Here is a 72,089-nt window from a genome sequence, read left to right on the forward strand (position 1 = left end):
GATAATTGAGAGAGGCACCCCATGTCGTGTAACAATCTCTCTCAGGTATATCTCAGCAAGTTTACTCGTGTTGTCTTTTCCTTGATTGGCAAAAAGTGTGCAGATTTCATTAAGCGGTCTACTATTACCCAAATCGTATCATGGCCCTTTGGCGTCCTTGGTAATTTCATTATGAAGTCCATAGAAATCTGTTCACATTTCCATTGGGGTATTTCAGGTTGTTGCAAAAGACCTGAAGGTTTCTGGTATTCAACCTTTACCTTGGCGCAAGTTAAACATTTGCCAACATATACAGCAACATCGCCTTTCATTCTTGGCCACCAATAGAAATCCTTAAGATCTTGGTACATCTTATCCGATCCAGGATGGATCGAGTATCGAGATTTGTGAGCTTCATCAAGAATAACATTTCTCAAACCACCAAACAGGGGAACCCAAATTCGTTTCATGAAGCACAGCGTTCCTTCCCCGTTTGGTATCAACTGCTTCTCTTTCCTACGGAGGTACTCATTCTCGATATTTCTTTCCTTGAGGGCTTCTCTCTGCGCGGCACGAATGCACAACGAGATGTAATACCTCGAAATTTTGTGTCCAATAATGTGTTGACACGTGTCATGAGTTTACACGTGGTATTAAATACTAAATAAAGGACTAAAGTTGACAAACCTTGAAAGTATGTAAATTCGAGGGTTAAAAATGTCAACGAGGGGTAAATATACTGTATAGTAACCCTAAATGATGCTCGTACCTTCAAACGAATAAATCATGGATCGTACGGAGCGAAACGCGGAAGAAAGTGAGAAATTACAAACTACAGGGGTCAAATGTGTCAACATGTTTAAATTATACATCTGAGTGACCCTTTGACGAACCCGAGACTTTGCAACAGTAAATTATGCTCACTAGAATATACGATATAAATTTCGCGAAGTTCCGTTTTAAAACGAGAAAGTTATGATCAAATTCGTATAAGAGGGGTTAAAAGCGTCAACAATAAAAGTTAAGGCTTTTCGGATAGTAATTAAACTAACCGGGGACTTAACAATGCGGGTAAAAGTCACGAGGCCCTTAATTGTAAATAATCGAGGGCCAAATCGCAAAGTTACCCCTTCGAAACCGAAAGGTCAGGTTAATGATTACAAAAGATTTGAAAATCTTGGAAATCAGACCTCAGGCGGGCCGCGTGAGTGAAACCATCAAGCTGATGCGGGCCGCGCGCCATATCAAGATCCGTTTACTGACATGAGGATTCAGGCGGCCCGCGTCCATGTTGCCTGAATTCTAATGCGGGCCGCGTGGGAGTCCCAGATGCAGTAAACTTGGACAGATTCAATGTTTGAGCTTGTGAACGATCATTGATGCATTAATTGAAGCATGGGCGCCCTCTACATGTCCCCTAGCACCTAGGGACACCTGCTAATCATCCATGAGCAATCCTAGAGTGAGTTGTAATGATCTTATGCACCATAATTCACTATAAAAGGCAAGGCATTGCACCAATGTGAAACACACCTCAAACCTGCCTTCTAGTTCATCTCTGGAGCTCTCAAGCATTCTTCTAACATCACTAGTCGTGCACCAAGCTTCTGTAAGTATGCCTACCCTTTTATGGCTTAGTTTTTGCATAGTTTAGCTTAAAAGTCAATCCGTCGTAATTAACGATTGACTTTGCGATAAATCACAAATGGTCCAGTGGTTTGTCGAATCAAAGATAGTTATATGTTGGTAAACATGTGGGCTTTAAACCCCTAAAAGGGCACCCTCTAATTCCCACTCTAACTAGTCCGAATGTCGAGTCAAACGTGCTTAGAAAAAGTCAACAGAAATGCTATTTTGCGATTTAATGCATAATCAGTAATGTAGATGGTGTGTAACCTGTTTTAACACTCATAAAACATGATAATAAGTATATTAACTAGTCTAAGCTTGTTTGATCCGACCATTTACTGTTTTGACCCGGTTCGGAGCCGAAAGTCGCAAAACTTTGACTTTTGCATTGACTTCAGTTCTGACCCGTTAAAGTATGATTTAGATATGCCTTAGGACTCTCTTAGGACCAGGTTATATGATGGTATAACCCTCTGTGACCGGTTCGTTGTTTGTCCGAGTCTTTTACACCTTTCCGTTAAATGCTTAAAAGTTGACTGTAACGCCCTTTTCAATTTAAAACGAGAATTTCGGACATGTGAAAGGAACGTAACCTTGGTTATTGATTTCTAAGCATGTCCCTAAAATTTCACGTCAATCCGAGGTCCAGAATAGGAGTTATGCTAAATAGCGCAAATTACGGAAACTTTAGTAATTAAATAGCGCAATTAGCATAAACGCCTATCTAGACCCAGATTTCGACACCAAACCTTTTACACACTGATGTAAAATAATATTTTGGGATTTTTAAAGATTTTTAATTATTTTTAACCTGCTCATAACTTGCGGTTAAGGCAACGGTTCGGTAACATACCGAATATACCCTTTTCGGCCATAACTTGAGTTCTACAAGGTCTTTTGACCCGATTCCAGTTGCTACTGATTTTAAATAATAAATAAAGTATTTTGGACTTTATAAACTGTTCGGGAAACTCAGATTTCCTGTAGAACTCAGAAACCTCTTTTATAATCTTTAAAAAGACCGAAATACCCCTAAGGGGCATAAAATGGATTTAAACTCGTTACGGGTATTATGGAAGGTATCCTACTGATACCACAACCTATTTAAAGCATATTGACTTAGGAAACCAGTGTAGGACTCTTACGGTTACCCGGTGCGCCTTTTGCGCGCACGGTTCGGCTTATGTAACTAAGTTTACATAAACTAGCCGAAACGGGTCAAACCATAATGTTTTGACCCCAAAATCCAAAGTGTGGTTATTATACCCATATAAGACAAGTCTTCAAACTTTTTGGGTCCAAATCACATTCCATTCCCGGTTTTCGCCTTTCACGCGATTAAACCGTAATTATCCTTTGAAACTGACCGGTCTAAGCTACGGCTAAATTTAAGACCCGTTAGGATTCTAATAGGTTATATTAAACCTTCGTTCCAGAATAGGAGACCAGTAAAAGCTATTTGGAATTTATTCGATTAAGGATTTATACTTGCAAAGGTAAATACTTTTAACTTATTTTCCGTTATACGGGTTTGGGTTACGGTATATAGTATACCGCTTGATCGGGCATCAAATTCTCCACCGTTGAGTGGGTAATTGAATAAATTTGATCGGCTCGTTTAAACAGTCTTGTTACTTAAAGCCTTTAGGGGGTTAATGATCATGTCCCGGATATCCCTGGCAGCATTTTACGAAATGGCCACGACCTATGCGCGGAGTGTAGGCGTACACTCGTCAGTGCATAAATAGTTGATGTGGTGTGTGTATTGATCTTTAACCCGGACAAGATCCGGGCTACAGAACGCATAAGGAACATGTAATCCGTTCACAAGATTATAAATTTAAATAATTCTCCCAAGTTATAAAAGAGTGTGTGCCTTGTGCATTCAAATCAATTTTAATAAACATTTTACAAAAGTGTCGGTTGAATGTATTTACCAGTGTAAACTGACGTATTTTCCCAAAAAGACTAAATGCAGGTACTAAGCGTAATTGGCTGGATATTTCTCCTTAGCATCATAAAGAGTCTCGCAAGCTTAAGATGCCTACGTCTGTTGAACAATACTTATATTTTTATTTGATCCCCTGTGGATTTTAATTCAACAATGGTGATACTTTGATATTACATTAAATGTTGAAATATTTTTATCTTTATGCTTCCGCTGTGCATTCATATATTGTGTGGTTTGACTATACCGTTGCCAACTACGTCACGATAACCCCCACCGGGCCCACCGGTGAGACACGTGGAATTCGGGGTGTGACAGGTTGGTATCAGAGCCAACGTTGAGTGAATTAAACACTATCCTTATGTGTTTAATCTCAATGACACAATTGCACATACTTGAGTCTAGACAAGAACATAGGACAAATTCGAATTGTTATTCCAGTTTGTCTTTTTATTGTTTATTGTGATTTAAAGTTTTGAAAGCAGGAAATATGCCACCAGCAATTAGAAGAGGAAGAGGAGGAAGAGGCAAAGGGCCGATCACTCACAATGATCACGAGGCCGGACCTTCGAACATGCGAGCTCCTTCCAGTACAAGAAGTGAGGAACCACAGAGACGAAGAAGAAACCTCTTTGAACCTGCAAGACATTCCACCTCGCATAGTTCGATACCCTCATACCGTCATTCTTTTGGACCAAACTCAGAAAATGAACCCAATAACCCTCAACCTTCGTTTATACCTCTCCAGCGATCTGCTTCGCACCGTTCTTATGGCGATCCTTCTCCTTTCTTCGTAGGACAGTTTAACCCGGCTGATTATGTCCAAGAACCAATAGGGTATAACCCTTTGGGACCAGAGGATCACTTTTCTGAAGATAATGCAGTGGATATGGACGAGGATACAGATCCCGTCGAGCCTGCAAGGGGTACTCCCAACCATCCTATCGAGATCTCTGATGGGTCATCCTTCCATGGAACACCCTATCAAGGTCCCGACAGTTACCAGGCGAGGTTTGACCAATGTAATTGGTACTTCACACCTTCACATCATTTCTCGCCTCACGACCAACAGCAACAACAGGATCCTTCAGAGGATTCGCGGTTCGTGGCAGTTACGCTACCGCCTCAACCGCCACCGGTTCAACCAGTAATTCCAGATCCGCCGAGGCGTAGAAGATCAGGCGCGCGGATGTCCACCCGAGGAGGGGAATTCCATTTCAGCACTCCTCGCCACTCGAGTGCGAGTCACTCTCCGTCAGTGCCTGAAGAACCACAATTAGGGGAACCTTCTGGTCACCCTGTAGAGGTGAATTCTGCACCAGTTGCCACCTCCGCCACCTTTCGGCTATGATAACCCTGTACCAGCATATGGCGGTTCCACCGCATACAACCCGTTTGAGCAGCCGACTCATACGCACTACAACTATAACTATGATGCCGATCCATACGTGGTAGCGGCTAATTACAATGCCCTCCATGGAACCTCTTGGAGACCAGATTACTCAGCTCATGGGTATCCAATACCTCCTAGACCTCCGGTTCAGCAACCGTCGCAGCAGCCACGTTTTTCTCCACCGGAGCAAGAAGAAATACTACACCGTTTAAACCATGTGGAACGAGACTTCGAACAAGAACGTAAGAGTAATCGTGGATTCCTCAAGGGCCTAGAAAACCTACTAAAAGGAAGGAAGAAACGAGATCATTAGACTCCTTATGTATTGTTGTATTTACAATTTAGTCCCTGCGTGGACATTTATCGTATTTCAGTCCCTACGTGGACTTATCTTTTAGTCCCTGCGTGGACATCTATCTTGTATTTGGTCCCTGCGTGGACTTGTTTTTCTATAAACCTCTGCGTGGGTATTTACTTATTAAAAAGTCCCGTTTAGGGCAGCGTGTAATCATTATTAAAATTAATGGAATGTTATGTTATAAATTTCATTTTTGTTATTATATATGAAATAAATCAAAAATCATTCCTTTTAAATTAAATCTGCCTAAATAAAGAATCTTAAGAGTGAAACCTAGCCAGGTGTCATTATAAGACCCGGCCAAGATGGTAAGACCTGATTAAAAGATTCGGATTCCCAGTTAACCTCTGTAAACATGTTAACGTTCATGGCAGATGTGATTCGTTAAAATCGCACGCGTCATTCTTATATAAGAATCCTTCTAAGGATTTCAAAGCCCAAATTAATGATTTATAAATCATGGGTTAAATCGTCAATGAAGATGATCATTTATTAAACATCCATTAGCGATGTAGTGCCTACGGGCCAAACTTATTAAACATCCATTAGTGATGTAGTGCCTATGGGCCAAACTTATTAAACATCCATTAGTGATGTAATGCCTACGGGCCATACTTATTGTCATATAAGACAAAAGGCAGTGGTAGTCTATGACTCCCTGTCAGAATGGGGTAAAAGGACTACGGTTCAAACCTTCATGCCTTGATTCTCTGTAACCCGGCTAATATTATATAAAGACGTCCTTGTGACTAGGCTTTTATGCCACTAACAATATTGTTTGTAATTAGGATAAGTTATGTTCAAATCCTAAATAAAAGTGAGTAACAAATTAACCAGATATGGTCTCTGTTACCATGGTTAATGAATTGCCATAAAAGACAATTCCATAATAAACTCCTAAATAAAACTTTTTCGTTATCTTCTGTAGCAGATTCAAGTTACAATGGCTGATCCAAATGAAGTGAATAGTCACTCGAAAGAAGATGGAAATGATAATGCCCAGATTCATTTAACGGGTGCGGAATTGAAAGCTCTTGTCGACGGTGCTGTTAAGGCAGCCTTGGATCGACAATACGAAGAGTACACTGAGTCCCGGAGCAGAATCATATCTAAACCACACTCAAAGCCAAAAACCCACTCAAAATCTCACAGCAAACCCCCGTCTAAGCCTAAAAAGGATGATGATAACCACTCATCCAATGAAAACAGTGTTCGTCCTAAGGAAAAAGTGTTTACTGATGCATCTCGCGCCAGGGGTTGCACCTACAAGTATTTCGTATCTTGCAAACCCCGAGATTTCACTGGGGAGAAAGGCGCGGTAGATTGTATGACTTGGTTAGACGAGATGGACACCGTGGTGGACATCAGTGGTTGTGCAGAGAGAGACGTGGTAAAGTTTGTTTCGCAATCATTCAAGGGCGAAGCCCTGGCTTGGTGGAGGTCGTTGGTTCAGGCCTCGGGGAAGGCTGTTTTGTACAACATGACGTGGGAGGAATTCATTTCTCTCATCAAGGAAAATTACTGCCCTCAACATGAGGTTGAAAAGATAGAATCTGATTTTCTATCGTTGGTTATGACAAACCTTGACTGTCAAACTTACCTCACGAGCTTCAACACAATGTCCCGGTTGGTTCTGTATCTGGTAACCCCGGAGCCAAAGAGAATAGCTCGTTTTATCGGTGGTTTAGCCCCCGAGATAAAGGCAAGCGTAAAGGCCTCTCGGCCAGCGACCTTTAGATCTGCAGCAGACATTTCTTTGTCCCTCACTATGGATGCGGTCAGACAAAGATCGCTGAGGAACAAAGAGGCTGAGAAGAGAAAACGTGAAGATGATACTTCACGGAGGTCGAGCAAGAAGCACCGTGGAAACGGTGACAACAAGAGAGGGTCTGAGTCAAGGAAGGAAGGGCATCAATCTGGTGAGAAGCCCAAGTGCAAGAATTGCAAGAGACATCACTTTGGAAAGTGTAGACTCGAATCAAACTCGCAGACTCAGTCGAAGTCATTTGCTTGCGGGATATGCAAGTCCAAGGACCACAAGACCTTGGATTGCAAAAAGCTGAAGGATGCAACTTGGTACAGTTGCAATGAGAAGGGGCACATTAGAACCAACTGCCCTAAAACGCCAAGAAGCCTGAAGAGGCCAAGAAGACCAATGCAAGAGTCTTCAGGATGGATGCGAAAGAAGCTGTGCTAGACAATAACGTGATCACAGGTACTTTCCTTGTAATGATGTCTTCGCAAGAGTACTTTTTGATTCAGGCGCTGATAAGTCTTTCGTAGATCATAAATTTTGCAAATTGCTGAATATGCCTGTCAAAACCTTAAATGTGAATTATGAGGTAGAGCTAGCAGATGGCACCATAGAAACCGTCTCCACTGTGTTAGATGGATGTGTGATATCCATTAAGAACCACTCTTTTCCTCTATCTCTACTTCCCTTTAAATTGGCCGGTTTTGACATGGTATTGGGTATGGACTGGTTATCTCACAACCAGGCCCAAATCGTCTGCAACAGAAAGCAAGTGGTGATAAAGACTCCGTCTGGTGAATCGCTTACCATTCGGGGAGATACCTAGTATGGATTGCCTGAGCAAGTGACTATGCTCAAGGCTTCAAAATGTTTAAAGAAAGGTTGTGTCATTTACATGGCACAAGTGATATTTGATGAGCCTAAATCGAAGATAGAAGACATTCCCGTCATCTCTGAATACCCAGAGGTTTTCCCTGAAGATCTACCTGGTTTGCCACCAAATAGGCAAGTGGAATTCAGGATTGATATCATCCCTGGAGCAGCTCCTGTTGCTAGAGCACCTTATAGGTTAGCACCAACCGAAATGAAGGAGTTAAGGACCCAACTGGATGAACTGCTAGCTAAAGGTTTCATCAAACCTAGTTCGTCTCCTTGGGGAGCGCCAGTCCTGTTTGTCAAGAAGAAGGACGGATCGATGCGTATGTGCATCGATTATCGCGAGCTTAATAAAGTCACGATAAAGAATAGGTATCCTTTGCCGAGGATCGACGATTTGTTCGATCAGTTACAAGGGGAAAGTTATTTCTCGAAGATTGACTTGAGGTCAGGCTACCATCAACTGAAGGTCAGAGATGAAGACGTACATAAAACCGCATTTAGGACTCGTTATGGTCATTATGAGTTCCTAGTGATGCCTTTTGGGCTCACTAATGCACCGGCCGCATTCATGGATCTCATGAATCGCGTTTGCAAGCCGTACTTAGACAAATTCGTCATCGTTTTCATCGACGATATCCTTATCTACTCTAAGAACCAAGCTGACCATGAGAAACACCTTCGCTGTATTCTCAAACTCCTGCATCATGAGAAGCTCTATGCCAAATTCTCTAAGTGCGAATTCTGGCTTCGAGAAGTCCAATTCCTAGGACATGTTGTCAGCGAGCGTGGTATCCAATTGGATCCCGCTAAAGTGGAAGCTGTCATGAATTGGCAAGAGCCAAAGACGCCTATAGAGATTCGTAGTTTCCTGGGGTTAGCAGGATATTACAGGCGTTTCATTGAAAATTTTTCAAGGATTGTTGCACCCTAACTTCCTTGACCAAGAAGAAAGTAAAGTTCATTTGGGGCCCTAAGCAGCAAGAGTCCTTTGATATTCTGAAGCAAAAGTTGAGCAACGCTCCTGTACTGACATTGCCTGAAGGTACCGAAGAGTTCGTAGTTTACTGCGATGCATCACACACTGGCATGGGATGCGTACTTATGCAGAAAGGCAAGGTTATTGCCTATGCTTCAAGACAGGTAAAGGTGCATGAAAAGAATTACACCACCCATGACTTGGAGTTGGGTGTCGTTGTGTTCGCACTAAAACTGTGGAGGCATTATCTGTATGGTATCAAGTTTGTGATCTATTCGGATCATAAGAGCCTTCAACATCTGTTTAATCAGAAGGAATTAAACATGAGGCAGCGCCGTTGGATGGAGACTTTAAATGATTATGATTGTGAAATCAGATATCATCCCGGCAAGGCGAACATAGTCGCTGATGCCTTAAGTCGAAAGGAAAGGGTGAAACCCATCCGAATCAATGCTAAGAGCATCGAAGTGAAGAATAATTTGATTGAAAGGGTGTTAGCTGCACAGAGGGAAGCTGTGTTGGAAGCTAACTATCCTAAAGAAAAGCTAGGAGTAACTGAGGAGCAGTTAACTCTTAGCAAGGATGGAATTTTACGATCAAATGGACGAATATGGGTTCCAATTTATGGAGGACTACGAGATGTTATCCTCCAGGAAGCCCATAGTTCCAAATATTTTGTTCACCCGGGAGTTGATAAGATGTATCAGGATCTAAAGGCAAATTATTGGTGGATAGGCTTGAAAAAGTCTGTAGCCGCTTATGTAGCCAAATGCTTGATTTGTGCGCAAGTCAAAGCTGAGCATCAAAAGCCGTCAGGCTTGCTACAACAGCCTGAACTTCCCGAATGGAAGTGAGAATGTGTAACTATGGATTTTATTACCAAGTTACCCAAGACGAGGAAAGGAAATGATACAATATGGGTTATAGTTGATAGACTGACTAAGTCAGCACATTTCTTACCCATCAAGGAGAATTATAGCTCCGACATGTTAGCCCAGTTATACGTTGATAAGATTGTAGCCTTACATGGCATACCTGTGTCTATTATCTCTGACCGAGATACTAGATACACGTCTCATTTTTGGAAAAGCTTCCAGCAATCTTTGGGCACATGTTTGAATTTCAGTACGGCTTACCATCCTCAGACAGACGGTCAGAATGAGCGTACTATTCAGACGTTGGAAGACATGCTACGTGCATGTGCGATCGATTTGGGTGGTAGTTGGGATAAGAACCTACCACTAATCGAATTCTCCTACAACAATAGCTACCATACTAGCATTAAGGCTGCGCCCTTCGAGGCATTATACGGTAGAAAGTGTAGATCGCCCGTGTGTTGGGCGGAAGTTGGAGATGTCCAATTATCAGGACCAGAGATAGTCTTCGAAACAACGGACAAGATTGTCCAGATTCGAGACCGTCTCAAGGCTGCCCGAGATAGGCAGAAAAGTTACGCAGATCCAAAGCGTAAAGATTTTCACTTTGAAGTAGGTGAAAAAGTGTTGCTTAAAGTATCACCATGGAAGGGGGTGATGCGTTTCGGTAAGAAAGGCAAACTAAGCCCGAGATACATAGGACCTTTCGAGGTTATCGAACGTGTCGGATCAGTTGCCTATAAGTTAAACTTACCCGGAGGAGCTCAATGGAATTCACAATGTGTTCCACATCTGCAATCTGAAGAAGTGCTTCGCTGATGAATCACTGGTAATACCACATATAGATGTGCACATAGATGAGAGCTTAAAATTTGTGGAAAAACCTTTGTCGATTGAAGATCGACAGGTAAAGAAGCTTCGAAGGAAGCATGTACCTATAGTAAAGGTCAAGTGGGATGCCCATAGAGGTCCCGAATTCACGTGGGAGGTTGAATCCATGATGAAAGAAAAATACCCTTATTTGTTTCAATAAATCTCGGGTCGAGATTTATTTTAAGGGGGTGAGGATGTAACACCTCGAAATTTTGTGTCCAATAATGTGTTGACACGTGTCATGAGTTTACACGTGGTATTAAATACTAAATAAAGGACTAAAGTTGACAAACCTTGAAAGTATGTAAATTCGAGAGTTAAAAATGTCAACGAGGGGTAAATATACTGTATAGTAACCCTAAATGATGCTCGTACCTTCGAAAGAATAAATCATGGATCGTACAGAGCGAAACGCGGAAGAAAGTGAGAAATTACAAACTACAGGGGTCAAATGTGTCAACATGTTTAAATTATACCTCTGAGTGACCCTTTGATGAACCCGAGACTTTGTAATAGTAAATTATGCTCACTAGAATATACGATATAAATTTCGCGAAGTTCCGTTTTAAAACGAGAAAGTTATGATCAAATTCGTATAAGAGGGGTTAAAAGCGTCAACAATAAAAGTTAAGGCTTTTCGGATAGTAATTAAACTAACCGGGGACTTAACAATGCAGGTAAAAGTCACGAGGCCCTTAATTGTAAATAATCGAGGGCCAAATCGCAAAGTTACCCCTTCGAAACCGAAAGGTCAGGTTAATGATTACAAAAGATTTGAAAATCTTGGAAATCAGACCTCAGGCGGGCCGCGTGAGTGAAACCATCAAGCTGATGCGGGCCGCGCGCCATATCAAGATCCGTTTACTGACATGAGGATTCAGGCGGCCCGCGTCCATGTTGCCTGAATTCTAATGCGGGCCGCGTGGGAGTCCCAGATGCAGTAAACTTGGACAGATTCAATGTTTGAGCTTGTGAACGATCACTGATGCATTAATTGAAGCATGGGCGCCCTCTACATGTCCCCTAGCACCCAGGGACACGTGCTAATCATCCATGAGCAATCCTAGAGTGAGTTGTAATGATCTTGTGCACCATAATTCACTATAAAAGGCAAGGCATTGCACCAATGTGAAACACACCTCAAACCTGCCTTCTAGTTCATCTCTGGAGCTCTCAAGCATTCTTCTAACATCACTAGTCGTGCACCAAGCTTCTGTAAGTATGCCTACCCTTTTATGGCTTAGTTTTTGCATAGTTTAGCTTAAAAGTCAATCCGTCGTAATTAACGATTGACTTTGCGATAAATCACAAATGGTCCAGTGGTTTGTCGAATCAAAGATAGTTATATGTTGGTAATCATGTGGGCTTTAAACCCCTAAAAGGGCACCCTCTAATTCCCACTCTAACTAGTCCGAATGTCGAGTCAAACGTGCTTAGAAAAAGTCAACAGAAATGCTATTTTGCGATTTAATGCATAATCAGTAATGTAGATGGTGTGTAACCTGTTTTAACACTCATAAAACATGATAATAAGTATATTAACTAGTCTAAGCTTGTTTGATCCGACCATTTACTGTTTTGACCCGGTTCGGAGCCGAAAGTCGCAAAACTTTGACTTTTGCATTGACTTCAGTTCTGACCCGTTAAAGTATGATTTAGATATGCCTTAGGACTCTCTTAGGACCAGGTTACATGATGGTATAACCCTCTGTGACCGGTTCGTTGTTTGTCCGAGTCTTTTACACCTTTCCGTTGAATGCTTAAAAGTTGACTGTAACGCCCTTTTCAATTTAAAACGAGAATTTCGGACATGTGAAAGGACCATAACCTTGGTTACTGATTTCTAAGCATGTCCCTAAAATTTCACGTCAATCCGAGGTCCAGAATAGGAGTTATGCTAAATAGCGCAAATTACGGAAACTTTAGTAATTAAATAGCGCAATTAGCATAAACGCCTATCTAGACCCAGATTTCGACACCAAACCTTTTACACACTGATGTAAAATAATATTTTAGGATTTTTAAAGATTTTTAATTATTTTTAACCTGCTCATAACCTGCGGTTATGGCAACGGTTCGGTAACATACCGAATATACCCTTTTCGGCCATAACTTGAGTTCTACAAGGTCTTTTGACCCGATTCCAGTTGCTACTGTTTTTAAATAATAAATAAAGTATTTTGGACTTTATAAACTGTTCGGGAAATTCAGATTTCCTGTAGAACTCAGAAACCTCTTTTATAATCTTTAAAAAGACCGAAATACCCCTACGGGGCATAAAATGGATTTAAACTCGTTACGGGCATTATGGAAGGTATCCTACTGATACCACAACCTCTTTAAAGCATATTGACTTAGGAAACCAGTGTAGGACTCTTACGGTTACCCGTTGCGCCTTTTGCGCGTACGGTTCGGCTTATGTAACTAAGTTTACATAAACTAGCCGAAACGGGTCAAACCATAATGTTTTGACCCCAAAATCCAGAGTGTGGTTATTATACCCATATAAGACAAGTCTTCAAACTTGTTGGGTCCAAATCACATTCCATTCCCGGTTTTCGCCTTTCACGCGATTAAACCGTAATTATCCTTTGAAACTGACCGGTCTAAGCTACGGCTAAATTTAAGACCCGTTAGGATTCTAATAGGTTATTTTAAACCTTCGTTCCAGAATAGGAGACCAGTAAAAGCTATTTGCAATTTATTCGATTAAGGATTTATACTTGCAAAGGTAAATACTTTTAACTTATTTTCCGTTATACGGGTTTGGGTTACGGTATATAGTATAACGCTTGATCGGGCATCAAATTCTCCACCGTTGAGTGGGTAATTGAATAAATTTGATCGGCTCGTTTAAACATTCTTGTTACTTAAAGCCTTTAGGGGGTTAATGACCATGTCCCGGATATCCCTGGCAGCATTTTACGAAATAGCCACGACCTATGCGCGGAGTGTAGGCGTACACTCGTCAGTGCATAAATAGTTGATGTGGTGTGTCTATTGATCTTTAACCCGGACAAGATCCGGTCTACTGAACGCATAAGGAACATGTAATCCGTTCACAAGATTATAAATTTAAATAATTCTCCTAAGTTATAAAAGAGTTTGTGCCTTGTGCATTCAAATCAATTTTAATAAACATTTTACAAAAGTGTTGGTTGAATGTATTTACCAGTGTAAACTAACGTATTTTCCCAAAAAGTCTAAATGCAAGCACTAAGCGTAATTGGCTGGATATTTCTCCTTAGCATCATAAAGAGTCTCGCAAGCTTAAGATGCCTACGTCTGTTGAACAATACTTATATTTTTATTTGATCCCCTGTGGATTTTAATTCAACAATGGTGATACTTTGATATTACATTAAATGTTGAAATATATTTATCTTTATGCTTCCGCTGTGCATTCATATATTGTGTGGTTTGACTATATCGTTGCCAACTACGTCACGATAACCCCCACCGGGCCCACCGGTGAGACATGTGGAATTCGAGGTGTGACACGAGAGGTCCGTTTGAACGATCATTTCCAAGGCCCTAACCCTTATGGGCTTAATCCTTTCTTTCCGACTCAGGGCATCGGCGACCACATTCGCCTTCCCTGGGTGATACTTAATTTCACAGTTGTAGTCATTCAATAGTTCAACCCAGCGTCTTTGCCTCATGTTAAGCTCCTTTTGATCAAAAATGTGTTGCAGGCTTTTGTGATCAGTGTAAATTGTGCATCACGTGCCATATAAGTAATGTCGCCAGATTTTCAAAGCAAACACCACCGCGCCCAATTCTAAATCATGCGTGGTGTAATTTTTCTCGTGGACCTTCAACTAGCGAGATGCATATGCTATAACCTTCTGACGCTGCATTAGTACACATCCCAAACCTTGACGCGAGGCGTCACAATATACCACGAAGTCGTCCGTGCCTTCGGGTAGAGATAAGATTGGTGCGTCGAAAAGTTTGTTTTTCAACAACTGAAATGCTTCTTCTTGTTTGTCTCCCCAATCAAACTTCTTGTCTTTCTGCGTAAGGGAGGTCAATGGTTGAGCGATTTTCGAGAAATCCTCAATGAACCTGCGATAATATCCGGCCAAGCCTAAGAACTGTCGAATCTCGGTTGGCGTCTTTGGAGTCTCCCAGTTCTTGATTGCTTCAATCTTGGTGGGATCCACATCAATTCCATTTCCATTAACTACATGACCAAGAAACTGAACTTCGCGTAACCAGAACTCACACTTTGAGAACTTCGTGTACAACTTCTCCCTTTTAAGCAGCTCTAGAATAGCTCTTAAGTGTTGCTCATGTTCTTCTTTCATCTTCGAGTAGATCAGAATGTCATCAATGAACACAATTACGAACTTATCGAGGTACGGCTTACAAACTCTGTTCATCAAATCCATGAATACAGCTGGCACGTTTGTTAAACCAAATGGCATAACCAGGAACTCGTAATGTCCATATCAAGTCCTAAAAGCAGCCTTGGGAATACTCTCCTCTTGAATTCTTAATTGGTGATAACCTGATCGCAGATCGATCTTTGAGTAGAAACTTGAACCTTGCAACTGATCAATAGGTCATCAATCCTTGGCAATGGATATCTGTTCTTGATTGTCAACTTGTTCAACTCCCGGTAGTCGATACACATACGAAAACTACCATCTTTCTTCTTAACAAATAAAACTGGAGCTCCCCAAGGTGAGAAGCTTGGTCTGATAAATCCTTTGTCTAACAGCTCCTGGAGTTGTTGCATTTCCGAAGGCGCAAGTCGATAAGGTGCCTTAGCGACAGGCGCGGCGCCTGGAACTAAGTCAATGCGAAATTCGACCTGCCTTTGCGGCGGCAATCCTGGCAAGTCTTCTGGAAAGACTTCAGGATACTCCTTCACGACTGGAATATCTTCTAACTTTGGCTCAGTGGCTTCTTTATCCACGATGTGTGCCAAGAAGGCAACACATCCCTTCTTCAAACATTTCCGAGCTTTCAGGCAGCTAATGATCCTTAAGGGCGTATCGCGCTTTTCTCCATGAACCACAATCGTTTCTCCATCCGCCATTGGATGCGAATGATCTTCTCGTGACATACAATTTTGGCTCTGTTGCTGGACAACCAATCCATCCCTACTACCACGTCGAAGCTTCCCAACTCGACTGGCAGTAGATCTAGTGTAAACTCGTGTTCTCCCAGCTCTATTACAGATCCTCTGATGACTTCATTTGTTTCAACTAGCTTTCCATTAGCCAGTTCAATTGAGTACGGAATGTCTAACTTACTAGCAATTAACCTAAGCATTTTCTTAAATTCTAGCGATACAAAACTATAGTCGGCACCAGTGTCAAATAGCACAGATGCAAAGCGTTGATTAATAGGGAACGTACCAGTGACAACATTTGGATCTTGGGGCGCTTCCCTTGCACCGATGTTGAATACTCTTCCTTGAGTTTGATTAAGTTTTGGGCATTCACGCTTGAAGTGCCCGTCTCCGCAGTTAAAACATCCTGGTCCTCGACCATTACCATTTCCAGTACCGCCTTGTGCGTTGTTTGTTTCCCGGGTACCAGCTTGATTCCTAGCATTTCCACGATTCCCATTCCTGCCATTTCCTCCCTGTTGGTGGTTTCCATTCCCATTTCCATAACCCCGCTGACCACCCCGACCAGCACCAGTACCAACCCAGCAGTTTCTTTTGAGTGGCCAGTCTTCCCACAAGACTCGCATTTCCTGAATCGGCATGGGACGGGGTGATGATATTGGCATGCATCACACTTGGGCAGAGTGCCCATGTATCCTTTCCCTTTGTGTTCATTGCCAGTTTTTACTTCAGCTGGCGGGTTGGTATCTCTCCTCTTGCTGGCACTGCCAGTACTTTTCTTGAAGTTTGAGAACTTTTGTTTGTTCTCACTTGATGATTCTATGTGTGTCTCCTTTTTCTTTGGTTCAGAAATTGAAAACTTGTTTAATCTGATAGCTTCTTCTGTAAGTGCCACACTGAGATCAATGGCTTCGGTAATTGTTGGAGGCTTTGACGTTGTTACCATGCTCATGATCTGGGGTGCTAATCCCTAGATGAAACGCTCCACGCGTTTGAATTCAGGCGTAACCATGTATGGTACCACATGAGACAGATCATGGAATCGTTGCACATACTCGGCGATTTTCGGGCCGTTCATTTTAAGATTCCAAAATTCCGTTTCCAGCTTCTAAATCTTGGCCCTGGAACAATACTTTTTACGCATGAGCTCTTTCAACTCAGTCCAAGTCATAGCGTAAGTTGCCGCCTCTCCCGGGGTTTGGACCTGGAGGTTCCACCATGAAAGAGCTCCATCAGTGAACAGTCCGGAAATGTAGGTAACTTGTTGTTCTGGTGTGCATTTGCTCATATGTAGCACTGAGTCGGTCTTTTCCGTCCATCGAACATACACCACTGCACCCCCGGTGCCATCAAAGTAAAGCGGTTTGCAGTCTAGAAATTGCTTATAAGTACAGCCTGTACAAGTAATGTTGTTCACTGAAGTGTTAGCAATTGCACATGAAATGTCCAAAGGTAAGGTAATGTGTCTCTAGTGACTTGATCATTACCATTTGGGGGGTTGTTGTTGTTGTTTGAGGTATTCCGGCTTGTTTCGGCACGCGAGGCCTCGTAATCAGCTATTGCTTGTGAAATTCTTGCTTGCAATTCAGCCTCAGTAGTGGGCAAACATGTGTCTCGTCGTGGAGGCATCTTCTAAAAGGAGATTATATCAGTCAGCTTGTGATAAGTATAATGAGTACGTAATATGCGTATGTAATAACATCCGTCAACACAATAACACATAACATCCCATGTCATAACATAAAACAAATAATCCAACAACGCATGTAATGAGAAGGCTGCGATTGAGCTATTATATAACAAGACCACAAGTTTTACAAATGTTTCATACATCAAAAGAGACTAAGGGTCACATCGCCCTTGTCTGAACTGTCAAACAATATACAACAAACAAAAGTCAAATATCAAGAGTCATAATGTGGTCTTCAAAATGCTGTACAGTCAGGCGCAATAGCTGTCTTCTCATCAAAAGTAACGCTACCTGCAACAAACCAAAAGTCCTCAAGCTGATGGGGGAGGAGGAGGAGGAGGAGGAGGAGGGAAGAAAAGCAAACGGCGCATATGCACCCAATCCTCCTCTAGTGCGTGGACAACGCGCAGCAGGTAAGCAATCTGCTGCTCCGGAGTGAGGAAGCGGACATCAGAATCCGGGTGTAGTGGAAGAGGAGCTGGTGGTGTAGCAAATGGAGACTGACCATGACAAGGGGGAGGACGCGGAATCCTCTTCAGCTCCTGGACTCGTCGGCTCAACGCATCCTGCTGTAACTGCAAGGATATAAGTAAATCATTCGTCGTATACCCAACATGAAAAGGATGATATGGATCTGACAAAGGCATGACATTGGGAGATGACCACATAAATGGCTCGCCCGTGGGTGCTGACGAAAGAAAAGCAATGTGTGCGGCAGGTACAAAAGGGGGCATAAATGGAATAGCTGCTGACGTAGGTGGCATGTGATCGTGATGCTGAGTAGATGGTCCTTCCCCTGGACGGGGAGGAGGAATGTCCTGGAGAAATGTAATGGGTAAGTCTGTGCGATGGACGTCAGATATATGTGGGTGGAACTGGGGAATATCAAGAGGTGCAAAAACAGGTGCAGCAGGAGGAGTGATTGGTATAACAAATGGAGGATAGTCATCATCATCCTCAATCCACCCATTACGGGTGTCAGCATATCTAGGATCGACATGCGTGGCAAACGGTGCACGGTCAACAACAGGAACATCAGTAACTGGTGGTGCAATGGCTGGTGCGTCAACAACGGGTGGTGCCACGACTGGTAGATCAACATGATCAGGCTCTGGTACAACTCCAAGCTCAGGACCAGCTGGAGCAGGATCAGCAGGTACAAACTCAACCTCAGGATCCGGGTCAAGGTCACGGGGAACAATGGGTGCAGCAGACATCGCCATGTCTGTATCAGTGTCGATGGAGTAGTGCTGCACGCCCTGGGCGTGAAGAGTAGCAGATGATACAGACTCAAACGAGTCGGGACCAAACGGATCAGATAAGGCCTCCGTGACAGGAGCCTCGACAGGTGGCAAAATAATAGCATCAACAGCAGGAACCTCAACAATAGGAACAACAGGTTCATCAACCGGAATATCGTCATCCATAGGGGCCCCACCATCCTGGTCACCCTCCGGGGGACCCTCAATGAATAGATCGATATCGTCATCTGATAACGCGTCAAGTGGCAGATCCTCAACAGGAACTGCGGCGAGAGAGAGAGGAGCAGGGATCTGAATGAAAGGTAGATCCCCATCGAAAGGACCATCAGCTAAAGGCACATCGTCCCCAAAGTCCGGTAGGGCAAAGGGCTGGAAGTCGTCCTTGTCAGTACTCGTAGTATCCGATGTATACACCTCGCTCTCAGGTAGAATCTCGTCGTCCGAGACTATCGCTAGAGGATCCAGCGTGTCTGACACTCCCGTATCAGAAGAAGATGACATAGTGTCTGTAACACAACCACACATATGCACATATATCAACATGTAATCAAATAAGCATGTAAGTCACAACAATGTATGCAAGTAATCATCCTAGTCTTCCCCAGACTATCCCACCCAGTCTCTTAGACTGATCTCCCTAGTCTCTCAGACTAACTCCCAGGCCTCTAAGACCAAACCTTCCCAGTCTCTAAAACTACTCCCTGGTCTCTAAGACCAACTCCCAGTCTCTAAGACTAATCCCCTAGTCTCTAAGACCAACTCCCTGGTCTCTAAAACCAAACCTCCCAGTCTCTAAGACTAAATTTTCCCCAATCTCTAAGATTGAACCCCTCAGTCTCTAAGACTAAACCTCCCCAGCCTCTAAGGCTGAACCTCCCCAGCCTCTAAGGCTGATCCTCCGCAGCCTCTAAGGCTGATTTCCCTCAGTCTCTAAGACTGAAATATAACTTTTGAATTGTGTATTTGTGCCTTTTGTTTGTAAAAATGTTTGTTCCCTGGATCTGGACGTTTAGTGTATGCAATGTAAAAATGTTTTCGTGAGAGCCCTAATGATCATAGTCTAGACTCGAGAAAGAACCCTAGTTCGCTATGATCGAGGCTCTGATACCAAGCTGTCACACCCTGGCTTTTGCGGAAGCGTGGTTTATTTAGTGTGACTTCTTAATACCATAGCAACAATCATAACAATGCTATATGATAAAAATACGAGATGTTCATCCATTAATATAGTTTAGAAAATACCATAACATGCTTGTCTTGAAACATCAACCCAAAATAAGTTACAACCATGACTTGTTTAAAATGAGTTCACAAGGACTCAACAAAAGACTTTAAATAAAACGAGGTTTGGAGACATGTGACCCGTCCAGGAAAGGGTTACACCTCCCGAACCCTACAACCCTGGATGACATCTTTATTTAGTACGCAACTTGACACATATGCAGACACTTGCCAGATCCGATCAATTCCCTGAAATACATGTAGTTTGAAAAATCAACAAAAGTTGAGCGAGTTCATGTGTAAGTGAGTATGTATAAACCTTTGAAATAAGTTTGTATGTATAAATGTCCCTGGTATGTAGCAATAAGGAAAAAGAGATCACCAATGGTTGCAAAGCCACTGGTATGTGTGAAAAGGTGCAGGAAGTACTCAAACCTAGCAAATTTGTACCGGGCTTCTGGCTGGAAGACATAGTCACCTCTGTGGGCCGCCCCGGCCTCATGGGTGTGGGCTCGCTACACCCAAATAGATCTATCGCTCATGTCCCTCGGTGCTACGACGAGGATTAATGGCCTTTAAGTGTTGTGCCCACCCTTCACATGATCTAGTCGTAAACCCTCCTTAGGCTAACCATACCATGTATGAAATGTCTGTAATAATTGTAACATGTATTCCACCCCCGAAGTATAAAACTGAAAACAGTTAAAAGAAAAGGGGGACATGAACTCACTGTGTTGCGTCTTCAGTCTGTGTAACCCAAGTCTCCTCCGCAAACACGACTACCTACAGCGTACTAATGTCTATTAGACGAACGGGCCGTGCCTTTGCTTAGTATTAGGGTTTTTGAGTTACGCGTTCTTGTGTTTCTCAGTATTATTCCAAGTATAATTATTTGCTAAAATAATAGTTATTTTAACTTTAAATTATTTTTGGCGTTGGAATAATTATTTAACCAATCTTTTTGTATTAATACTTCTCAAGTATTTTAATTCTATATTTCCTTCCCAAGGATGGGGGTATTTATACATGTATTTCGTAGTTTCGAATAATATATTTTGAAGTCCCACTTAGAAAATATATTTAACATATTTGTCAAAAATAATGTATTCCTAAAATATATTTTTCCCAAAGATAATATATTTTCACTCCTTGTATTCCAAAATAATATTTACCCAAAAATATATTCGTAAAAGTATTTTCCGGAATATTTCGTAAGTTACGTTTTTGCGTTCGGTTTCACAATACCAAGTATGTAACTTAAATATTTATTCCTTGTAATTTTTGGTATTATTCTGGGGTTATAAATGTGATGGGGTTTTGATAAGTTACATTATTTTGCCCTAAAATAATATAACTAGTTCACGAATCAAACAAATATTCACACAAGCGTTTTAGTATAAAATATATATTCTAAATATATATTTATCCACTTTTATTTACGAAATACCACCTCCGACACTTTGAACTTTTGTAACAAAACTTGTGGCGAAGTTTATTTTGAAAGACAAATTTTGAAACATATTTGTGAACACTTGTTAGAGCGTTTTCCAAGTGTTTATATTTTTAGAGAATTTCGCCATAGTTTCTCCTAAAAACGGAGGTGTCCATGCTATTAAGCATATCATTTTCTTTTCAAAATCAATCAACAATCAATCCTTAAACAATTTTACATCACCAAGAGCAAAAACTATATGCGTTTCATATTAATCATGAACTTGATATATCACAAAAACGCGTAGTAACTTCGTAAAGCGTTTAGTAGCCTTAGTTACCTTCCAAAGTGTATTCACTTCTTTAAAAATCATTTTCTTGAAAGAGTTAAGTGTTTACAACTTGTAAACAATTTTTACAAAAATTAATCTTTTGAACTCTTCTTGTAAATAAAGTGTTCTTACACTTATTTTACCACTAAAAATGGTGTAAGTGCAAGTAAAGGTCATAATCTTTTTAAAATCGATTCTTGAACTTGGTTTGTTTAGAAAAGACTTTTGTAACTCTTGGATCTACATGATCATCAACTTACTTTGTTTACTTATATTTCAAGAAAATCATTTTCTTTCAAGTTCATGTTTAAACTTAGAAGATGATTATTCTATGTAACACATAATCACCTCCTAATCTTGTTAAATCATGGTTTTAATCATTATTTAACAAGTCTCATATGATGATTAACATCACACTACCAAGAATCAACAAGAAATCAACAATATATACACAACAACATCATACTACAACATTTCATCATGTTTTCCTCTTTATGTAAGCTTTATGTTTAAATCCTTTAGTTCATGTTCTTAGTGTTCTTGATATAATCAACATAGTAAACAAAAGTAAATCAAGAACTTACAACTAGCTCAAAGGCTAGGGAAGATCTCTAGTGAAAAGATGAAGAAAATGGTGGATGAAAGCAATGTATGAAGTTCCTTCAAGTTCCTCAAGCTTCCACCTTCACAAGGCACCTTCTAATACTTGAATAAGGCTTGAAAATGGATTAATATCGTGGTGATAAGTTCCTCAAGCTTCCACCTTCACAAGGCACCTTCTACTACCCTGAATGACGTCTTTATTTAGTACGCAGCTTGACACAAATGCAGACACTTGCCAGATCCCTTAGTTTTCCTGAAATACATGTAAGTTGAAAAATCAACAAAAGTTGAGCGAGTTCATGTGTAAGTGAGTATGTATAAACCTTTATAATGTGTTTGTATGTATGAAAAATCCCTGGTATGTAGCATTTAAGGAAAAAGAGATCACCATTGGGTTGCAAAGCCAATGATATGTGTGAAGTGATGCAGGAAGACTCATGTCACACCCCAGCGATTGCGGAATCATCGGGGCGCGGCACTGAACGAAACAGATTTTCCAGAAGTTTCCACAACAACTATTATTACAAATTCAGTTAAATGATACGTCCCATACTGTATCCCAAATAAATAAACAAGTTATCATAGAAAGCAACTAGGCAAATAAATTCCGTTCCGACAACTCAGATTCAACTATTATTACAGACAATTGTTTATTATTTCTAGACTCCCTAGCCTCGATTTCATCACCATGCGCCTAAGCATCCTAGCAACTTAAGCACCTGTCACATACGTTAAAATAAAGTCAATACATAAAATGTAAAGGTGAGCACACAAGTTTGATAATAGCATATAGAGTTCGAATAGTTTACGCATAACCAGGCACGTACACAGAGGAAAACGATGCATGTTAATTATCGACATGGGACCATCGATACCAACGACTGCGGGTTGACCGTCCGAGACGGTTCGCAATACATGATTACCACCGTAATCCATGCAAGTAATTGTCCTTAACAACCCCCGTGTGAACGGGTGCTGAGTCCAAACTATAGTACTATGTTGCTAAGGCAGGTAGATAGCACTCCACGTGTAAACATAATAAACAGCATTCATTTAGTCAAGTAGCACATGCAAATGGTCAGCGTTCAAATAGTTTGTGTTTGATTGTGATTTGATAGGTAACATATGTAACACCCAAAAGTGCTAAAGGCAAAAAGGGATCGAGTATACTCACAGTGATTGATTGTGGATTGAAGGGAGCGCTGAGAGTAAGATTAGCCTGAATAGTTCGATAGCACAACAATAAGTAACGCGGAAAAGTAAACAAGTGTGAATGGATCGAATGGGTTGGTCGATCGAACGGTAGGTTCGATCGAACGGGCTGTTCGGTCGGCTGGTATGTCCGGTTGAACAGTCCTGTTCGATCGGCTGGTAGGCTCGATCGGCTGGGCCATTCGAGTGGATTGTTTCTTCCTCTGGTGTGTTTGTGTTTGAGGATTTGAACTTTTGAAGTTTTCGTTGTAGTATATGAGAACACTGAAGTGTTCCTACCTTTCAAGTCGATCGATCGAGCGATTCGCTCGATCGATCGACTCACTCGATCGGCTAGCTCACTCGATCGGCTAGGAACTTCAGAATTAGTCCTCAACTAAATGTCACTCGATCGAACAGTCTGTTCGATCGGCTGGCATTCCCTACCACGAACGAGTTGTGAAAACGGTTAAGTGTTGAAGCATAGTATCTCATGATCCGAACAGTAATGTTCACCAATCGAGTGACATATTCGATCGAACACTACTTCGTCAATACTATACCTCAAAAGTTTGGAAAAGTGAGACGCTATGTGCTAGCCGATCGGCTGGCCCGGTCGATCGGCTGGTGTGTCCGATCGGCTGGGTTGTTCGATCAGCCTAGCCGTTCGGCCAGCAGTCTGACCTGGTCGGCCTGTCGTCTAACACTTGGTCGTCTGGTTACTTGTCATTATATCGAGGTAGTTTGATAACGAGTTGAACTATGATACCTTCGTTCTTACCCGTCTCTCCGGCTCGGACAGGAATCACCCAAGTCCGGCCGGTGAACGGTTCGGAACGTTGGTTTAGAGTCTAACCCAAAATCGGTGAACCTTGTATATAGAATCCGAATCTTGAACCTTTTAACTGTTTGAATGATTAGTTAGCCGGTTCAAGCTCCGTTTCTATCAGTTGAAGGCATTGAGTGTAAAAGAGTTGAAAGAAAGTTGGGATTCCTTCCTTCAATTCTTCACAACATGTGGATGTTTAGATCTTTGATAGATCTTAGCTTGTTTATGTGGAAATCGGTTAGATCTAAGCTAATCATAGTTGAATGAGGCCAAGACATGATGTTCTTCAAGAACACCATGATGACATCACCCAAGAACACTTAGATCTTGGTGATTTCACGGTTAGAATCCAAGTTTTGAAAGATAGAAAGGTGTAGAATCAAGTAATGATCAAAAACGTACAAGAATTAGAGTGAAAACTTACCGGGATTGAGAGAAATCTGAGAAAAGGTGAAGAATAGGAGTTGGCCGGTCAGAACTTTCCAAAAGTGGAAATGAAGACAAGGATAGCCCTATTTATAGGCTTCCAAAAGAGGAAAGTGGTAGCCGATCGGCCAGGAGCTCCGATCGAGTGGGCTGCTCGATCGGCTGGCAAGATGCGAGCCGATCGGCTGGCCTGTTCGATCAGGATGCCTCCTGTTCGATCCGCGACACACTTTGAGTATTTTGCGACGATTTTCGACGTTTCGATTTCGATGGACGATGATACGAATACGATAGGGTTCCTAGTCAAATTACTTTCAGTCCCAATCACTATATCTAACATACAATCTTCTGTAAGTCACGTTTCGATGTCAGTTTCGATTGAGTTCGATTGCCTTTCGAATTTCGATTCGAGTTTCGATTGATTTGCTTGAATACCACACCAAACATAAAGTAAACATGCACAAGTAACACATAAGGCACACACACACGTATAACAATACCACAATTCGCATAATTCGAGTCTCGAGTTCGATGATTGTTAGATCGGTTTGATTACTGATTAGTTAACTTTATCGCATTGTTACTTCCTATCATTCACAGTCGTAGATCGGTTTGCGTTAAAACACATTCGATTACTTCGATTCTTGCTGATCACAACACTTACTCCACATAATACAACTAAAAACATAAAATAGACTATCTACAGTCAAAGAAAGTCAAAGTTGACTTGGACTTTGACTTTTACTTTGACATTCGAAAACACGGGGTGTTACAGCCTCCCCTTGTTTAGGGAATTTCGTCCCGAAATTAGGCTCGAAGGCTACACAACGCCGTGATATACCAATTTGATGCTTCAAATCTATTTATTTAAACAACTGTGGGTACTTGGCCTTCATGTCGCTTTCGAGTTCCCAAGTGAACTCCGCGCCTCGTTTGCCTTCTCATTGGACCTTCACGGTCGGGATGCGAGAGCGCCTGAGTTGCTTGGTTTGGCGATCCATGATTTCGACAGGCTTTTCCACGAAGTGTAATGTTTCGTTGATCTGAAGATCGTCGAGCGGTACGATTAGATCATGGTCAGCAAGGCATTTTCGGAGGTTAGAGACGTGGAAAGTCGGGTGGACGTTACTGAGTTCCTCCGGTAACTCGAGTCTGTAGGCGACTTTTCCGATTCTTTCCAGAATCCTAAAAGGTCCAACGTATCGAGGCGCGAGTTTCCCTTTCTTGTCAAATCTGACTACACCCTTCCAAGGGGATACCTTTAGGAGTACATAGTCACCAACGGTGAATTCAAGGGGCTTGCGTCTTTCATCGGCGTAACTTTTCTGTCTGTTCCGAGCTTTTACCAAGTTGTCTCTAATCTGGTGGATTTTGTCAGTCGTTTCTTGTAGAATCTTGGGACCGGTTAGTTGCGAGTGACCGATCTCGTGCCACACAATAGGCGATCGACATCTTCTACCATACAAAGCCTCGAAAGGTGCCATTTGAATGCTGGCATGATAGCTGTTATTGTACGAGAATTCGACCAATGGCAAGTGTTTGTTCCAACTACCACCAAAATCTATGACACACGCTCGGAGCATGTCTTCAAGAGTACGGATCGTTCTTTCAGTCTGTCCGTCGGTTTGAGGGTGGAATGCAGTACTCAGTTTAAGCGATGTACCAAGGGCCGCTTGAAACGTTTCCCACAATCGCGAAGTGAACCGAGCGTCACGATCTGAAATGATGTCACGAGGCGTACCATGATTACGAATGATCTCGTCGGTGTAGATTTGGGCTAGTCGTTCCACTTTGTAGTCTTCTCGTATTGGCAAAAAGTGGGCTGATTTCGTTAGACGATCAACTATAACCCAAATACTGTCGTGACCTGATGGCGTGGGCGGAAGTTTCATTATGAAATCCATAGCTATACTCTCCCACTTCCATATAGGTATCGGCGGTTGTTCGAGTAAGCCAGAAGGTCTTTGATGTTCAGCCTTGACTCTTGCACAAGTTAAACAACTTCCAACGTAAAGAGCGATATCCCGTTTCATACCCGTCCACCAGTACTTATAACGAAGGTCCTGGTACATCTTGTCTGCACCGAGATGAATAGAATATCGGGACTTGTGGGCTTCGTTCATGATAATCTTTCACAAATCGGTCCGCTTAGGGATCCAAATTCGGTCCAGATAATAGAATATCCTATCTGATTTGCTTACTAACTGAGCTCCATCGTGATAGATCCTCTCTTTCTTCAATGTACGCTCGTTAAAGCAAGCATGTTGAGCTTCGCGGATAAGGGTTTCGAGATTGTGCTAGGCTTGGATGTTTCGGGTACTGAGCATGTAACTCTTTCTGCTGAGCGCGTCGGCAACCACATTCGCCTTGCCTGGGTGATAACGAATCTCACAGTCGTAATCGTTGAGAAGTTCTACCCATCGGCGTTGACGCATATTAAGCTCTCTTTGATTAAAGATGTGTTGTAAACTCCTGTGATCAGTGTAGATTGTACACTTAGTGCCATACAGGTAGTGTCGCCAAATCTTCAATGCAAAGACAACCGCGCCTACTCGAGGTCATGGGGTGTATAGTTCTTCTCGTGGATCTTGAGCTGACGAGATGCGTAGGCTATAACCTTGCCTCGCTGCATGAGAACACAGCCGAGACCAAGGTTTGAAGCATCACAGTAGACAATGAAGTTGTCGCTTCCGTCGGGCAGTGTAAGAATCGGTGCGTTGCACAGCATATGTTTGAGAGTTTGAAAGGCAGTCTCTTGTATGTTTCCCCACACAAAAGGCTTGTCCTTATGCGTAAGAGCAGTAAGTGGCACAGCGATCTTGGAGAATCCTTCAATGAATCATCGATAATAGCCCGCTAGTCCGAGAAAAGAACGAACTTCTGACGGGTTTTTAGGCGTAATCCAGCTTTTGACAGCTTCAATCTTCGCAGGATCGACATGGATACCCCGACTATTCACTATGTGACCCAGAAATTGGACCTCCTCCAACCAGAATTCGCACTTGGAGAACTTGGCATAGAGTTGGTTCCCCTGGAGTAACTCGAGAACCAAACGTAGATGTTGCGCGTGTTCGGCTTTTGATTTGGAATAAATCAAGACATCGTCGATGAACACGATGACGAAACGGTCAAGATAAGGCTTACACACACGATTCATCAGGTCCATAAAAACCGCGGGTGCATTGGTTAGACCAAAAGGCATAACAACAAATTCGTAGTGGCCATAACGGGTTCGAAAAGCGGTTTTGGGAATGTCTTCCTCTTGAATCCGTAGCTGATGATACCCTGAACGCAAATCGATCTTAGAGAAACATGCTGCACCTTGTAGCTGATCAAACAAATCATCGATTCGAGGCAAGGGGTATCGGTTCTTAATAGTTAGCTTATTCAATTCCCGATAGTCGATGCACATCCAGAACGACCCGTCCTTCTTTTTGACGAAAAGGACTGGCGCGCCCCAAGGAGAGGTGCTTGGGCGAATAAAGCATTTTTCGAGTAATTCCTGGAGTTGGTTCGAGAGTTCTCTCATTTCGGATGGAGCGAGTCGATAAGGGGCTTTGGCAACGGGGTTAGCTCCAGGAATGAGGTCGATGCGGAAGTCGATATCACGACTTGGTGGTAGTCCGGGAAGATCGTCAGGGAACACCTGAGGAAATTCACGAACCACTGGAACGTCTTTGACTTCAACTTCCTTTTTCTTTCCCTTCTCCGCTACTACAATGTTGGCCAAGAAGGCTCGGTATTCCTTGCGGAGATACTTGCTGGCTTGAATACACGACATAAGCTTGAGACCTTTCGACGTTGTTTCACCGTATACACAGAGAAGATCACCATTCGCGAGTGAGAATCGAATCATCTTTTCAAAGCACACAACTTCAGCATGGTTTTCACGAAGAAAGTCCATGCCTATTATGACATCAAAACTTCCAAGTTGCATCGGAATAAGGTCGATTGGGAAGATGTGATTGTTGAGTTCAAGAGTACAATCACGGAGTACTGAATTAACGGCAATAGTTCTTCCTGTAGCGACTTTGACTTCGAACGACGAGGACAGATATGAGCGCTTACGACTAAGGAGCTTCTCAAATTCAAATGACACAAAGCAGTTATTGGCTCCAGTATCAAACAAACATGATGCATAAATACCATTCACAAGGAACGTACCATTAACCACGTTGTTATCCGCCTGAGCCTGACGGGCGTTGATGTTGAAGGTTCGGGCATGGGCTGCTTGCTGCTGTTGCTGAGGCTGCTGTTGTTGCTGTTGCTGTTATGGCTGGGGCTCTTGCTTAACCACCCTGTTCGGGCACCTATTTGCAAAGTGGTTAGGGTCACCACATGCAAAGCAGACTCGAGCATTGACTGCTGGTGCTTGAGCTGCTTGTTGGCCTTGAGGGGCAGGGAGTAGAGCTTGGTTGGCAGTAGCTTGAACTGGGGCCTGACGAGGACCATTGCGACAGTTCGCAGTGAAATGATCGTACAGGTTACAGGGGCTTGACGAGGACCATTGCGACAGTTCGCAGTGAAATGATCGTACAGGTTACAGTGAGCACAAAAACGACAAGCTAGACCCACTGGATGATGATACGAACATGTCGGGCAGGGTGGGTGAGGGCCTGTGTATGCACGCTTTGCTGGCGGTGCATTGATCACTGGGGCTGAGCGCTGCTGTTGCTGCTGAGCTGGTACAGCTTGTAGAGGAGCATCAGTGGTAGTCACAGCATAGTTCTTGTTGCTGGAGCTGTTGTTGTTGTTCTTCTTCTTCCTTCTCGATGACTTGGAGGGTTGAGTAGATGAATCGGTGGGTGCTGCAGTGGCTTGATGCAGAGACTTGGTTGGCTTATCCCAGAAACCAACTTTTACTCGCTTATCATTGATCTCAGCGGCGAGTAGGTAGGTTTCTTCGATCGTTGCTGGCTTGGCGGCGTGAACAAAGTCGGCTACACAATCGGGCAGAGCTCGAATGTACTTCTTGATGGCTTGATCTGAGGTCTTGACTTGACCAGGACAGATGATGCTAAGCTGCTTGAAGCAAGCAGTGAGAGCAGCGTTGTCTCCATCCTTCTGCTTGATTCCCCAGAACTCGTCCTCCAGCTTTTGGCGTTCATGAGGAGGGCAGAATTCTTCGATCATAATTGCCTTCAACTCCTTCCATGTTAGCCCGTAAGCTGCATCATTTCCGCGCTTGTTTCGTTCGGCCGTCCACCAGTCTAGAGCACGGGACTGGAAGACGCCTGTAGCATTGAGAGTGCGGAGATGTTTAGGACATCCGCTCTGGCGCAGAGTGACTTCGACCGAGTCGAACCAGTGAAACATGGATGTAAGACCATCTTCGGCAGTGAACTCTTTTGGTCCGCATGCTTTGAACTGCTTGAAGCTGAAAGCAGCCTTGCTTGATTCCTTAGGGATTTCAGCTCGGGATTCTTCAGACTACTTGCTAGCGTTTTCATACACCTCACTCACAGCTTTCGCCACGGTTTTGGAGATGATCGCAGCGAGGCGTCAGTCTCTCTTCTCTTGGCGAGTCAAATGGTGTCGGGATCCGGACGACGACATGGTCTGCATTAGACATCGTCACGAGACTCAACACAACGAAATCGAATCTCTCCTCACACGTCTAGACTACTAAAGCTTAGAATCACGTCGAATCACACATTACGTAACATATAGGCACATAATTCATAGATACACATAACCATAGAGCACAGAAGCACAGAAACACATAAGCACGTAGAACACAGAAACACAGACACACAGAAGCACATACACCCAGAACGTACTCCTATTTGATTACAGAGGCAGGTAATGTCACGTAATTCCCCTATAAGCACATATAGCATTCTGACTGCCTCAAGATCCTATCATTCAAAGCTCGCGTGTCGTTCAATTAGTATGTCGATTAGCATCGTAGTAGCCTAACTTAGTCATATAGCATAACATAGTATGATACCGTCTAGATTTGCGATAACTGGGGATCGATTAGGGATAGAATAACAGTACGAGTCGTGTGTGTCGATTAAAATGATAGCAGAATCGAATATCATCCCAAGATAAAACAGAGAAAGCAAATATAAACACAAAACAGAGAAAGCACACATAAACACATAAAAATCAACAAGTCATCAGAGTACGCGACTGCGGTTCTTAAAATCGAAACATATAAAGATCGAGAGGTAGATTGTCTGTGGCTACTAGACATCGACTACCCAAGGCAACTCGACTATTCACAGTAGACTTGTCATCATTTTCGACTCTAGAGGTCGTGTTTCTGCCTCGATTCTTGGGCATTCCACACGCGTTCCCTAGGTCATACTCGTGAGTTCAGGTCGTTGGAGTCCGTCGAAGCCTTAGTGAGATGAATAAAATACAGAACAAACTGCTAAGGTTAGGGTTTCACCCCTTGGCTTAGCAATTTCTTCCTTGTTTTTAGTAAAATCGAGAAGAATTTTTTTATCAAAATTCACACCTGATTTGGTATAATTCTCCTCGTTTATTGGCGAAAATATCGAGATGAAGGAATAAAACCCCCATAAGTCAGGAAATTTAGTCGGGAGTTTGCGGTTTTCACACCTTTTCCTGACTGAATCGCCTCACGTTAGTGTAAAATTTGAGTGCAGTGGTAGTGAAGGGTTGCAGAATAAGCACATAAACTAGGTCTGATGGTTCCTAACTATAGTCTAGGTCTCTAAGACAGTGACCCGGACTAGGTCGTGTCTAACCTAATTCCCTATAGTTATGGCTCTGATACCAATCTGTCACACCCCAACCGATGGTGGAATCATCGGGGCGCGGCACTGAGCGAAACAGATTGTCCAGAAGTTTCCACAACAACTATTATTACAAATTCAGTTAAATGATACGTCCCATACCGTATCCCAAATAAATAAACAAGTTATCATAGAAAGCAACTAGGCAAATAAATTCCGTTCCGACAACTCAGATTCAACTATTATTACAGACAATTGTTTATTATTTCTAGACTCCCTAGCCTCGATTTCATCACCATGCGCCTAAGCATCCTAGCAACTTAAGCACCTGTCACATACGTTAAAATAAAGTCAATACATAAAATGTAAAGGTGAGCACACAAGTTTGATAATAGCATATAGAGTTCGAATAGTTTACGCATAACCAGGCACGTACACAGAGGAAAACGATGCATGTTAATTATCGACATGGGACCATCGATACCAACGACTGCGGGTTGACCGTCCGAGACGGTTCGCAATACATGATTACCACCGTAATCCATGCAAGTAATTGTCCTTAACAACCCCCGTGTGAACGGGTGCTGAGTCCAAACTATAATACTATGTTGCTAAGGCAGGTAGATAGCACTCCACGTGTAAACATAATAAACAGCATTCATTTAGTCAAGTAGCACATGCAAATGGTCAGCGTTCAAATAGTTTGTGTTTGATTGTGATTTGATAGGTAACGTATGTAACACCCAAAACTGCTAAAGGCAAAAAGGGATCGAGTATACTCACAGTGGTTGATTGTGGATTGAAGGGAGCGCTGAGAGTAAGATTAGCCTGAATAGTTCGATAGCACAACAATAAGTAACGCGGAAAAGTAAACAAGTGTGAATGGATCGAATGGGCTGGTCGATCGAACGGTAGGTTTGATCGAACGGGCTGTTCGGTCGGCTGGTATGTCCGGTTGGACAGTCCTGTTTCTTCCTCTGGTGTGTTTGTGTTTGAGGATTTGAACTTTTGAAGTTTTCGTTGTAGTATATGAGAACACTGAAGTGTTCCTACCTTTCAAGTCGATCGATCGAGCGGTTCGCTCGATTGCCTAGCTCACTCGATCGGCTAGCTCACTCGACCGGCTAGGAACTTCAGAATTAGTCCTCAACTGAATGTCACTCGATCGAATAGTCTGTTCGATCGGCTGGCATTCCCTACCACGAACAAGTTGTGAAAACGATTAAGTGTTGAAGCATAGTATCTCATGATCCGAACAATAATGTTCACCAATCGAGTGACATATTCGATCGAACACTACTTCGTCAATACTATACCTCAAAAGTTTGGAAAAGTGAGACGCTATGTGCTAGCCGATCGGCTGGCCCGGTCGATCGGCTGGTGTGTCCGATCGGCTGGGTTGTTCGATCAGCCTAGCCGTTCGGCCAGCAGTCTGACCTGGTTGGCCTTTCGTCTAACACTTGGTCGTCTGGTTACTTGTCATTATATCGAGGTAGTTTGATAACAAGTTGAACTATGATACCTTCGTTCTTACCCGTCTCTCCGGCTCGGACAGGAATCACCCAAGTCTGGCCGGTGAACGGTTCGGAACGTTGGTTTAGAGTCTAACCCAAAATCGGTGAAGCTTGTATATAGAATCCGAATCTTGAACCTTTTAACTGTTTGAATGATTAGTTAGCCGGTTCAAGCTCCGTTTCTATCGGTTGAAGGCATTGAGTGTAAAAGAGTTGAAAGAAAGTTGGGATTCCTTCCTTCAATTCTTCACAACATGTGGATGTTTAGATCTTTGATAGATCTTAGCTTGTTTATGTGGAAATCGGTTAGATCTAAGCTAATCATAGTTGAATGAGGCCATGACATGATGTTCTTCAAGAACACCATGATGACATCACCCAAGAACACTTAGATCTTGGTGATTTCACGGTTAGAATCCAAGTTTTGAAAGATAGAAAGGTGTAGAATCAAGTAATGATCAAAAACGTACAAGAATTAGAGTGAAAACTTACCGGGATTGAGAGAAATATGAGAAAAGGTGAAGAATAGGAGCTGGCCGGTCAGAACTTTCCAAAAGTGGAAATGAAGACAAGGACAACCCTATTTATAGGCTTCCAAAAGAGGAAAGTGGCAGCCGATCGGCCAGGAGCTCCGATCGAGTGGGCTGCTCGATCGGCTGGCAAGATGCTAGCCGATCGGCTGGCCTGTTCGATCAGGATGCCTCTTGTTCGATCCGCGACACACTTTGAGTATTTTGCGACGATTTTCGATGTTTCGATTTCGATGGACGATGATACGAATACAATAGGGTTCCTAGTCAAATTACTTTCAGTCCCAATCACTATATCTAACATACAATCTTCTATAAGTCACGTTTTGATGTCGGTTTCGATTGAGTTCGATTGCCTTTCGAGTTTCGATTCGATTTTCGATTGATTTGCTTGAATACCACACCAAACATAAAGTAAACATGCACAAGTAACACATAATGTCACACCCCCAAAATCCCACACGCGGAGTACCACCGCTTGGAGGCATGACATGACTAGGATCAAGCCATCAATCATATTGAACATAGCATAATATAAATAAAATAGTTTGTAAAACCCAATTCAATACAATTGATGTTCTAAACCAAACATAGTATCAATAGCGGAAGCATAAGTATGTAACCCCAAAATAAATCATAAGTTCAAATATCCGAAACATTAAACATAGTGTTCATGATCCATTGCCCACAACGACCCGCTCCTCCAGTGCAAGCTCCATAAATACCTAAGGTCCTGCAAGGCATGCAGCAGAGAGTCAACAACTAGTTGAGCGAGTTCACAGTTAACAGTTCAGTAATAATATGGTATGAGTAATTGTAACGCCCCAAAAATGTTAGTAAGAAAATAAATATACAAAATAAATAAAGAATGTAACTTGGTTAATGAAACATGACCAAATGGTAGCTAATTAAGTGATAAAGTCTAACTTAAAACATATTATCAAAGTAGGAGGACTAAAGTGCAAATATTAAACAAATAGGGATTTAATTAGTAAAGGAAAAGAAAAACACCATGTCTGGTGTTGGGATCGATCGAACAAGGGCAGGGAGAGGGTGAATAACCCTAAACTCAAGAAATCAAGAATTGAAGCTAAAATCTCAAGGAAAATTCGATGCATGAGCCCTTCTTTGCGAAAATCTAACCCTAATTATTGAAGTGGTAAGTCTAATTTGCTGAATTTGTGAATTGTTGGAAAGGGGGTAAAACCCAATCTCGATTCCTTGTGTAAATTGTGATAAATCTGAGTTAAAACTTGCTTTTAGAACAAGAATCATGCTTGAATTTAGGATTTGTATGAAAAATGTAGTGAAAACCCACTTTGTAAAGATTATGTTACTAATAGAAGGTTCATAAGGAATATGATCATGTTTTAGTTGATATGTGAAATTGTTGTGATGCTTGAATGCTAGATAAACTGAATTTAGAATGGGAATTTTGGGAATTTAGAGGAAGGTGATTTTTGTGTGGTGATAAGCTAGTAGGAACATGCTTAATAGACTTGTACCTTGAATCTTAAATGTGATGCCTACCAAGTGTTTGATGAAATGCATAAAAGATGAATGTAGATGAAAATAGTAGAAAGAATTGATAAACTAAGTGAAAGAATGAATGTTCTAATGTAGGCGTGAAAGAAGAAGGTACAAGCACTAAGCAAGCGGAAGGAGCACAAGATCGAGGTATGTTTCGTTTTATACGAATCTTTATTATATTTCCCATTCATATTAATTTTAATGTAAAGCTATCCTTGTATAACGAACGTGACAATGTAGTAAGTAAGCGACAAATCCCTTGTGGATTTGGGTATGTTAACGAAAGTAATGTTGGGTTATGCTAAACCCAATTTCACGGGTCGAAGGTGTATGCTTAACTCTCTATGAGAGTGTTTATGCTAAACCCAATTTCACGGGTTGAAGGTGTATGCTTAACTCTCTATGAGAGTGTTTATGCTAAACCCAATTTCACGGGTTGAATGCGTATGCTTAACTCTCTACGAGAGTGTTTATGCTAAACCCAATTACACGGGTCGAATGTGTATGTCAAACTCTCTACGAGAGTGGTTATGCCTAACCCAATTATTGGGTTGTTGTATGCTTAAGAATAAGAAGGTTTTATATGGACAAAGCTAAAATGAAAGTTTATGATTTTCTATGAAGATAACTAACTTTTTAAATTGTGAATGTTAATGTAGGTAAAGCACCTCTATAGGCGATATGGAGATATGGAACGAGCACATGTTCAAGCCTTATAATACCAAGCGCTTCCGCAACTTATATGCATGCTTTTTGGGTTCTTGTTTTGTTACTTGGTTAAACTTTGTTGAATCGTCTTAGGTTTGAAAACTAGTTATTTTCGTTGGTATGGTTTTATGTAAATTGGGTCGTATGTAAACGTTGTACGTCGTGTCAAAACAGGGGGTATGTCCGTTTTGCGAACGGGTCATGCCCAATTTTTGTAAAAATTTCTTTAAGTGTTAAAGTGGTATTTTAATTGTCCGAAAAATCTTGTTTATATAAGTAAACTATTGTTTTAGAAAAAAGCGGTCCTTACAAGTTGGTATCAGAGCCAAGGTTTGAGAGATTCGGCAAGAGTCTTAGTGTCCGAACTCAAACCGATGGCTCGTGCAAATGTGCTCGCTCCAAGATCGCCAAGGAGGTAAAATTTTTAAACGTTTGTTTAATATGATCATGTATTATGCGCTACGGTTAAAGAATTGAGGGTTACTATGTTAAGAAATGTTAAGATGTGTTAAATGAGAAATACCGGGACCCGGGAAGCTGAAAACAGACCCGGAAAACAGTCGGAACAGCCAAAAAACTAAACTGCAGCGTTTTGCAAAACGAAGGGCCGTCGCCGACGGGTACCCTCCCGTCGCCGACGCCACCCCTGTTCCCGACGCGTTAACCGTCTGCCGACGGGGTAAAATGGCCGACGGCCATTTGCAAGGCCCGTCGCCGACGGCTTGTCTGATCCAGCTCACGATTTTCTTTGAAATTTTATATTTTTATTTAACGGAACTTCCCGGGAGCCGGATTCATAATCTTGTCGGATCTATATGGAGCAGAGTAAGCATGTAAGTAACTAGATAGATAATGGTAAGGGTATAAAACCAACAAACGTTAAACTAAATGTATGGGAAGATATGAGATAAACGGCGAATGTATGGAATAAAATTCGAAATGTAAGAACGAGTATAAGTGACACGGAATGATGAATTATGAAATGCTAAAATCTATGATTCGTATTAAGTGTAACCATGATCTTGTATAGATGGCTGATGCAAGAAATATCAATGATGATAATGATGATAACAATGATGCGGTTAGACAAGAAGCATTCGAGAACAGAGTCACGGAAGTAGCGGAAGGGGTTATACAAGCCAATCTACCTCGGTTAGCTCAAGAAGTAGAAAGCCGAGTTCTGGGGGTTGTGGATGCTATGATGACTAGTAGGTTCGAAGAGTTGAAGGAATTAATCGAAGGATCCAAGAGTAGAGGTAAGGAACGAAGGTGCACTTACAAGGATTTTATGGCATGCCATCCGATGACGTATGACGGTAAAATTGACCCAGTCGAATGTCAAAGATGGGTCTCGAATATAGAGGCGGTGTTTATACGAAGCCGGTGCGATAAGGAGGACCAAGTGATGTTCGCTACCGGTTTACTAACCCATCAAGCGAAAGATTGGTGGGATGCGCACAGCAAGGAAATAGGCGACGATAGGCTGCAAGCTATGACTTGGCAAGAGTTCAAGGGGCCCTTCGGCGATCGACAAGATTCAGGAGGATTTCTTACGCCTCCGGCAGAAAAACGAATCAGTGAATGAAATAGCAAACAATTTTATGGATAAGATGAAGTTCTGTGGAGAATTGGTAACAACCGAGAGGATGAAGATAAGTCGTTTTTATGGCGTGTTAAAGGCAGAAGTTAGAGAGTTCATTACTCCCTCAAAATGTGAAACTCTTGAAGAGCTCATTGATTTAGCGCGGGATAGAGAGATCGAAATTAAAAGGCAAGAGGAGCGAGGTGAAAAGAGGCCGAGTGAAAAAGGTGCAAGTTTTGGTCCATCCAAAAAGGGGAAGTTTCAGGACCAAGGAAGAAAGGGTAAGTCGAAAGGTGGGATTACACCATGCAAGACGTGTGGAAAGCTCCATACCGGAGAGTGTTTGCTAGGTAAGAAGGGGTGCTTTAAATGCGGTAAGGAGGGGCATTCGTCCTATCAATGCCCGGACAACCCAAAGACTTGTTTCAACTGTTTCGAAAAAGGGCATATCAAGTCGGAATGTCCAAAGCTTCAACAAGGGTCAAAGAAAGAAGATAAGAAGCAAGAGGGTTCTAGGGCAAAGGGGAGGATGTTTCAGATCACGTCTGAAGAAGCCAAGTCCCAGCCAAATGTGGTCTCAGGTATTTTTCTAATAAATTCTATACCGGTTTACGTTTTGTTTGACAGCGGAGCAACCATGTCGTTTATCTCTAGTGAAATTGTTCAACATCCATCCTTTAAGATTGAACGAATGTCGATGCCCTTAGAAGTAGAGATAGCAGATAGTAAAAATTACTTGTTGCACGAAATATGTAAAAATTGCAAATTGACCATTGAGGATGAGGAGTTTGCTATTGATCTTATCCCCATGATCTTGGGGGAATTCAAAGTAATAGTGGGTATGGATTGGATGTCTCAAAACCATGCAGAGATAAAATGTGAAACCAAATCTATACTTCTCCAAACTCCAAGTGGAAGACGATTAAATGTACAAGGCGAAAGAAAGATGGAAGCGAAGCTATGTACTCTCGTTCAAGCCACTAAGTACGTGCTCTAGAGCATACTTAGCTTACGTAGTAAATACTCAACAAAGCTTCCCAAAGCTTGAAGATGTAGAAGTCGTGAACGAATTCCCGGATGTATTCCCGGAAGAATTGCCGGGACTCCCTCCCGAGCGAGAAGTGGAATTCAATATCGAATTGAATCCGGGTGCGAAACCGGTCGCGAAGGCTCCCTATAGATTAGCTCCCACGGAAATGCGGGAATTAATGACACAAATACAAGACCTCCTAGACAAGGGCTTTATACGCCCAAGTGTGTCGCCTTGGGGAGCGCCCGTCTTATTTGTTAAGAAGAAAGACGGGTCGATGCGCATGTGCGTCGACTATAGGGAGTTAAATAAGCTAACCATAAAGAACCGCTACCCTTTACCTAGAATTGACGACCTTTTCGATCAGTTACAAGGGGCGAGTTGGTTCTCCAAGATAGATCTGCGATCGGGGTACCATCAGGTTAGAGTACGAGAAGAAGACATTCCAAAGACCGCATTTAGAACCCGTTACGGACATTATGAGTTTTTAGTAATGTCTTTCGGGTTAACTAATGTGCCGGCGGCATTTATGGACCTTATGAACCGTGTATGCCGACCCATGTTGGATAGATCGGTAATTGTATTCATAGATGACATTTTGGTTTATTCACGAAGCAAAGACGAACATGCTGTACATTTGCGTGAAGTACTTGAAACTCTCCGTAAGGAGAAGCTCTACGCAAAATTTTCAAAGTGTGCCTTTTGGCTTAGGGAGGTACAGTTTCTGGGGCATGTGATAAATGCGGAGGGTGTTATGGTTGATCCTTCAAAGATCGATGCTGTAATGAAGTGGGTTCCTCCGAAAAATCCAACAGAGATAAGAAGTTTCCTGGGTCTTGCTGGATACTACCGAAGGTTCATACAAGATTTTTCCAAGATAGCCTTACCCTTAACAAAATTGACAAGAAAGAAAGAGAAGTTTGTATGGGAAAAAGAACAGGAGGAGGCTTTTCGAATGTTGAAAGAAAAACTATCAAGTCCTCCGATCCTAACGTTACCAGACGGAACCGAAGACCTGGTGGTCTATTCAGACGCTTCACACCAGGGATTGGGTTGTGTTCTAATGCAAAGAGGGAGAGTTATCGCTTATGCTTCGCGACAATTGAAGCCTCATGAGGTGAACTACCCCACACACGACTTGGAATTAGCGGCGGTAGTGTTTGCATTAAAGATTTGGAGGCACTATCTATATGGGGCAAAATGCACCATTTACTCGGACCACAAAAGCCTTAAATATTTCTTTGAACAAAGAGACCTAAATATGAGGCAGCGGAGGTGGCTGGAACTTATTAAAGATTATGATTGTGATATCCTCTACCATCCGGGGAAGGCAAATGTAGTAGCCGATGCATTAAGCCGTAAAGAGTATCCACCTCCCATAAGAGTGAAATCCATGAAGATGATAGTTACGCCACGATTACTCGAGGCGATACGCGAATCCCAGATAAAGTCGCTCGGAGCGGAAGACCTGAAGAGGGAACGACTAAAAGGTGTGATCGATAATCTAGAAGAAAATTCGACCGGGCTTAAGACGCGGTTCGGCCGAATTTGGATTCCGCGATTCTGCGAAGTCAAAGCTGCCTTGCTCGACGAGGCACATAAGTCTCGATATTCGGTCCATCCCGGGGCTACAAAGATGTATCGGGACTTGAAAGCCAATTATTGGTGGCCGGGTATGAAGCGTGACATAGTTAAATACGTCGCGAAATGCTTAACATGCTCCCAAGTGAAAGTAGAACATCAAAAGCCGTATGGGAAATTACAACCTTTGGAGATACCGGTATGGAAGTGGGAGGAGCTAACGATGGATTTGATAACCAAACTTCCTAAAACAAAGAAAGGGCACGATACAATATGGGTAATCGTAGACCGACTCACAAAAAGCGCTCACTTTTTACCCATCAAAGAAGCTTACTCTTCCGAGAAAATGGCAGAAATTTATATGAACGAGATCATATCCCGTCATGGAGTGCCCGTGTCGATTGTCTCGGATCGGGACACTAGATTTACTTCTCGCTACTGGCGGAAGTTTCACGAGAGTGTGGGTACGAAGTTGCACATAAGTACCGCCTACCACCCTCAAACTGACGGCCAATCAGAAAGAACCATTCAAACGCTCGTTGATATGTTGAGGGCGTGTGCCTTAGATTTTGGGGGAAATTGGGACGACCAATTGCCACTGGTCGAATTTTCTTATAATAACAGTTACCATAGTGGTATTCAAATGGCACCTTACGAACTATTATACGGAGAAAATGTAGGACTCCCGTATGTTGGGGCGAAGTGGGACAAAGGGAGCTTGCACCAAGTGATTTAATAGCAGTAACGAATGAAAAGATCGAAATGGTTAGAACAAGGTTAAAAGCAGCTCAAGATCGGCAAAAAGCTTATGCAGACAAGAGAAGGCGTCCTATCGAGTTTCAAGTTGGAGATTTTGTCTTGCTAAAGGTGTCCCCATGGAAGGGTATAATCCGTTTTCGCAAACGGGGAAAGTTAGGTCCTCGTTACATCGGGCCGTTTAAAATCTTAGCTCGGGTTGGAAGGGTTGCGTATCGACTAGAATTACCGCCTGCTTTAGACGGGATTCACCATACCTTCCACGTGTCACAATTGAAAAAGTGCCTTGCGGATGAGACAGCACTAGTACCTCTTGATGATATTGAGTTGGACGAAGGGTTAAATTATGTCGAAAGGCCCATAGCCATTAAGGATTTCAAGGTAAAGAATCTCCGCAACAAAGCTGTTAGACAAGTGTTGGTACAATGGCAGCACCGGAAGGGTTCGGATCTTACGTGGGAAGCAGAAGACGAGATGAGGAGGCACTATCCTTTTCTTTTCGGTATGTCAATATTTAAATTATGATCAGGTTTCGGGAACGAAACCTCCTTTAAGGGGGGTAGACTTGTAACGCCCCAAAAATGTTAGTAAGAAAATAAATATACAAAATAAATAAAGAATGTAACTTGGTTAATGAAACATGACCAAATGGTAGCTAATTAAGTGATAAAGTCTAACTTAAAACATATTATCAAAGTAGGAGGACTAAAGTGCAAATATTAAACAAATAGGGATTTAATTAGTAAAGGAAAAGAAAAACACCATGTCTGGTGTTGGGATCGATCGAACAAGGGCAGGGAGAGGGTGAATAACCCTAAACTCAAGAAATCAAGAATTGAAGCTAAAATCTCAAGGAAAGTTCGATGCATGAGCCCTTCTTTGCGAAAATCTAACCCTAATTATTGAAGTGGTAAGTCTAATTTGCTGAATTTGTGAATTGTTGGAAAGGGGGTAAAACCCAATCTCGATTCCTTGTGTAAATTGTGACAAATCTGAGTTAAAACTTGCTTTTAGAACAAGAATCATGCTTGAATTTAGGATTTGTATGAAAAATGTAGTGAAAACCCACTTTGTAAAGATTATGTTACTAATAGAAGGTTCATAAGGAATATGATCATGTTTTAGTTGATATGTGAAATTGTTGTGATGCTTGAATGCTAGATAAACTGAATTTAGAATGGGAATTTTGGGAATTTAGAGGAAGGTGATTTTTGTGTGGTGATAAGCTAGTAGGAACATGCTTAATAGACTTGTACCTTGAATCTTAAATGTGATGCCTACCAAGTGTTTGATGAAATGCATAAAAGATGAATGTAGATGAAAATAGTAGAAAGAATTGATAAACTAAGTGAAAGAATGAATGTTCTAATGTAGGCGTGAAAGAAGAAGGTACAAGCACTAAGCAAGCGGAAGGAGCACAAGATCGAGGTATGTTTCGTTTTATACGAATCTTTATTATATTTCCCATTCATATTAATTTTAATGTAAAGCTATCCTTGTGTAACGAACGTGACAATGTAGTAAGTAAGCGACAAATCCCTTGTGGATTTGGGTATGTTAACGAGAGTAATGTTGGGTTATGCTAAACCCAATTTCACGGGTCGAAGGTGTATGCTTAACTCTCTATGAGAGTGTTTATGCTAAACCCAATTTCACGGGTTGAAGGTGTATGCTTAACTCTCTATGAGAGTGTTTATGCTAAACCCAATTTCACGGGTTGAATGCGTATGCTTAACTCTCTACGAGAGTGTTTATGCTAAACCCAATTACACGGGTCGAATGTGTATGTCAAACTCTCTACGAGAGTGGTTATGCCTAACCCAATTATTGGGTTGTTGTATGCTTAAGAATAAGAAGGTTTTATATGGACAAAGCTAAAATGAAAGTTTATGATTTTCTATGAAGATAACTAACTTTTTAAATTGTGAATGTTAATGTAGGTAAAGCACCTCTATAGGCGATATGGAGATATGGAACGAGCACATGTTCAAGCCTTATAATACCAAGCGCTTCCGCAACTTATATGCATGCTTTTTGGGTTCTTGTTTTGTTACTTGGTTAAACTTTGTTGAATCGTTTTAGGTTTGAAAACTAGTTATTTTCGTTGGTATGGTTTTATGTAAATTGGGTCGTATGTAAACGTTGTACGTCGTGTCAAAACAGGGGGTATGTCCGTTTTGCAAACGGGTCATGCCCAATTTTGGTAAAAATTTCTTTAAGTGTTAAAGTGGTATTTTAATTGTCCGAAAAATCTTGTTTATATAAGTAAACTATTGTTTTAGAAAAAAGCGGTCCTTACAGTAATAGTATGTTCGTTCGTTTATATCACGTATCATATTTCCATCGCGGCCTCCCAGGCAGGTGTGCGAAGATATTAGGGGATGTTCCTCCCAAGTGTTCTAGACTAGGTTTATTGGTATCGCGGCCTACCAGGCAGGTGTGCGAAGATTAGTAAGTTCAGTTCGCGGCCTTCCAAAGGCAGGTGTGCGAAGTCAGTCATAATATCGCGGCCAACCCTTGGCAGGTGTGCGAAGATCAGTTCAATAAGTGTTACTAGTCTAGTTGGTTCGTATTCGTTAGGTTCTACCATCTGAGTATACACAATAATCCATCAAATCCCATTCCCACCCGGGAACCCATGCCTTGGCTGTGTGAACTCACCTTGGGTTTGCTCGGTATGCTAAGTATGTGCTCAAATAAATCAGTCACGTCCTAGAGTATGCACGTATACACAATCAGTTTATATCCAAGTTGGGCACGTATAGGTAATCATACAAGTACCAGCATGTAGTCGTCATCACATAAGTTATGTACAACCCTTGACAGCAGTTAAATAATCCAGTTAACTTTTAACAGGGTTAAATCATGTTACTGTGCAAAATAACCAAGTTGGCGAAACAAGGATTTTTGGCGAAACACATAATTGACGAGACACATTCAGTTTCGCCAACTACCCTTGACGAAACACCCCCCTCTGATTCGTCACCACATCCTTGGCGAAACACTCTTTGTTTCGTCAAGATCCCCTTTGGCGAAACACCCTTTTGTTTCGTCAAAGCCAAAACTGTTTCACTAAAATAATCATGACACAAGACCCAAGTGGCCGACATCAGTAGCCACCGCCAAATGCCATAGGGCCGACCACATATTAGTCAAATAAGATGTGACGGTCACGTGTAAGTTTGCTACCCAAGTTTCGGTTCCCTAGCGCTATTGGGCCAAGCCCACAACCAATTGGATTCGGTTGGCCGCCCCATCCCTCCAATCACACAAGTGTATGACTTGAAAAAAATAATATCTTAACACACACACATATTATATGTTACAGACATTTAATCATGAAGCATGTGCACTCTATTCCATATTAATCATTAAACTCATGACTCCTAGACTGTTGCTAGCCGCCAGTAACCACATGTAACATTTATATAATCACATGCATATACAAGAACATGTTGGCTGACAATCACATGCAATGCACTGCACATTAGTCATTAGTCATTTAATGTATTTAAGTGTGTTATGCCCTTAATTTCGATTGGACCAATTTTTAACAAGCCAACAATTTGCCCAATGTCATACAACATCGATAAATCCACCTATAAATTACCAAATCATTCATTAAACGATTCAACAATGGCCGACCATATGTAATCACCTCAATAGGTGATTGGACCAATTTATGACACGTTACCTATATTAAAACAATATATCGATTATCAATAACATACATCATGCAAGAATTAATATACTGCACATGATAAGCATATATATATCAATCAACTTCAAGCATGCCCTCGGCCAATATGTAACACACATCAACAAGCATCACAATCGATATGCACGAGTAATATTCCAATAACTGTTTTAAAACATATAATCTGATAATGATTAGCACTAACCACGATGGTTCTTGAGGGCCTCGCAGTCACAAGATTGCCGTCGGTAGGGAAGGGCTCTAGGGTTTTAGTATTTGATAACTGTTTCCCCTAATCTAATATATATATTTTTTTACGCAACAAGTTTGGGCCGTGATTTGGGCTTTAGCGGTTTGGCGAATCAAGGCTCGGCGAAACAACATCCATCTCGTCGAGAATTGTATGGCGAATCACATTTGATTCGTCGGGTTCTTAATGGGCTTTATTCAGTTCGGGTTTATAAATAAGCTTTTCACACTATAACACATTATAATAACGAACACTAACACATATTCAATAATCACAACACGTCTTGACATATCACATCGTGTACAATTACTAGTCAATCAAGTCACACACTTTAAATAGTCAAAGTCAATGGTCAAAGTCAACGTGCATTTAATGTGAAAATGAAAGTCGAAAGTTCGAGTTGTCACATTATCCCCAACTTAAGAGAAATTTCGTCCCGGAATTTGGTACGTACTTACTGAGGAAGCTAGATAGGTTGCATCGTTCACTGGTTTTCCTGGGGTGTCACATCCTCCCCCCGTTGATCTGGAATTTCGTCCCGAAATTCCGTGGTAGTAGCTTCAGCCTCAGCAGTGGTTGTATTGGTTCCGAATAACTGGGGATACTTTTCTGTCATCTGATCTTCGCGTTCCCAGGTGTACTCTGGGCCACGTCGGGAGTTCCAACGAACTCGAACAAGAGGGATTCTCTTGTGTTTGAGGACCTTCACATCCCGGTCCGTAATTTCAACAGGTTCCTCGACGAACTGCAACCGCTCGTCGATAGTGAGTTCCTTGAAAGGAATGATAAGGGTCTCATCTGATAGGCACTTCTTCAGATTCGACACGTGGAAGACATTGTGAACTGCCCCGAGTTCAGCTGGTAGGTTCAATCGGTAGGCTACTGGGCCTATTCTTTCTATAATCTCGAATGGTCCGACATATCGCGGATTTAGTTTACCCTGTTTGCCAAAACGTACCACACCCTTCCAGGGTGAGACTTTAAGTAATACCCGGTCCCCGACCTGAAATTCCAATGGCTTTTTACGCTTATCCGCGTAGGCTTTCTGACGGTCGCGTGCTGCCGCCATGCGTTGTCGTATCTGTGCAATCTTTTCTGTGGCGTCCACTACAATCTCTGGACCCGTAATCTGACTATCCCCCACCTCTGCCCAACAGAGAGGTGACCGGCATTTACGCCCGTACAATGCCTCGAATGGGGCGGCTTGTATGCTGGTGTGATAACTGTTATTGTATGAGAACTCCACCAAAGGGAGATGCTTTTCCCAGCCGTTGCCGAAATCGATAACACATGCTCGAAGCATGTCTTCTAGAGTTTGGATCGTGCGTTCAGACTGTCCATCCGTCTGAGGGTGATATGCTGTGCTCATGTCTAACCGTGAGCCGAAAGATTTATGCATCTCTTGCCATAGCTCTAACGTGAATCGTGCATCCCGATCCGAAATGATGGAGATGGGCACCCCGTGCCTTGAAACTACTTCTTTAAGATAGATGTCTGCGAGAGTGGAGAACTTATCCGTTTCCTTTATTGCTAGGAAGTGTGCAGACTTGGTGAGTCGATCCACGATCACCCATATGGTATCATTCCCACGCTGGGATCTAGGTAAGCCCGTAACAAAATCCATGGAAATTTCTTCCCATTTCCACTGTGGTATCCTGGGTTGTTGAAGTAGGCCTGCGGGTTTCTGATATTCAACATTGACTCTCGCACAGGTCAAACACTTGCCGACGTAAGTAGCGATGTGGGCCTTCATGCTAGGCCACCAATATGTTGTTTTGATGTCGTGGTACATTTTATCCGATCCTGGATGTACCGAATAGCGAGACTTGTGAGCTTCATCCATTACCAGCTCGCGTAAACCGCCATAGAGTGGGACCCAAATACGCCCCGTTACATAGTAGGCACCGTCTTCCTTTTGTTCCATCCGTTGCCTTGAGCCGCGTAAGGCTTCAGCCATGACATTTTCGGGTTTTAAAGCTTCTATCTGAGCAGCTCGTATCTGTGCAGGAAGACTGGACTGAATAGTAAGCTGTAGCGCTCGCACGCGCTTAGGTAGAGTGTCTTTCCGACTGAGGGCGTCAGCCACAACATTGGCCTTGCCTGGATGGTACTTGATGGCGCATTCGTAGTCGTTCAGTAGTTCAACCCATCTCCGTTGACGCATGTTCAAATCCTTTTGCTTAAGAATATGCTCGAGACTCCTGTGATCGGTGTAAATCGTGCACCTGGTACCGTACAGGTAGTGTCGCCATATCTTAAGCGCGAAAACAACAGCTCCCAGCTCTAAATCGTGCGTCGTATAATTCCGCTCATGAATCTTGAGTTGCCGCAAAGCGTAGGCAATAACTTTATCCCGTTGCATCAATACACACCCAAGACCCTGTATCGATGCGTCACAATAAACCACAAAGTCTTCCGTGCCCTCTGGCAATGAGAGAATAGGTGCGCTGCAAAGCCTATCCTTTAGGTACTGAAAAGCAGTTTCCTGGGAATCTCCCCAACGGTAGGTGACACCCTTCTGTGTCAGTAGTGTAAGTGGTTGCGCGATCTTGGAGAAGTTTTTGATAAACCGTCTGTAGTAACCCGCCAAACCCAAGAATTGGCGTATTTTCGTTGGTGTACGCGGCGCTGGCCAGTTTCGTATCGAGTCTACCTTGGATGGATCGACATGAATCCCATCCCTGTTCACCACATGGCCTAAGAAGTGGACATCACGAAGCCAGAAGTCGCATTTGGAAAACTTGGCGTACAACTGTTCCTTTCGAAGGAGTTCCAAAATCAATCGTAGGTGCTGCTCGTGCTCCTCCTGACTCTTGGAGTAAATCGGAATGTCGTCGATGAAGACAATCACAAACTTGTCTAAGTACGGCTTGCACACCCTGTTCATAAGGTCCATAAATACAGCAGGCGCGTTTGTTAACCCAAATGGCATGACAAGAAACTCGTAGTGACCGTAACGAGTTCTGAATGCGGTTTTGGAGACGTCCTCATCTCGGACTCTCAGCTGATGATACCCTGACCTCAAGTCTATCTTGGAGTAGTAACTCGACCCCTGCAACTGGTCGAATAAGTCGTCTATACGCGGAAGAGGATAACGGTTCTTCACCGTCACCTTGTTCAGTTCACGGTAGTCGATGCACATTCGGAAAGTGCCATCTTTCTTTTTCACGAAAAGCACTGGAGCTCCCCAAGGCGATGAGCTTGGACGAATAAAGCCCTTTTCCAAGAGCTCTTGTAGCTGCTTCGACAGTTCTTCCAGTTCGGTTGGAGCTAAACGATATGGTGCGCGGGCTATCGGTGCTGCTCCAGGAGCTAACTCGATCTGGAATTCGACTTGGCGATGCGGACGTAAACCGGGTAAATCTTCAGGAAACACCTAAGGAAAGTCACGTACGACTGGAATATCCTCCAGCTTCTTTTCCCTTGCTGATGCGTCAGTGACAAGTGCCAGAATTGCAGTGTGCCCCTTTCGTAAACATTTCTGCGCCTTTAAGAATGAGATGATGCCAACCACAGCACCACTCTTGTCGCCTTGAACTTCGAGAGGTTCCTGACTAGAGCGAGGAATACGAATAACTTTTTCCTTGCATAAGATCTCTGCGTGATGTTGGGATAACCAATCCATACCGATGACGACGTCGAAACTACCCAAAACTATGGGTATAATATCAATCGAGAAAGTCTGACCAGCTAGAACGATGTTACAACCCTTGATTACATGTGCCGCTTCTACACTTTTACCATTTGCTAGTTCTACGACGTGTTTGGTGTTTAGGGGTGTTGGGGTACGTTTTAACAGTTTACTCATTTTCAATGACATATAACTTGTATCAGCACCCGAATCAAATAAGACAGTAACAAAAATATCGTCGAGAAGAAACTTACCCATAACCACATTGGGATCATTCACTGCGTCACCCCGACCTAGCACGAACATACGACCACGAGCTTCGTTGCCATTGTTGTTGTTGTTTCCCCCGTTGTTGTTGTTGTTATTGTTGTTCCCGTTGCCCTGGTTGTTGTTGTTGCGATTCTGATTTTGGTTCAGTTGAGGGCAATCACGTTTGTAGTGGCCTTCAGCCCCACACTGGAAACATCCCCGGTTTCCACGCTGTGGCTGCTGCTGCTGGTTCTGTGGAGCTGGCGGTGGGAGTTGCTGGTTCTGATTGGCTGGCCGTGAGCTTCTACAATCCTTGGCCTCATGACCCGGCTTGAGGCATCTTTGACAACGTTCCCTGTGACATCTTCCACTGTGGTGTTTGTTGCACCTGTTACACCACGGGTGAGTTCCCCTATAACCACTTTGCCCCTGACTGCCCGATGATTGCTGATTCGGACTCTTGTAGTCGTTAGTGCGACGCTGCTGTGTTTGGGACTGAACAGATACCGATCCCCTGCTAGAATCCCCATCCCACTTTCTTTTGTTCTCGCTGGGTGTGGCAGAAGTAGTAGCTGGAGTAGTAGTAGCAGTAGTGGTAGCACTGATGCGTTTTGGCAGCTTGTTCTGACCTACTGCCTGATCGGTGAGTCGGTGGGCAAGACGCTGAATGTCTTGGATATTGTTGAGGTTAGCCGACGTCACGTGGCTCTGAATCTCTGGCGCAAGCCCCTTGAGATACAACTCAATGCGTTTAACTGGAGGGTCTACCATCGTTGGACATAAGATAGCCAGTTCATTTGATCGTTTCGTGTAGGCCTCAATCTCTGACCCCGTCATCTTCAAGTGGTACAACTCATTCTCCAGCTTGTGAATGTCGTCTCGTGTGCAGTACTCACGCTTAATCAATTCCTTGAAATCCTCCCAAGGTGTGGCGTTAGCAGCTGCCAACCCTAGGATCTGTACTTGCGCGTTCCACCAGGTGAGCGCAATCCCTTCCAATGTGCCGGTGGCATACTTGACCCTGCGAGCCTCAGGGCATTCGCACATTTCAAACACTGACTCTAGCTTCTCAAACCAATGGAGGAGTCCCACTGCCCCCTCGGTGCCACTGAATGAGCTTGGACGACAGTCCATGAAGTTCTTGAAAGTGCAGACAGGCTGCTGCGCGTGTTGACCTATTGTGTACGAATAGGACAAAGTTAAATATGAGAGTTAATGTAGGATCTAATGATCCTAGTGTGAGTCTATACTGCAGGGTATACTACCTGCTTGAGCAGCTGCAAGTGCCGCAGCAACTTGAGCTTGAACGAGAGCCTCTAGCTGGGCTTGAGTCATGTTATTTCGTCCAGACATGATCTTCATAGCAAATGCAACATGAGTTAGAGAGGTTCGCGAATAGAGCGATGACAGAAGAGTGTAAGCACATAGGTATTCTCATGTAGCGACGTATAGCAAGCAATGAATTCTAGCATACTACGAGCAAAGTTCTATATAGTTCTAGCAAGCAGGTAATAAACATAAACCTTATTACCTAGGATGTCGAGTCTTGCACGTGGAGCGAAGCGTCGTTGTGGATCGTTGAGAGCACTGTTCTGGTTATAGTCTGGTTTTAATAAAAACGTTTCCCCCATATTAAAACCAAGTTCTCTATAACCAATGGCTCTGATACCAATCTGTCACACCCCCAAAATCCCACACGCGGAGTACCACCGCTTGGAGGCATGACATGACCAGGATCAAGCCATCAATCATATTGAACATAGCATAATATAAATAAAATAGTTCGTAAAACCCAATTCAATACAATTGATGTTCTAAACCAAACATAGTATCAATAGCGGAAGCATAAGTATGTAACCCCAAAGTAAATCATAAGTTCAAATATCTGAAACGTTAAACATAGTGTTCATGATCCATTGCCCACAACGACCCGCTCCTCCAGTGCAAGCTCCATAAATACCTAAGGTCCTGCAAGGCATGCAGCAGAGAGTCAACAACTAGTTGAGCGAGTTCACAGTTAACAGTTCAGTAATAATATGGTATGAGTAATAGTATGTTCGTTCGTTTATATCACGTATCATATTTCCATCGCGGCCTCCCAGGCAGGTGTGCGAAGATATTAGGGGATGTTCCTCCCAAGTGTTCTAGACTAGGTTTATTGGTATCGCGGCCTAGAATCAGAGGGGGGTGTTTCGTCAAGGGTAGTTGGCGAAACTGAATGTGTCTCGTCAATTATGTGTTTCGCCAAAAATCCTTGTTTCGCCAACTTGGTTAATTTGCACAGTAACATGATTTAACCCTGTTAAAAGTTAACTGGATTATATAACTGCTGTCAAGGGTTGTACATAACTTATGTGATGACGACTACATGCTGGTACTTGTATGATTACCTATACGTGCCCAACTTGGATATAAACTGATTGTGTATACGTGCATACTCTAGGACGTGACTGATTTATTTGAGCACATACTTAGCATACCGAGCAAACCCAAGGTGAGTACACACAGCCAAGGCATGGGTTCCCGGGTGGGAATGGGATTTGATGGATTATTGTGTGTACTCAGATGGTAGAACCTAACGAATACGAACCAACTAGACTAGTAACACTTATTGAACTGATCTTCGCACACCTGCCAAGGGTTGGCCGCGATATTATGACTGACTTCGCACACCTGCCTTTGGAAGGCCGCGAACTGAACTTACTAATCTTCGCACACCTGCCTGGTAGGCCGCGATACCAATAAACCTAGTCTAGAACACTTGGGAGGAACATCCCCTAATATCTTCACACACCTGCCTGGGAGGCCGCGATGGAAATATGATACGTGATATAAACGAACGAACATACTATTACTCATACCATATTATTACTGAACTGTTAACTGTGAACTCGCTCAACTAGTTGTTGACTCTCTGCTGCATGCCTTGCAGGACCTTAGGTATTTATGGAGCTTGCACTGGAGGAGCGGGTCGTTGTGGGCAATGGATCATGAACACTATGTTTAACATTTCGGATATTTGAACTTATGATTTACTTTGGGGTTACATACTTATGCTTCCGCTATTGATACTATGTTTGGTTTAGAACATCAATTGTATTGAATTGGGTTTTACGAACTATTTTATTTATATTATGCTATGTTCAATATGATTGATGGCTTGATCCTGGTCATGTCATGCCTCCAAGCGGTGGTACTCCGCGTGTGGGATTTTGGGGGTGTGACACATAAGGCACACACACACGTATAACAATTCCACAATTCGCCTAATTCGAGTCTCGAGTTCCATGATTGTTAGATCGGTTTGATTACTGATTAGTTAACTTTATCGCATTGTTACTTCCTATCATTCACAGTCATAGATCGGTTTGCGTTAAAACACATTCGATTACTTCGATTCTTGCTGATCACAACACTTACTCCACATAATACAACTAAAAACACAAAATAGACTATCTACAGTCAAAGAAAGTCAAAGTTGACTTGGACTTTGACTTTGAATTTGACATTCGAAAACACGGGGTGTTACAACTCAAACCTAGCAGATTTGTGCGTCGAGCACATAGTCACCACATGGTCCACTCGGCGGACTCAGGAGTGGGGCTCGCTACACCCGAATAGATTTATCACTTATGTCCCTCAGTCCTACAACGAGGATTAATGGCCTTAAGTTCTACCTACCCACTCACATGATCTAAGTAGTATAAACCCTCCTTAAGCTAATCATACCATGTAAGTAATGTCTGTAATAATTATAACATGTATTTCACCCCCGAAGTATAAAACTGAAAACAGTAAAGAGAAAAGGGGGACATGAACTCATAGTATTGCGTCTTCAGTATGTGTAACCTAAGTCTCTTCAGCCAACACGACTACCTACAGTGTACTAACGTCTATCAGACGAACGGGTCGTGCCTTGTCTTAGTATTTGCGTCTTTGGCTTACGTTTCTGTCATTATTCCAAGTTATAGAAATTATATTTAGTTTTGGAATAATTGTTTATGCAGTATCTCTGTATTAATATTTCTTAAGTATTTTAACTTCGTATTTTCCTTCCCAAGGATGGGGGTTTTCATACATGTACACGTTATAATTCCGAAAATATATTTTTAAGTCTCACTTAAAAAAATATATTTTAATCACTTGTCTAAAATGGTTCAAATTCCAAAATATACATATTTTTCCCAAAAATATTATATTTTACCTTATACATTTTCCAAAATAATACTTTATCAAAATATACGTATAAGAGTATTTTTTTCAGAAATATTTCGTAAGTTACGTGCTAATGTTTTGGTATTATAACAATACTTGTGTAATTTAAATATTTATTTTGTGAGAGCGTTGGTATTATTTTGGAACCGTAATTTCATGATATCTACAAGTTATATTATTTTTACCCTAGAAATAATATATCTCTAGTTCACAAAATAATCAGATAATCACACAAACGTTTTATTATGAAATATATATTCTAAATATATATCTAACAAATTTTATTTACGAGAATCCACCTCCGGTACTTGGTATTTTTGTAATAAAAATCATGGCGAAGTTTAATTTGAAAACCAAGTTAAGAATATATTTTGTAAACGCTTGTTAGAAAAATATTTCTAAGTGTTGTAATTCTAGAAAAATTTCGCCAGAGCTTCCTCTGTAAATGGAGGTGTCCATGCTTTTAGCATATCATTTTCTTTTGTAAAATCATTCAAAAAAAAAATCAACAATCAACAATATACAATCTTTAATCACTAATCTTGACAAAATAAGACTAAATCATAAACTCATGAACTTGAAAGTTTGTAAAAATATGTAGCAAATTACTAACATACTTAGTAGGTCTTATTATCTTTAAAAATATGATTAGTTTCTTAAAAACTTTATTTTTAAAGAATGTGTATTTTCACAACTTCTAATCATGATTTCCAAAAATATTTTTTTGTGGATTTTCTTGTTACACAAGTGTTCATTCACTTGTTTACTTACTAAAAATGTTTTTAGTTCATACAAGATCCAAGTTTTAACAAAACTAATATTTTTCACTTGGTTCTTTCGAAAAACCGCTCATAGATCTTTAGATCTACAAGTTTACAACTTTATTTTTCAAGAAAACTAATATTTATTCAAGTTCAAGTTCATGTGTGGATGGTTTCATCATCCTTCATATCTTTAACCTTTACATCTTACTACTTCATGTTCTTAAACATGATCTAGCAAGTCTAGGTGATGAACCATCTTACTTTTACTAACAAACAACATGTATTAAGCATAATAACACAAGATCAACATGATTTCAACATCATTTAACCATACATCTTCTTTTTATCCACTCTTTATCCTTTATGTCCAAGACTTGGATTATGTTCATTAGTGTTTCTTAACATTTTACCATTCAATCAATTATTAACCACTAAAAATAAGAACAAGATGAAGATTTGAAGCACTTACTACTAGCACAAGGCTAGGGGAGAAACAAAGCGTAAAAGTGGTGGATAAAAGAAAACTAGAGTGGTCCTTGAGCTTCCGAGTGCACCAAGCTTGCTTGTTGGACCTCTAACACCTTTGAGTATATGGAAATTGCTTGAAAGAAGGCTTGATGGTGGTGTTATGGTGGATGGTGGTGGCGGCCGAACTCAATGGAGAAGGAGGGAGAGAAGTTTGTTGGTTAAGTGTGTTGGTGAAAAGAAATGGTTAATTAGTGTATCAATTTATAATCCATGTTCACTCTTTATCCATCATATAATATGCTTCTATATGACCAACATTAGCAAATAAAATATTGAAAAGAATGGTGGGGGGTGCCCCACCATCTTACAACCGTCAAAAGGGGGGGGGGGGGGGGTAAGGGGTTGGGTTGTAATGTTCAAGTTACAATCTAGTTAGGTTTGAATGATATAGTTAGTGTATTGTTGTGTGTTATGTAATATAAGGTGTGTTAGGGTGTTCGGGGACCCTAACTAGCTCAAAAAAGTAAAAACAATGCGTTTGGCAATATTTTTGTGTTCCGGGTAAAGTCCGGTTGGATGTTGATCCGTTAAAGTGCTAAATAAAGCTTTAAAGTGTCTTTTATATTATTTTTAGTAACACATTAAATTCCTAGCACTTTGGAAAGTGTCTAGGACTATTTTGCCAAGTTTTTGCACTTTACTAGCATTGTTAAATGCTGAATTTTGTTGTTTAGTGCAGAATTCTGCACTTTAAGTATGTTTTAGGCACATCCGGGCACTATAACTATCACCTAGTGACGCAGTTTTATGGTCCTCACTTCCCTACACTCCCTACCAATGTAGTATTCTATCTCTGGCTCATACTAGCCTCAAAACATTGTCTGTCTAGGTGCTGGCATTGTCAGCATGTCTCTGGGTTATCCGTTCACTGTGCTTTGTGCATCAAGTTTGTCACTAATGTTTGTATATAATAAATGGAGTGAAAGTATGAATGTGATGCATGTGTATGTATGTAGCTGAAATCAGTAAGCAATAAAATATACAGTTGTAATTAAGCACAATCATTAAGCATAAATCAATATTAATTAAACGTACGGATGCATGCAAATTTGACAGTTGTCACAGGGGGGGGGGGTTAATTGTAACATTTTGATGATAAGTTGGTAAATGTTAGTTCAATTCCAAGTATATGATTTCATATGTTAATTAGTGGATATTTTAGTGGGTGTTATGGTGTTCAGGGGTCATGACTAGCCAAGAAATAATTAAACAATGTATTTGGCAAAATTTTGGTGTTCCAGGTAATGCTCGGTTATTCGGTTAGATATCGTTTCGTTAAAGTGCTTAATTATTCCGTATAATGCCTTTTATATATCTTTTTGTGTCATATTTAATTCCCGGCACTTAGGAAAGCATACAGGACCATTCTGCCATATTTTTGGCACATTACTAGCATGTTAAATGCTGAATTTCTGATAAATAATGCAGAATTCTGCATTATTAGTGGGTTTTAGGCACTTCCCGGCACTTTAACTATCACCTAGTGACGCAGTTTTATGGTCCTCACTTCCCTACACTCTATACTAGTGTAGTACCCTGTCTTTGGCTCATACTGGCCTCAAAACACTATCTGTCTATTTACTGGCACTGTCAGTATATTTCCGAGTTATCCGTTAACGGTGCTAACTGTGCTTTGTGCATCAAGTTTGTCGCTAAAGTTTGTATGTAATTAATGGAGTGACAGTATGAAATGTGATGCATATGTATGTATGATACAGAAATCAGAAAGCAGTCTACGTCATCAGTAGTAATCAAGCAGAATCATTAAGCACGTAATTAAAATTAACTAATTGTACGGATACCTGGTTTAGTGAGAGTTGTCACATCCAATACTCATAATAAATGATCACTCGGCCAAGTGGGAGAATGTTAGAGTAAATTATTTATTTAATTATTATTAAATAATTTATGGTGCCCTTATTGATCATTTATCTAATAACCAGATCTATTTACCTTAATATCCCTATAAAATTAACTGGGCTTTATTTGATGGACATAAAGGCCTGTACTAGTTAATTAGGGTTTCCCATTGGGTGAAACATATAAATACAGGTTATTGGGAACCCTAAAGACACACCATAAAGTTTACGGCCCCCTAACTACAATCTGTTATCATCACTCTCCATCCTAACTGCTCACCCTAAACGGGAACCGATCAAGATGGCTTCTTCTTCATCTCTAACCGCTACTGGATTGTCAGGTATGTCAAGATCCCTAAAGTGTTTTTCCATTAGATATTGAAAGAACTGATTAACATGTTTATTTCAAATGCTTAATGGTTCAGGTTTTGATTTTCTTAGTGAAGATTTGAGATCGAAATTTAAGAACATAAATCGAGCCGAATTCATATTGGGTTTTTGGTTTGTTTTGACAATTTTGAATTTGGTTCGGCTCAGTTTCATCGTAAGAAAAGCTCCAATCAAAGGAAAGTAAAGTGAGAAAGTTGAAAACCAGACTGATGAACATCCACAAGAATATTCTTAATTCATCTATTGATGTTTCGCTAAGGTATTACCGAGATGATTCCAAGCTAATGCAATAAAAACTATTTCATTCTTGTGGCCTAACTTGGTTAATGGAGGTATAGTCGTATAGACTATATGCACACCAGCTACATTACGAATTAACCATGTATTTATGTGATGTAAAACAATCATATAAGGGTTATGATTTTCTAGTATACGCCCATTAGAGCAGTTAACAATACGATATATGCTTGTATAGTAAGTTGGTATATGGTATAATTGATGGACTGATGTGATGGTTAGAGATTGTGAATAGCATGACATGTATGAGAGTGGCTATAGAGGCATCCACGTTGCAAACCATAAATATGCATATACATATATCTACAAAAAAATCTTGGAGTTAAACTAAAAATAAAAATGTCTAAAAACTTGTCTTTTCACAATAGAAAGTTCACTCGCTGAATTTCTCAATTTAGTCACTTACTAAAAATAGCAAAGAGTCTCAATAACTAATAAATTACAACCGGTGTCCTTTACGTTTGTATCATATTACAACCGGTGTCCTTTAACTAAAGATATTACAGGCTCCGTCCTTTATGTTATCAGTTTTTAACACCCTATGTCCTTTAGTGCTAACCTAGTTTAATTTTTTGGTTAAGTCTTATCATGTGCCTCTAACACGAGGGCAACATGGTCTTTTCATCTAAATTCTACAATTAAAAACTAAATAAATAATCTATTTCATATGCAGTTTATTCTCAAATTAAGTCCCTTTTTAATATGCAACTTAATTTAATTTAATGATGTATATTAATTCTGAATAGTTGGTTGTATATTAACTTTATAAAGATATGCTATGGAAGGCGGCCACATGTACCACGGTTTGTTCAATTCCAAGATGCAATGGATGAATTGAAAAAGTTCAATGCAAATGCCCTTGTGGTTGTCAAAAATCCCACCTCAACACTGGTTTAGTATGATTTTAAACCTTGGTTTGTCATTGTCATATAATTATGCAGTTCGTTTTGTGTATTTGGGATTGGTATCCTTGTGCAACCAAAATTGGAGTAAAAGAGGTGTTAGCGATGGGCTGCACTGCACATGCTGCCTAAAAGCTGTTAAAAAACATGGTTTATTTGATGTGAAAGTGCCGTAAAAAAGAGGGTTGAATTGATGTTAAATGCAGTTAATATACAGCCAACTATTCAGAATTAATATACATCATTAAATTAAATTAAGTTGCATATTAAAAAGGGATTTAATTTGAGAATAGACTCATATGAAATAGATTATTTATTTAGTTTTCAAATGTAGAATTTAGATGAAAAGACCATTTTGCCCTCATGTGAGAGGCATATGGTAAGACTTAACCAAAAAATTGAACTAGGTTAGCACTAAAGGACATAGGGTGTTAAAAACTGAAAACATAAAGGACGGAGCCTGTAATATCTTTAGTTAAAGGACACCAGTTGTAATATGATACAAACGTAAAGGACACTGATTGTAATTTACTCTAAAAAAAAAAGTTAAAAACTCAGTGCACATATGTCCATATCAATAACTAAAACACAATTTCAAAACGTTACAAGACAAAGACTGATACGATCACGTAACCCACGTAAACAAACCCATGAAGCCTAACAACCATCACACATTCACTAGTACAAAAAAGGCAGCTAATAGGACGGTTTTTTAATCAAATAAGTCGTTTAAGAAACCGTCTTTAAAAATAACGTAGTTTTTGATAAATGACCGTCTCTTATTAATTGATACCGAAAACTACGGTCCATATAACCGTCTTAAAAGCACTTGCTTTGGTTTCATCTTTTTATGCAAATATTGGGCAAATAGGACGGTATTGGGCAAATAAGACGGTTGAGCAAATAGGACGGTATTAGGCAAATAAGACGGTTGATTTGGTTTATTGGGCAAATAAGACGGTTGATTTGGTTTCGCAAATAAATAAGACGGATTTACTTTATTTACCGTAAATTCAACGATGATCAGATTCAATTTCTTTTTTAATTAGAATCCTGTAAACACATAAAACAAACAAAACAACATAACAAAATGAACCATATAATTAAAATAGCCGAATCATCCATTTTGACCCATTGTCTAAAGTAATCATTTAAACATAGTAAAAAAAACATCCAAGCATATTCAGTTTAACAAAAACAGAAACTAGCATCTAAAAACCTCCTTAGAGTTACTTCAACATCCTTTTATCATCCAAGATAACCACAAGCCCCCTCGACCACCGGCTAGCTAGAATTCCTTTGACACTGATCAAAACGCAGAAAATTGGCTATTAGCAACCATTAAAGATTAAGATAAACCAGGATCCCATGGTTGGAATCATGAGGACATAGCAAATCCAAAAATATAACATAAGTCATACCAACTAGAGTCAACATCAACACAAATCCCTTTAGTACTCGTAGGAACCCCTAATAATATAAGATATCTATTTTGTCAAATGCTTTTAGGCGCACCTAGGCCATGTGGTCAAAACGAATGAACGGGTCAAAGTATATTAATCATCTGTGTAATTGACTCTCCATATATAGAATAAAAAGACTATTTCGAGGCTCACTCAAGTGTTCTAAACCAATATTTATAAAAAAAATGAAGAAAAAGGTACTTAAAAAAGAGTAGCATACTAATATACTTACCTTCATTCATCCTCCTCGCCATGACGAAAAGATGATATGAACACCTTTAAAGTACGCTCTACAAATTCGTTAATTTCACTTTGACGAACCATTCTAGTTTTATTTACCAACTAAAACATAAAGATAGATAAAAGTTAGATTACAATTTAATATACATTGTAGTTAAACCTATATAAGTTTGAGTGTATAAATATACTTGCCATGTGTTCTCTGTTGCAAATCACAAAATCATACATGGCCATCATGACACAATAACCGCACTCCCATCCGTTAGGTTGTAGACGACACTAAATAATAAATTGAATTAACAAGTAATTAATTAGAATATATTAATAAACATCTTAAATGAAAGATAACTTACATCAACCTTATCCCAAGTTATTTTCTTTTTTATTGCCTTTTCAAATACATGTGTAATCCTATAATCTGGAGGCTCCTTTAAACTTTTGTTTGAATCAAAGAGGTAACCCATCCAAGTATTATATATAGGATGATGTTGAAGTACAACCAATATCCAATGTTTGCTGCATGTGTAGGAAAATGATCTGATTTAAACAACACTTAATAAATAAAAATGAAAACAATATTATAACATAACTCAAACTAATACCCGGCTATATGCGGTGCCATAAACCATTGTTTGTCCTTATGAAACGAGATGACATTTCTGATGTGGTCGATCACAAATTCAACATCGTCTGAGACAAGACCACCCTCAATATAACGGGGATGAAAATATGCGGTATTATTTAAACCCTCTTGTCCCCCAGTTGCATATAAATACCTAAAATATAAGTAGCAAAAAAAAAACATGATGAGGTTAGTAACATTCGGTTTTATTGTAAAAACTAATAGCATAAAATATTTATACAAAAACTAGTCAAACATACATTGTAAACCAATGCACAAAGCAAGCATCTATCCAGTCGTTGACACATAATTGTATAACTGCCTCAAATTCAACTGTCTCTTCAATACGTTCCTCATACATCCCTGTCGGCGAAGTAAAAACTATAGACAAGGCTTTATCAGATTGAATCGCCAGTTGTTGCGCTAATTCATATATGCTTTGAGGCCTTGCCCTCGCCTTTTCTAAAAGATTTAACACTTCTATTTTTTCTTTTGATACTTTTGTTTTTTCTTTTAAAGGGTTAGACGCACCAACAGGCTCAGTACGTTTACAAGCACGAACGGGCTCATCAGGTTTAGAAAAAGAATCATGCTCTGTTGTATTCTGAGAAAACTGCTTATCAGCGAACTGCATTAACCAATAACGATATTAGTACACAAATAAATATACCCATATATAAATAATGTGATTACCAGCTGATTAAAAGCCTCCTCGTCTTGTAATGCATTCGAGTAAATTTGATACTCGTTTCTTTCATTTGGGATCGTTTGTTGTTGGTGAGCAGATGTTGCATCAAACTACATTGGCAAAACAGATACTTTTATATATCAAGTAGTTATAAAAATAATTATAGATATTAAAAGCTACCTGTGGCCTATAAAGTGTACTCATAGAATAGAATGGTGGGACGGTTCTACAATTTGAGAAACACCTTTGTTTAAAATCTGTATGTTGTAAAGACAAAAACTAATAAAATAAGAGAAACATAAAATAAAAAGAAAAGAACAAAATTTAGTGTAGCAAACTTCCAGGTCTCTTTCTCTATCTCAGCCCATTCGCTTTCTTTACATAGGTGTCCAGCACCAAAAAGGAAAAATTAAAACAGTTGTGTGGCAAAAACATAAATCCAAAATCTTCACTGGTGCAAAAGCTTGTTAGCATTATATATATATATAATATACCTTTATTGATTTTGCGGGCCAATGAATAAAACTTCCTTTTGCGTCTTCCAAAAATTCTACGACACCGGGAATACATGACTCAGGCAAAAGACGGATCCCTTCGCAACCTTCAACAACTCTATCTATTTGAACTTTAACGAAACCGTCTATCATTGGGCCGTTATGAATAATCCTCTCAGGACTAGGATGAACACGGCCCATACCTATAACCGTAGGAGCGCCTTGGTCGTAAGGATCCAAAAGTTCACATTTTTTAATAGACTGCAAACAATAGTGTAGGTCCCTCGGAGGTTGAGGATAAACCTAATCCTTGTTATGTTTAACACTCTAGCAAGTGCGGAATCCAAGCTAGAGTGCAAACCGATAGTTTAGATGAAAGCACAAGTTACGAAGAGAAAGAGTAGACAAGCAATATATCAAAGTTTTCTCTTGTATTTCAGTGGACACGGTTACAGTCCTTGACCAAACTGAAATGCTCTCTACAAGACCTTGGTTCACTCACATGCACTAGCAACAACACTTACAAGACTTCTGTGAACTGAACCCATACATGGGTATATATACCCGAAACAGATAATATGCTCGAAGGATAAGGAGTTCTGGTCGAAGGATCATCTATCGACCAGAATATCTACCGAAAGATTCCGAAGGATCCAGACATACCTCGAAGGATGATGTATCCTTCGAGGTCCATATGAATCCATCGAAGGTTTGTCTTTCGAGGTCATCGAAGGATACAAACCATCCTTCGATGACATCCTTCGAAGCATAACAATCTTACACACTAAGTGTTGACTGTTTGGCCAAGTCAAACCAGGAGGATGGTTGACTTGGTCAAACATACAGTCAAACACATATACACACCAAACACAAGACGTAAACAAGACTAACAAAAGACATCGTTTTACACATTACAAAATACAGACAAAGTACAGACACAAGTGCACCAACAAACTCCCCCTTGGCTGTAGCTTTGTCTCGGTCTTCGTGTCTTTAAGTCTCGGACGTTCTTTCCACTGTCAAATGATGCGATGACCATGCACTTCCTGCGTTGACCAGCAAATTGAAGCAGTACAAGGCCATCTTCTAAAACTTCATTGCTTGATCCCGATCCCGAACCAAGTAGTTTATCTCATGATCCTTCAGAACAATAATATCCGATCTGGACATGTTAGTAATCCACATCGGATCTATTATTCTAAAGTTCTCCTGACTATCTCTGAATAGGATCACGGCTTCACCAGTATCCGCGTCATAGACCCAGCAACGAAAATTTCCTAGAAAGTCAGTCTTCATTTTCAGCAAAGGTATCTTCTTCATCACTTTTGGAGGATCATACACCAAACGATAGCGAGCAGTGTTTGTTTCTGGATCAAGTGTAAATCTGATCTGCTCGTATCTGGGAAACTGTGGCTTGTATAGAGGATCCTTCCAACCCCTTCTCCTTTCCAACCTGATTTTCTTAGCAAACAGATCCACCATCTTTTCTTCGTCTCGATTGATAACGTCTAGTTGAGCTAACACTGCAACATCATAGTACGGAAGTGAGAGAATACTGAGAAGAGTTCTGAAATATTGAAGACCATTTTCTCGTTTCACGACCATGCAGTGAAGGTCCTTAACGAACATCCAACTAATAATGCGACCCCGAGCTTTATTCTTCTCCAGTCTCATGTAGTTAACCTGATCCAACGGAGCGAGCGGAGGAGGATTCCTAGCAAGGAAATCCGCTCGCCATTCATTCACTGTCTTCTCACGGTTTTCTTGAGCTGTCGGAGAATCTGAAGAGAGATTGGCAAACTCTGCAGTCTTTTCTGCCACAAAATCATCATCAAGAGCATTAACCTCCGCATTGTCTTTCCCAACATATACAGGACGTTCAGGATTCGAACCGATGAAGATTTCATCAATGGAAGAGAAATCGGTTTGGTCCTGTTCCAACGAAGTAGCATCAATCATACTCACAGCAACATCATCTAATTCTGTCAGAGCCAGTATCTGTTCATCAGACATTTCAGTCACATGTTCTCCCTCTTCTAACAGTTCACCCGTGACTGGATGATACTGAAGAGCACCTGAGGATTCAGGGAGATCTGCAAACGTTTCTGCTTCCAGACTAATCTGCTCAGGCCCTGTAGAAGTTCCCAGAGTTTCTGTCTGCTCAGATGGGCCAGTAGTAGCTGTGGAGGGAGCAGTAGGAGCATCTTGAGATGTACCAGATCCACCTGCAACACCGGATGCAGTTGCACCGGAACCTGAGGCAGCTGGTTGATCTGGATTTGCTGCATCATCATCCTTGTCATCCTCACGTCTTGAGGGAACAATACCTAAGGCATTGCATCTTTCATTCCACAGCGTACCCACTTTCTGATTAGTCTTCTTGAAGTTTGCGAACACAGGCTTGAAGCTTTCTACTAATTTATCATCACGATTTTTATACCGCTCTGACAACTCATCATGTTTCTGCCTTAGAGCTTTTGCCTCATTCTCCAACACAGTACTATGCCTTTTCATTATTTCAACCTCCCTGTCTCGATCCCTGTTCGCTTCCTTTAACCTTTCAATTTCCTCAGCCTGTTCCTTGATCTTAATATTCTGAGCATTAACAATTGAACACAGCGTGTTGTGTGCCACCACATCCTGTTTTCGCTGCACACGATACTCTTCAATTGTTCTTGTATGCCGACCAACTATGGAACCCAATTCACTCATTTGTTCAATCAGGAATTGAATCTTTTCAGATTCAGATAAACCAGACAAAGTCTCTGCCAGAGTCGGTCGCGAAGGCTCAGGTCCTGAGGAGCCAGACTGACCAGCCTGACCAGAAGCACCTGTAGGACCAGTAATAACAAGAGTAGGTCGGGCATGTGTACCTGAGGCGGGAGTTGCAGGCGGCTGTTGATCAACAGTCACCGTGCGCGTCCCAGAGGACCTCTGAGGAGAAGACATTAGCTCCAGCGTCTCTTTTTCAGTCAGTTGATCACTAACAGGAGGAATCTGTTGCTCAGGAGCAGATGAGGGCTGAACAGAAGCAGGAACAGAGGAATCACCAGCAGTTTTCTTTGACGCACGAATACCCTGTCGTTTTGCTTTCCTCTTTCTGATAAAACCCGGAGAAGTAAGGATATAATCCTCATCCCTGTCAGATTCTCCAGTTCTAGCTGTCTTCTCTATTCGCTCAAACCGGGGATTTCCGCGAATATCAAAGACCTTTTTCATCCCTGGAGGAGGAGGATTATCATCCTCAGAAGACGAGCCATCGTCACCAGAACCTCCTTCCTCTTCAGAAGACGAACTACTATCATCCGCTTGTCTCCTCGGCTCATCTACCTTTCCTTTGCCTTTGTCAGTCGCAACAGTACCTGACTGACTCGCAGGAACACCATCTCCACCTGCACTACCGCCTGTTTCAACAACCACAGTACCACCATCACCACCTGCACCAATACGAGTATCAGGATCGACAAACTCTCCCTGAACTTCTTCAGCAGCAACATTAACATCAACATCAACACGTGCTGCAGCACTAGAACTGCCAGCAGACTTCCTTGTTGCTTTGATTCCATGTTTAGCCCCGAGCTGCGTGTCAGCCAAAGCGATCAACCTTGGCTCTTCATTATCAGAATCACTCGCGTCTCGACGCCATTTGTTGTTCTGCGGTGCCTCGTAGTTAGGAACATCGAGATGACCAATAAGTTTCCTAATTGGGTCCGATTCCTTATAGGTGGACATAGACTTGAATATCAGCAGAGTACGCTCATTCATTGGATTAACAGGTAGAACATCTGCTTCAGCCTTTGGAAGATCAGGAATCTGATCATCAATCATCATCTGCAGAAATCTGGGATATAGCCAGAATTTGGTAGATGTTCGCTGTGTTGCTGATGGGAGTGACCTTCGAGCGTTTTCTTTCAGATTGTCGAAGATATAGCTAGATATGTTGAACGGCTTGTTCAGAATCAGAGCCGTAAACAATCCAGTCAAATCGATCGGTGACAGATCATATCCAGAACGCTTGTTGCTCAGGCAATGAATAAGGATATGCAACAAGAGCTTGTATCGAAGCGGCATATACTTCTTGTTGATCTGATTGGCAAGAACGTCGTCGTTGTACCGCAGCCTCATCAGTAACCCCCGCTGACATTGTAAATCTATAGAAGTAGGATCTTCTGGTTGATCTCCAAGCCGTAGACGTTCTCTGATAGTGTTTTCTGTAATAACCACGGGTTTTTCAGCAACTAATGCCCTGATCACTTCCTTATTCTCCACCGTTTCAATCACAGCTGAACTCCAAAACTCCTTGATGTGCGACTGATAGGCAATGTGCTGTGTTGTGATAGCATAATTGATACGAGCACGATGAAGGTACTCCATAATTCCAGTAAATTCCGGACTGATCTTGCCTTCCGGTTGTAAATAAGCAGCCATGTTATGTCTAGATTCAGACATAGATTCAACCTCAGTTTTCTCCTTCATTGTTGGCTTTGCCCGTTCCTTTCTCACTTTCGGTGCCATTTCTGTTCATCAAACATAGACACGTAATAAGAAGAAGTCAAACAGTCAACAAGGAGTTCCACACTTAGAAAATTTTCAATTTCTTGGAAAAATTCTAAGTGTTGAACCTTCGAAGGATACCAATCACCCATCGAAGGATTGAAACATGGCACGAAGGATGGCAGATTGTTCGAAGGATGTCAGTCTGTTCGAAAGATGTCACTTTTCTTGAAGGATGACAACCTTATCGAAAGATCATCTTTCGAAGAATCAAGAGTTTGAAAGATGTCTTGATCATTCGAAGGTTTGATCAATCGAAGGATGATCCTTCGAGGAATCTAACATCTTTTGAGTCTCAGATCGAAAGATGTTGTTCATCACATCTATCTAGGTGAGAGTCAACATCCTTCGTGTTGACCTCCGGCAGCACTGTTCATCGGTGAATTTTCTGGTGGGTTTTTTTTTTTTTAAGTTAAAATCCGGTGATGTTTTTGAGTGTAGTTCAAGTGTGTTTTATGCCAAACAAAAACAACATTAACCACTATTTCAAACCATCAACAATTTGACCCATTCGGACATGAACACACACACATGCACTGATTTAAATCAAACACCCCAAACCAAGACTCTGTTTTGACCCAACCCAAACCCTAGACAACAAGATTCAACCAAAACCTGATATGAAAATTAAAAACATCAAAACTTATCATTAACATGTTTTTAACATTCATCACATATCATTCATCACATATCATTCATCATCTTAAAAAAATAAGAACAATAAGATAACATAACATGATCAGATTAAGATTTCACAATGTTGTTTGTTAATAGTTTCAGGATTAGCCTACCGAGTGTTGTATGAAAATCCTGATTCTTTAACTAGATGAAAAATTTTGGCAGAGTTTCGGGGTGATGAGAGGTTTTTGAGAGATGAATTTTGAAACAGTTATGAACAAATGAAGAAGATGACCCTTTATATACCCTGACCTCGAAAGTCCAACCGTCTCGAAAGATAGATGACCCTTCGAAAGATGTAAAGGTGTCTCGAAGGATGACCTTGAGTTCGAAGGATCCCTATTTGGCTCGAAGGATCCAGATATTTGAAAGATCTGGATCGAAGGATACCAGATATTTTTGGAATCCTTCGAAAGATATCTTTCGATCTAAACCATCTTTCAAAAGGATCTGATCAGCTCGAAAGATCAATTTGGTCAAATCCTTCGTTGACCAAATCATCTTTCGACTGAGATGATTGACTTTCGTTGACTTTCTTGACCATCTGATCTTTCGAGGGTCATTGCTTCCTCGAAGGATCAGATTTCCACCAACACTTTGGATTTTTGGGGAATTTCCAATTTAAACCCTTCAAATTTTTGGAGGTTTTTCAAAAATGACCATTTTGAAAAATTGTCCGTTATGAAGTTCTGCAAAGGTTAGTTTTATGAAGTATATCGGCTTGTCAGGTATCGGATCGAGCACCAACATCAGTTAATCAAAAATAACATTAAATTGAAAATCTTTTTGTATTTTGAGGTTTGATAAAATAAAAAGGCAACAATTTTAATATCCTTTGAATGTTATCAAACGACATCACCGCTAATGTCGTGCTGATATGCACCAAACGACAAAACTGTTTAAAATAAAGCAGTAAATAGATATGTACAAACACAACAATATTTTTGCGAGTTTCTGGCTAAGAGAATCATATCAGCTTGCGGTCTTTTGTCAAAACACATTTCCTTTTAAAATTCTTTTACAGAAGTGGATAAGTATTCTACCACAATTACCGATATTGTTATCCACTTAAACTCAACAATCAAGTGTAATCATAATACAATGAGATACATTAAAGGTATGATTTATACTTACCGACCAGTGTTCATCCACTCACGACACATTCCTGTATCAAGGTATGCACGAGAGTTCATCTTACTGGGGAGTATACCATTTATCATCCGTTTTTAACGTATATATATAGAATGTGAACAAGTCACTTATTTGAGTTGAAAACAAGCCCTATGTGATAGAATCACTTATTGATGAGGAACTTGATTTTCGATGCATGAGGGCACAGGAACAAGTCCGTGAACAGGTCAGTACTTCCGTACAGCAGAGAGACGAACTTGACTCCCGGATGAATGTGATATTTTATCACTTATTTTGTATGGACATGTGATTGTTTATCACTTATTGAGGTCGAATGCAGTATGAAATATGTACACGTATGTATGGTATCATGGAAGAACTTAGACTTTGTCTTTTATAGAAACAACCATGATACCCAGATGATAAACAGTATAAACCCCGAATATCTCAGAACCTCGGCAATCTATCAAACGAAATTTCGGTACCAAGACCATATGCCAATGAGCGGTTCCCACGCGGTTTTCAGTTCGTTATGTTTATATCTCCTGCATACTTTAAAATGATCGTGAGTCTACCGGTACATCATTAGTAGAGCTACTTATCATTTTCTTTTCCTTTTGATTTTTAGAAACATGTTTCAACCGACCTCTGATGTAATATCACTTTCCCTTATATTACCAAGAAACTCATTTTTGTTTTTCTATTGTTTTTGTGTTTTTCTGAATTTTCTCCCCCTTAAATGCAGAAAGTAAATAAATTAAAGACATATTTTTGTGTTTTTGTGGTTTTTCAATGTTTTTGTATTTTTCTTGAAACTTTCTCCCCCTAAAATTCAAAAATAAAGTAAAATAAAAATATTTTTGGATTTTTGGTTCTTAGAAAAATATTTACAAAAACGATTTCCTGATGTCGGTTACTCCTGCTTCACCTTAATGCCGTTTACCAAAAGTAAATAATCAAATCTTGATTTATCAAATGCTTTGGTAAAAAGGTCGGCACGTTGGTGGTCGGTATGAATATGAACCACATCGATAAGTCTCTTTTCAAAACAATCACGTATGAAGTGATATTTAATATCGATGTGCTTCGTTTTCGAGTGCTGTACAGGATTTCTAGTGATCTGTAAAGCAGCTTCATTATCAACATAAATAGGAGTAGTTAGGAATTCAAAACCGTAGTCCCGCATCTGTTGTTGGATCCATAGAACCTGGGAGCAGCAACTAGACGCAGCAATGTATTCCGCTTCACATGTAGATGTAGCCACACATGTCTGCTTCTTGCATTGCCAAGTGACTAGGCGATTGCCTAAGAACTGACATCCTACTGTAGTTGATTTTCCATCTTTCTTGCAGCCGCCGAAATCAGAATCACTGAAAGCTTTGAGATCGAAGTTATCATCCTTAGGGTACCATAACCCGGTGTCAGGGTAACCCTTCAGATAACGAAAAATCCTTTTGACAGCAGCATAGTGAGAGACCTTCGGATTCGCTTGGTACCTAGCGAGAAGACAAGTTGGATACATAATGTCGGGTCTTGATGCGGTGAGATACATTAAGGATCCAATCATAGCACGATAAAGTGAAGAATCCACAGCATCCCCTTCTTCATCCGGAGTAATCCCGTGATTCTGCGGAAGAGGAGTAGAAATTGGCTTCGAATCGGACATCTGGAACCGGCTCAAGATGTCTCCGACGTACTTGGTTTGATGGATAAAAATTCCAGATTCGGACTGATTAACTTGCAAACCCAAGAAGAACGTCATTTCACCCATCGCACTCATCTCGAATCGATCTTGCATCACCTTTTCAAATTCCTTGCATAACTTATCATCGGTAGAACCAAAGATAATGTCATCGACATACACTTGTACCAACAGAAGATCTTCATCTTTTTCTTTGATGAAGAGGGTACAATCGATCAAACCCCGTCTAAACCCATTGCTCAGCAGGTAGGTAGACAGTGTTTCATACCAGGCCCGAGGAGCTTGATGAAGACCATATAACGCCTTGTTAAGCAGCAAAACCCTGTCAGGATGTAATGGATCTTCAAACCCCGGTGGTTGCTCGACATATACTTCCTCTTCGACTACTCCGTGTAGAAAAGCACTTTTAACATCCATCTGGTACACCTTGAATTTCTTGAAGGATGCGTAGGCTAGAAAGATTCTAATAGCCTCCAGACGAGCAACAGGAGCATACACTTCATTGTAGTCAATACCTTCAATCTGACTGAAGCCTTGAACCACTAACCTTGCTTTGTTTCGCACAACAATCCCACGGTCGTCCTTTTTGCACTTAAACACCCAGCGAGTTCCGATCTTCTTGTAGTTGTCGGGCCTATCAACCAATTTCCATACGCCCAACTTCTCGAACTGCTGAAGTTCTTCTTGCATTGCTTCCACCCAGGAATCATCTTTCAATGCCTCCTTCCAAGATCTAGGCTCTTCTTGGCTAACATAGCAGGCGAAAGACCAATCAGTTTGTTGTCCCGATTCTCGTATCTCAGCATACAAGCCAGCATTTTCGTTATTTCTGATTTGATTCCTTGTCCTTACACCACTGAGAACATCACCTATAATATTCTGCTGAGGATGAATGTTATGAATTCGGGTTTCAGAAACTGGAAGAATTTCAACATTTGACCTCAAGTTATTGATATTTAAATTCCCGATATCATTCTGAAGCTGGTGAGTTGTAGAAGATGATGCATTTTCTTCTTGGATAATTGGCGCAGACACTGGATCCGTTGCTTCTGAAGTACCTTGAACCGGACGCAGCGCTTCACCATCATTTGCATCAACATACTCCTCATCTTCCGATGACAAATTGTAATCGACAGCATCATTAAACACCTCATTTGAAACGAGATTGTTGACAGAAGAAGATGCTTGTGAGTCAACAATGATTGGATGAGCTAACTGAGAGCCAGTCGCATTCTCGCTTTCAGACAACATTTGAGCAATTGCATTGTCATCATCAAATGTCGGCAGATTAAATGAGTCGAAAAGACCATCATAATCGAACATCCATGGGTCTCCAGAAGGCTTCGGAGGATTAGAATATCTTTGAACTCTTACTTCACCCCATTCTTCAATCCTTTTGGTAGTCAGGTTCCATACTCGCAGATTAGGAGTAGCATACCCAAGGAAGTAACCTTCGATAGCTTTGGCACCAAACTTCCCGTCAGGCTCAATCATGGTACATGGTGCACCAAAAGGTTCTAGATATTCCAAGTCAGGAGTCTTCTTGTGTAGGAGTTCGAAGCACGTTTTCCCATGTCTTTCAACTGTGAGAACCCTGTTTAACGTGTAGCAAGCCGAGGCAACAGCTTCAGTCCAGAATCGAACTGGAAGCTGAGACTCAACCAACATGGTTCTTGCAGTCTCAATTAAGGTTCTGTTCTTTCTTTCAGCGACTCCATTTTGTTGTGGTGTGTACCGAGAGCTGTATTCATGAAGGATTCCTTTTGCAGTGCAAAACTCATCCATAACCCTATTTTTGAACTCGGTACCGTTGTCGCTTCGAATTCGCCTCACCTTTAAATTATAAAGATTTTCCAACAAGGTGATCAAATTCTTTAGAATTTCTGGAGTCTCACTCTTGTGAACCATGAAGTCAACCCATGAAAATCTTGAATAGCCATCAGTAACTACCAAGCAGAAAACTTCCCCATGCACACTCTTGTGTTTGACAGGGCCAAAAAGGTCCATATGCAGACGCTCAAGTGGCATGTTGACAGTGTTAACCTTCTTCAATGGATGTGATTTCTTGATTTGCTTCCCTTTCTGACACGGCACACAGACATCTTGAAGTTGAAAGTTCTTCACATTGACACCTCTCACCAAATTGTTTTTGACAAGGTGATTCATTTTTCTGAGGTGAATATGACCCATCCGTCTGTGCCAAGAGATCGTCTCCTTTTCAGTGGCTTTTGAAATAAAGCAAGTAACTTGTTTTAACTGAGTTATTGCTTGGCTCATATCAAGGACATACAAATCATTGACTCTTGGTGCTGATAAGAGAATCCATTCTGCGGGAATCTTGAATCCTGGCTTCAGCACATAACAACCGGCATCATCAAAATGCACGGTGAACTTCTTGTCGCAGATTTGAGAAACACTCAGGAGATTGTGATCCAACTGTTGCACATAATTGATTTTGTCGAAACTCACAATTCCATTTGAGATCATTCCCTCGCCGGTGATATACCCTCCTTTGTCTCCAGCAAACGCAACATATCCTCCTCTTATACTTCGCACATCGAAAAGAAGACGATAGTCGCCTGTCATGTGCCTGGAAGCCCCACTATCAACAATCCAAAGACTATTAATAGTTCCTCCTGGAGCCGCCTGCACATACAACTAACATATCAGTTTGAGAGGGGGACCCAAGCCTTTGTGGACTTGGGTCGTCCTTGATCATCAAGGAAAGTGATCTCAATCACTTGATGATTAGAAAATAAAACCTCTGGTGCTCCCCCTGACTGAATTACCTGTTTTTGTTTCCAAGCTTGTTGTCCCTTACCAGTATTTGAATTAATTGTTTTTGCATTTACTGGTTTTACAATTGTGGATTTAGCTTGTACAGGTTTTTCTTCTTTGACCTCTGATTTTAAGGCCTTCTCAATTACCTTTTGGTTCTTTTGTTTTAACTTCTTTTCCCTTTCTTTCAAGACACGTGGGTCTTGTTTCGGGGAAACCGGTTGTTTTTGGTAATTGGTTTCTTGGGGAGCACTCGTTTTTCCTTTCAACTTTTGCAGGTATGGGCAG

At 41.2% G+C, this 72,089-nt stretch overlaps 1 protein-coding gene and 2 long non-coding RNA genes across 3 annotated transcripts; 2 read left to right on the forward strand and 1 right to left on the reverse strand.

Annotated features, from left to right (window-relative positions):
• Positions 1 to 17,747: 17,747 nt before the first annotated feature.
• Positions 17,748 to 19,199, reverse strand: LOC110918997 (proline-rich protein 36-like). The gene has a single exon (XM_022163276.1). It carries the CDS (start codon positions 19,197 to 19,199, stop codon positions 17,748 to 17,750), a length of 1,452 nt encoding a protein of 483 aa, XP_022018968.1.
• Positions 19,200 to 34,478: 15,279 nt separating this feature from the next.
• LOC110916706 lies at positions 34,479 to 42,834 on the forward strand. Its single transcript, XR_004882324.1, has 4 exons — positions 34,479 to 34,641; positions 35,106 to 35,159; positions 42,044 to 42,097; positions 42,610 to 42,834. It is a non-coding gene; the product is annotated as an uncharacterized LOC110916706 (long non-coding RNA).
• A 13,208-nt stretch (positions 42,835 to 56,042) lies between these two features.
• LOC110917748 lies at positions 56,043 to 56,678 on the forward strand. Its single transcript, XR_002580833.2, has 2 exons — positions 56,043 to 56,203; positions 56,288 to 56,678. It is a non-coding gene; the product is annotated as an uncharacterized LOC110917748 (long non-coding RNA).
• The last annotated feature ends 15,411 nt before the right edge of the window (positions 56,679 to 72,089 follow it).

Source organism: Helianthus annuus, chromosome 15 (genome assembly GCF_002127325.2).
Source record: "Helianthus annuus cultivar XRQ/B chromosome 15, HanXRQr2.0-SUNRISE, whole genome shotgun sequence".
Lineage (NCBI taxonomy): Eukaryota > Viridiplantae > Streptophyta > Magnoliopsida > Asterales > Asteraceae > Helianthus > Helianthus annuus.

What these genes read in the sequence shown, in the direction of transcription:
- LOC110918997 (XM_022163276.1), bottom strand. Translation starts at nt 19,199, where the DNA reads ATGTCATCTTCTTCTGATACGGGAGTGTCAGACACGCTGGATCCTCTA.